This window comes from Schistocerca nitens, chromosome 1 (genome assembly GCF_023898315.1).
Source record: "Schistocerca nitens isolate TAMUIC-IGC-003100 chromosome 1, iqSchNite1.1, whole genome shotgun sequence".
Classification (NCBI taxonomy): domain Eukaryota; kingdom Metazoa; phylum Arthropoda; class Insecta; order Orthoptera; family Acrididae; genus Schistocerca; species Schistocerca nitens.
Window position 1 is genome coordinate 886,058,173 of NC_064614.1, and position 72,089 is coordinate 886,130,261.

Genomic DNA, 72,089 nt, shown 5'->3' on the forward strand with positions numbered 1-72,089 from the left:
CACTGACAGACAGTAGTGGCTTACAGTCTGTCACGTTTTCTTTCGTAATATGATGATATTGCTCTTCTGTAAATATGATGGTAGCTTTTACATATCAGGTCAAAAATAATCGGTTTCTCAAACTCCCCACAGATTCCAGTTGTTCCGAAACTGTATGACCGACTCCTGCTGCAATATTTCAAATCAAATCTTTTAGTGCTCTCAGAAATTCTAACCGCGGGACTGGATCACCTATTTCTTCCACATCAACTTTCTATCTAGTCTAAACTACAGTTTTCAACCACCCAGTAGTTCAATGTAAGTCAAACCAGCATCATCGAGTTTTAGGAGTCTCAGAGATAAGAAACAGCAATCCTATTTGAAATGGTTAGATAAACGCTGTCCTAGTCACGGCATAAGAATGAATTGTGTCAACAGGAAAACTAATAAGTGTCCCAAGTTCATTAATTGACCAAATCATCAAATAAAAAATAAAAAGTGGGACAATGGTGGTGACAATTATTGACCAGACGTCTTTATTTTTTTGACCATCAGTCTAGTGACTGGGTTTATTCGACACGCTTTAGTCTCATCTATTGTGACGATAGTTTCGTCTCAGACTAACACTTCACTCAACGTTTTCAATTATTTGTTGGATGTGTCAAATCTCTGTTTCGCATATAGCTTTTGCCCTCTACATCTCCCTATACTACCATGGGAAGTTATTTCCAAATATATGAACACATGCCCTGTCATCCTGCCTCTTCTTCGGTGTTCTCTACATACGAGTATTTCTTCCTCGCTGAGTCTGCAGAGAGCCTCATTTCTTATCTTATTGGAGCACAGAGAGTAGTGGTTTCTGTAGAGTGTAAGGTGGCGTCATTTTACAAACCGTGTTACATCCAATACGGCACAAGCAAGCCCCTTCAATGATGAAGAGAGGCCTGTGCTCGTTCAATAAAAGCATATATGTGACTGACATTGTTGAGTACACTTAATTTATTATATAATTTCTGCATGTTGGGAGCATATTGCTTAATGTTCTTGGCTATCCGAAAACATGCATACAAAAAGAAACACAAAAAATTCCCTTTTCTTTTTTTTTACTTCCTCCGCACCTCCCTCCCTCTCAATTCCCAACAATACTCCCTAGCTATTTCACTTTCTCGCTTTCTCTCTCTCTCTTTTCTCTCTCATGCTTTTTCTCTGTTTGCATTTGTGTCAATTGCGCAGGCAATATAAACTGCTGCATGAATGTTTAGCTCTGACAAGAGGAAACGATCGCATTCAATTAACTCGAAACTGTGGTTCTATTTTATTTAATGTCCTGTCCACAGTGATTTGATTAAAAAAATGACTATTGAAAAACCTGATGTGTGTGTGTGTGTGTGTGTGTGTGTGAGAGAGAGAGAGAGAGAGAGAGAGAGAGAGAGAGAGACAGACAGACAGAGAGACAGAGAAGGGGGAGGGGGGCAGGAAGGGAACTTTGATTTTGAGAATGCAAGACAGGATGTTTCGATTGCTCGAAGCGCTTACCAGAACCTTGCATGGCTATCGTTAGCCTTTGTCTACTGCCTAGAAACCACCCTTCGTGTGACGCTACTTCGGCTCTACTTCCCTTCGCGTATAGCCATGTGCCCTGCATTTCAGTGCAGCGAATCGCACTTTTACAAATGAAATAATGCGAATACCTTAATGGAACACTAAACTCGTTGGGGGGGGGGGGGGGGTGAAAATCTACTTCTAATGTGGCTACCAGTATTTTGTATTTCAGTCTACGGTGATATCTACTATAGTTCTAGAGAGAGAAATCCACCAGTTATGTGTGTGCTGTGCTCATCCTCCAGAAGTTACCCTAGTCGTGTGCTTCTGCGAGAATTAGTCTCCACAGTTTATGGCTATGAACACATTATTCCACCCGCCTACGGCACACTGCTAACATTATTAAATTTCATGTATCACACCTGAAGACACTCACAGTTCGCCTGCTAATTTTGCATCAGTTGGTCTTCTTGTTTTGAAACAATTTTTTCTCCGGCACAATCCCAACATCTGCAATACGGAATTAGCCATTTCGGCTGTCACAGGCCATCTTCGGGCAATAACACGGATGTCATGATTGAGTCTGTGACACTTGTACAGATTGACCTTGGTACGGAGAGGAAATGTGTTGACATTAGAACGAAGCGCAGGGCACTGTAGATAGTGGACCGGGTGTTCCAGAAGTAGGATACACCGGTCTGTCCGCCACCACCTGCGACGGATACTGTAGAGCCAAACTAGCACATCTGTAGGGTCGTGTATGATCACCGCGAACACACAGAAGTGCCGCAGCACGACGTGGAACGGACCCAACAAATGTATGAAGTAGAGCTGGAGGGAACTGACACCATGAATCATGCAGGGCTGTCATAAATCCGTAATAGTACGATGGCACGGAGATCTCTTCTGAATAGCACGTTGTAAGGCATCCCGGATATGCTCAACAATGTACATGTCTGGGCAGTATGGTGGCCATTGGAAGTGTTCAAACTCAGAGGAGAGTTCCTGGAGCCACTCGGTAGCAATTCTGGATGTGTGGAGCGTCACATTGTTCTTCTGGAATTGCCCAAGTCCGTCGAAATGCACAATGGACATGAATGGAGGCAGGTGACCAAACAGGATGCTTACTAACGTGTCACCTGTCATAGTCGTATCTAAACGTATAAGGGTCCGATATCACTCCAACTGCATACGCCCCACACGATTAAAGAATCTTCACCAGATTGAACTGCCCCTACTGACGTGTAGGGTCCATGGATTCATGAGGTTGTCTCCATATCCGTACCCGTCCATCTGCTCGATACAATCTGAAACGAGATTCTTCCGACCAGCCAACATGTTTCTAGTCATCAAGAGTCCGATGTCGGTGTTGACAGGCCCAGGCGAGGCGTAAAGCTTTGTCTCGTGCGGTTATCAAGGATACACGAATGGGACGTCTGCTTCGAAAGCCCATATCGATGATGTTTCGTTGAATGGTTAGGACGCTGACACTCGTTTATGGTCCAGCATTGAAATCTGCAGAAATTTGCTGAAGGGTTGCACTTCTGTCACGCTGAACGATTCTTTTCAGTCGTCGTCGATCCCGTTCTTGCGAGATCTTTTTCCGGCCGCAGTGATGTCGGAGATTTGATGTTTTACCCGATTCCTGATATTCGGGGTACACTAGTGAAACTCCGCACTTCATCACCACCAGCGCCGTATTCTGTCTGTTTATATTTCTCTGTATTAGAACAAGCATGCCTATATCAGTTTCTTTGGCGCTTCAGTGTATTCTAGAGAAGGCCAAAGCCCGTTTCCTCCACAAAGTTCCCTATCCCCCGCACCGGTATTTAGTGTGCGTGGCTTTCTCCCAGGGTTCAGAACTTCAGTTGGCCCCTGACTGGCAAGTAACGTTCCAAGTTTTAGTGCTGAGTTGACTGAGTTCACCGAGGCCACCAAAGGGGACCCTTTAGTGATTTACAACGGGAGTCATTATATGGCGTAATATACAAACAAACAAGAAGTGATTTAAGGACGTCATGCAAACGTTAGAAACAATAAATACGAAGGAAGACTATCCAAAAAAATAACACAGCATTAGAGGAAGGTTTGTATTCCAGATGAAACAGTAATGAATTGTGAGACTATTTCGTCAGTATACAAAAAGGGGGAAAAAGAAAGAGATGTTAGAGTTTCATCAGTTTACATTAAAGAAGCAGGGCAGGTCTTCAATCGAGACTGTGACTTAGTAACATCATTACCATTACACGAAGTGTGAAACAGTCGATACATCGCATTAAGCGAAACCATATGGGAACTACGCAAGATGCCACCGATTCTACAGGAATAAGTTACTGATGAATGATGGTGGCAATTTTTTACTTGCAGATGATAACAGGGGACCGAATGAGAGAATTCTGGTGTTTTCCGGGGAAAAGTGAAATGCGGGGTTTTGAAACTGCGAATCATTCCTTCTGGACGGAAAGTTAAAGATTTCGATCAAGAAGGGTGGACAGTTGTTTATACAGCTCGCCAACCTTAACAGTCCTTGGGAAGAAACAACAAGATTCCAACTGTTTACGCTTTCCCGCCAATTTTTGGGAAATTTTTGGTAAGGATTATGGGACCAAACCGCTGAGGTCATCGGTCCCTAAGCTTACGCACTACTTAATTTAACTTAAACTAATTTACGCTAATGACACCACACACACCCATGCCCGAGGGAGGACTCGAACCTCCGACAGGCGAAGCCGTGCCAACCGTGACAAGAAGCCTCAGACCTCACGGCTACCCCGCACGGCGCCGCCGCCAAATAAAAAGCGAGAAAAACATGAACACTTTTTAAAGGTATTAAAATTAACGACCCTGGATGGAACCCTGCCTCTCTGATGATGGACTTTGAAACTGCCACCGTCCAAGCAGCTAACACTATGTTTCCTGGAACAGAGATTACTGGTTGCAGCAGTCATTTTAATCAGCATTTGTGCAAACAGATTCAGTGTTGTGTCCTTGTTCCAGCCTATAAGGAAACAAGGAAATACGCAGTCGCATAAGAATGTGTACAGCTCTGGCACATCTTCACTGGAAAGGTGGGAAGATGGTTGGCTGTGTATTCAGGTGCGCACGCTTGAAAACCAAAGTGTCAGGACTTTTACGTCTATCTTTCGTTCGAATGGCTCGATAGCTAATATATGCCAAGAGATATTTGAAATTGCAGTGGAAAGCGCCATCACACTTACATTTCAGAAGGATGGAACTGAAGAGTAAATACATTCATTTCAAAAGTACATCGAATGTTTACTCATTAGTGAAAAACCTTCGAGAAGATGCAGAGCACCACAGCCACCAGTTTGACAGACTAATTTTAAATTTCAATGGAAAACGAAAAAAAAGACAGTCAGCAATCAAGACTGACGAAACGGTTCCAAAGGCTTTAAACAAACTCCGTACTGGTGGAAACTTGAAATCATTTCTGACTTGTGTGGCCTACGCACAGAACTTACAATGACGAAGAAAACGTTAGATTCACTGAAAAATTTATAAATTTTGAAAAGTAGTTTAATGTAATCATTGACAATCTCTTAAATATTGTAAATGAATTTAATGAGGTTGTTGTTGTTGTGGTCTTCAGTCCTGAGACTGGTTTGATGCAGCTCTCCATGCTACTCTATCCTGTGCAAGCTTCTTCATCTCCCAGTACCTACTGCAACCTACATCCTTCTGAATCTGCTTAGTGTATTGATCTCTTGGTCTCCCTCTACGATTTTTACCCTCCACGCTGCCCTCCAGTGCTAAATTTGTGATCCCTTGATGCCTCAAAACATGTCCTACCACCCGATCCCTTCTTCTAGTCAAGTTGTGCCACAAACTTCTCTTCTTCCCAATCCTATTCAATACCTCCTCATTAGTTACGTGATCTACCCATCTTATCTTCAGCATTCTTCTGTAACACCACATTTCAAAAGCTTCTATTCTCTTCTTGTCCAAACTGGTTATCGTCCATGTTTCACTTCCATACATGGCTACACTCCATACAAATACTTTCAGAAACAACTTCCTGACACTTAAATCTATACTCGATGTTAACAAATTTCTCTTCTTCAGAAACGATTTCCTTGCCATTGCCAGTCTACATTTTATATCCTCTCTACTTCGACCATCATCAGTTATTTTGCTCCCTAAGTAGCAAAACTCCTTTACTACATTAAGTGTCTCATTTCCTAATCTAATCCCCTCAGCATCACCCGATTTAATTTGACTACATTCCATTATCCTCGTTTTGCTTTTGTTGATGTTCATCTTATATCCTCCTTTCAAGACACTGTCCATTCCGTTCAACTGCTCTTCCAAGGCCTTTGCTGTCTCTGACAGAATTACAATGTCATCGGCGAACCTCAAAGTTTTTATTTCTTCTCCATGAATTTTAATACCTACTCCGAATTTTTTTTTTGTTTCCTTTACTGCTTGCTCAATATACAGATTGAATAACATCGGGGAGAGGCTACAACCCTGTCTCACTCCTTTCCCAACCACTGCTTCCCTTTCATGTCCCTCGACTCTTGTAACTGCCATCTGGTTTCTGTACAAATTGTAAATAGCCTTTCGCTCCTTGTATTTTACCCCTGCCACCTTCAGAATTTGAAAGAGAGTATTCCAGTTAACGTTGTCAAAAGCTTTCTCTAAGTCTACAAATGCTAGAAACGTAGGTTTGCCTTTTCTTAATCTTTCTTCTAAGATAAGTCGTAAGATTAGTATTGCCTCACGTGTTCCAACATTTAGACGGAATCCAAACTGATCTTCCCCGAGGTCCGCTTCTACCAGTTTTTCCATTCGTCTATTTTGCAGCTGTGACTTATTAAACTGATAGTTCCGCAATTTTCACATCTGTCAACACCTGCTTTCTTTGGGATTGGAATTATTATATTCTTCTTGAAGTCTGTGGGTATTTCGCCTGTCTCATACATCTTGCTCACCAGATGGTAGAGTTTTGTCATGACTGGCTCTCCCAGGGCCATCAGTAGTTCTTATGGAATGTTGTCTACTCCTGGGGCCTTGTTTCAACTCAGGTCTTTCAGTGCTCTGTCAAACTCTTCACGCAGTATCTTATCTCCCATTTCATCTTCATCTACATCCTCTTCGATTTCCATAATATTGTCCTCAAGTACATCGCCCTTGTATAAACCCTCTATATACTCCTTCCACCTTTCTGCCTTCCCTTCTTTGCTTAGAACTGGGTTGCCATCTGAGCTCTTGATATTCATACAAGTGGTTCTCTTCTCTCCGAAGGTCTCTTTAATTTTCCTGTAGGCAGTATCTATCTTACCCCTAGTGAGACAAGCCTCTACATCCTTACATTTGTCCTCTAGCCATCCCTGCTTAGCCATTTTGCACTTCCTGTCGATCTCATTTTTGAGACGTTTGTATTCCTTTTTGCCTGCTTCATTTACTGCATTTTTATATTTTCTCCTTTCATCAGTTAAATTCAATATTTCTTCTGTTACCCAAGGTTTCTATTAGCCCTCGTCTTTTTACCTACTTGATCCTCTGCTGCCTTCACTACTTCATCCCTCAGAGCTACCCATTCTTCTTCTACTGTATTTCTTTCCCCCATTCCTGTCAATTGTTCCCTTTTGCTCTCCCTGAAACTCTCTACAACCTCTGGTTCTTTCAGTTTATCCAGGTCCCATCTCCTTAAATTCCCACCTTTTTGCAGTTTCTTCACTTTCAATCTGCAGTTCATAACCAATAGATTGTGGTCAGAATCCACATCAGCCCCTGGAAATGTCTTACAATTTAAAACCTGGTTCCTAAATCTCTGTCTTACCATTATATAATCTGTCTGAAATCTTTTAGTATCTCCAGGATTCTTCCAGGTATACAACCTTCTTTTATGATTCTTGAACCAAGTGTTAGCTATGATTAAGTTATGCTCTGTGCAAAATTCTACAAGGCGGCTTCGTCTTTCATTTCTCCCCCCCCAATCCATATTCACCTACTATGTTTCCTTCTCTCCCTTTTCCTACTGACGAATTCCAGTCACCCATGACTATTAAATTTTCGTCTCCCTTCACTACCTGAATAATTTCATTTATCTCGTCATACATTTCATCAATTTCTTCATCATCTGCAGAGCTAGTTGGCATATAAACTTGTACTACTGTAGTAGGCATGGGCTTTGTGTCTATCTTGGCCACTATAATGCGTTCACTATGCTGTTTGTAGTAGCTAACCCGCACTCCTATTTTTTTTATTCATTATTAAACCTACTCCTGCATTACCCCTATTTGATTTTGGATTTATAATCCTGTAATCACCTGACCAAAAGTCTTGTTCCTCCTGCCACCGAACTTCACTAATTTCCACTATATCTAACTTTAACCTATCCATTTCCCTTTTTTAATTTTCTAACCTACCTGCCCGATTAAGGGATCTGATATTCCACGCTCCGATCCGTAGAATGCCAGTTGTCTTTCTCCTGATAACGATAACGTTGTCAGGAGAAAGATTTAATGAGGAACTGAAAGAAATTACCTCTTCGTGCTGTTCCCTGGAAACGACAAAAGTCAGCGAAATGTCTCTCGAAATTTGTAAAATATAACCTAATCAACACTAATAAGGCTGTCTAGGGAATATTCGCAGCATAACGACATGCCGTTAAATCCATTCTTTCTCCCTCCGTGAAAATCGTGTCTATTATGTAAAGATGTGGCAATATCCGAGTTTTGAAGTCCATAACTTGATTGGTTTTCGAGTTTTGAATTTTCAATATGACCTTAATGGTATTCTTGAAAACCAAGTTTTGGTACTCACACCACAATTTTCACATGCAACATTTTTTTTACATACATTGACAAGAAATAGTTCAAAGGTTCTGTGTATTCATTTTATGAGAAATATTAATTATTTTCAGTGTTTAATTAAAATTTCAGTATTAAATTTTCTTTAATTATCGCTACATGAATGTCAGAAAATAAGCAAATTACATTTTCGATAATGCAGAGAAGTAAACAAAGATATCAATACTACTCCCTGCAAAAATTACATTCACACTGGTTAATATTTATGATAAAAAATTTGGCACTGAACTTGTAAGTAGGCTGTTTAGGTTTTCTTATTGGTAACGCCACGTAGCGCTCTGTATGAAAATCACTGGCTGTGCTGTGTGCAGTCTGTGGCTAGTTTGCATTGTTGTCTGCCATTGTAGTGTAGTTTGTGAGGTAAGTGATTTGTGAAAGGTATAGGTTAATGTTAGTCAGGGTCATTCTTTTGTAGGGATTATTGAAAGTCAGATTGCGTTGCGCTAAAAATATTGTGTGTCAGTTTAAGCACAGTCATGTATAAATTATTCTAAGGGGAAGTTTCATATGTCGACCCTTAGCCGAGGATACCTCACTGGAATCTTCTGATTTTTTTCTTGTAGTTTGTGTAATTAGTGTAGATTTTGTTTATTGCTAGCGCGTAATTGTAGAGAGAATCTCCTTTGTAGTTGCAGTCTTTCATTGTTGTACAGTAAAACACTTGTGGCATGCATGTAAATTTGCACCAAGTATTTCGCAGCTGCGCTTGCAATTAACTACATATTTTTTCAGTGCTATGTTAATGTGCTCTCTTATTTTTGCTCTTCAAATTGTGCTTTTCTGTGTTATCGTGTGAAATATTGTGACAATAATGGCGTGTGAAAAACGTAATACTAGGCTCCAAAGTAAACTGAGAAATGACAGTGAAGACGAAAGCAGTGTGTTAGCGCCACCATGTAATGAATTAACTAATGTTCAAAGTAGTAATTCGGTAATTGTGCATAGGGAAATGGAGCGAGCTGCAAATAATGGTGTAGGCAGTGAAACAATTAGTGAACAGGGAAGCATTATCGATCGATCGGTCGGCAACAGCTCGCCTCAGGATTCCGAAATGACAGGACACCATATTGTAAATACTGTAGATTCAGGTTTTGCGTCCTCACCGTTTTCTCAAATAAATCAAGACACATTTTCTGCTTTTCAAAATGCGAATATTGCCGGTTCAAATGCACTGCCAAATAGCACTGAGGAACATGTTTCAGACACCAGTGCACTGTTATTACAGTTAATGCAACAAATGGGACAAAGGCTACAAAAGTTAGACATAAGGCTTGAACAAAATTAGAAAAAAATGGGACAAAATCTTCAAAAGTTAGACACAATGGAACAAAATCTTCACACCACGCTTGAACAAACGCGTGAAGATTTAACTACTGAGTTACATAAAATCGAATCGAAATGTCAAAAAGTCTGTAACGACGTAAAAACACAAATTTGTGAGCATTTCCAACCTATTTTTTCGCGTCATGAAAATGCATTACAGAATCACGAAGCAGCCATAAAAGAACTGCAAACTATTGTTCATGAAAATTACGACACCTTGCAAGCTAAAATTGACTTAGTTGCATCTCCCGATTCGGTTACGCAACTTGCAAAAACTCAGGAAAACTTAAAGGACACAGTAGATACGATTTCAACACAAATGGACACTCTGAAACTTGGTTCAGAAAAACACACAGAGGAAATAATTTCACTAACGGATAAAGTAGCCGAACTTTCAGATCAGTTCACTAACTTATCTACAAAGGTAGATGATGATCTGAACGACACAAGACCTGTAGCCTTCACGGACACTGAAGAGTATGAACAAATCAGAAAATTCAAACAAAATCAAAATCAAATCAATACACAGTACAAAAGAGAAATCCGAGAAGTACAAGATCAGTTGGCACAAGTAATACAAGAATTATATATTTCAGAGGACACTCGCGCTCCAGTACGGGAAGAGGGACATAGAAATACGGAACAACCACAAAATAATAACACAGGACATTTCGGAAATTATGAAAGAAATTGGCAAGGTGCACCGAATTTTGAAATGGAACCGCCGAAACGACGTAACAATGACCGATATGCGACTCGCCGACACGATGATTTTGACTATAAGCTGTTCATTACTACATGTAAATTCAAAACATTTAAGAATTCTGACAACGACATTCATCCACAAGCATGGCTTCATCAATTCTCTCATTTTTTCCTCCCAACTGGTCATTGGAGCACAGGTTAGAATTTATGTGTGGCTACTTGGAGAATGAACCAGCTGTATGAATGCGATCGGTCATTCACGATTGTCATAGTGAAGGAGAATTTTATCATGCCTTCCTCTCAGCGTATTGGTCTCAAGCTACACAAGACCGAGTAAAACATATCATCATAATGATGAATCGTTTCGAACAATCTGAATTTTCCAGTCTTGTGAAATATTTTGAAGACATGTTGCATAAGAATCAGTACCTGTCAAACACATACAGCCCCTCAGAACTCATCCACATTTGCTTAATCAAATTACCTGAACATTTACGACATATTATTTCGGCAGGACGTTGCAAAGACGACATTGAAGCTTTTCAGGGACTCTTACAAGAACTGGAAATTGACACTGACAATCGTGGAAATCGCGGAACGCGAAAACAGGAACACAACAATTACAGGTCACATCCGTCACAATTCCGCGACGAAAGAAATAATAACTGGACACGACAAGGCTATTCTCACAACACAAATCGTGACCAAAACAGACACCATCCGTATGACAACCGTTGGCATAATAATAGTTACAGAGAAAGATCGCTTTTCCATAGTAATGAATGTGACAGAGACAACCATAGAAACAGACAATATGGGAACCAAAATAATTATTATCGAGGGAGTCAGAATAACTTCAGACGCAACGGTCCACCACACAGTTATTATTCCGGGAGAAATTCTCCACCACATGACCGACAAACAAGAAACTATGTAAACTACCGACAAAACGACAGACCTGAATTCCATCAGAACTGGCGAGCTTCAAACAGGGCAGGGCCTTCTCGTCAAGGTGAATTTGTAGAAATTAGGTCTCCTAATCCCAATAACGACGCGCGCCAACAAAGGAACAGACAATGACTCGCACCACAGGCAGCCGCGTGCGCCGGCTGGCTCAGAGAAAAATAACATAGACGCTAACCTTGAGAAAAATTTTAGCATTCCTCACCGACGTATACCGCATGATAATTCCGTTGAAACTCTGCGTAATAGGAAGAGCTAAGGTTTACACCACATTTCACATGTAAAACCGTTTATTGAAAGATAATATGCTTTTTAACTTTGTCTTTGCCATAAAACTTTTCACTTCACATATCCAGTATGCTTTGTCAGACTTAAGAAATTGTTAACATGCAACAATGTTTGAAGTTAAATATCCAGTCAAGATCCAAGAGAACATATTTAAACAGAAATTACGAATGCATTGTTATGGTGAACAGACGACGCAGTGTTATTGTGTGTGTACATTCCTGCTTGTTAGTTGCACGATTACGTAACGATTATAAGACTTACATACTTAGAACATATACTGGTACTGCTAATGAGATTTTAATGCAACATTTTGGTTTACTTGAAAATACATTCTGGATTTAAAGTACTTTATGTGAGATACCAGATGACACAGTGATGAGTTTATGTGACAGCTACACGATTTTATCACGACGCTACTAATGAGTGACAATTTACAATGTTGCTTTTGCGGTGTTTCTGTTTTATGTCTGCACAGTTTAATGTATTATTCTGGATAGTAAAACATGTTTTAGTACTAACTTTTGTGGTATAGCTACAATGAGACAGCCTTTTCCGTAGCACAACAATACGTTAAATTACAGTACTTTCTTGATCACGGTTAGATACGTAATAACTATGATATCTATACGCAAAGCATTTCACTTTTGTTTATCATGAGGTAAGTACATTGACCTCTGCAGAACTTAGCTTTCGGAGGACGATAACTACAACACTTCCACAGAGATTATCTTACAACAAGAGCACAGTTTAGTGCTACAGGACACGTATTTGAGTGATTAATGTTGTACTTAAAACATTTATTTTTAAAGATTTTTGAATTACAAAGAAAGTTTTCCGTGATACATTTCATTCCATTGCTGTAATCTGTAACACCTGAGGGTATAATTACATTAATCCTCAGGGGGGTACACACTTACTTTGTGTACCATGTATTTGGCAAGCACAAGGAGCCCTAGCTAATATGGTATTTGCTTATACAACTTTACACTTCGGTACCATGTTTTTCTAACGTAGAATTACACAGCTATCTGATTATTTAACAGAGAAAGAAACTTTTTTTTTAATATGACAGTGACACATGTTTACGCAATTACACAGCTGGATAGTTTCACACTTATGAAATTGTATTTTGTCTGTACTTTGTGAACTGTTCATACTTTGTCGGATCCATTGTGATACTATGAGAGCTTTGAATGTGGTATTTGGTATGGGATCATGATTTTTAAAGTACGTTTGAGGTAGATGACACTATTGAAATGAGCAGAGAATTTTGTTTTAGGTTTTGAGATTATTGGAGGAAGCTACGACAATTTTAAGAATTGACTGAGATGTTATGATATTTTTACGATGAAGATATGTATTATGCTGTTGAGGTACGTTTATGATCAATAAGCTGAAAATCGTACTTTAAAGAGTTATTAAAAGTGTGTACATACGTGAATGTATCACAATGCCGCAAAAAATTTTTTGGACTCTGTTATATTGATAGGATTTTGTTTCTACACATTTGCAACGCAAATTCTCGACCTGTGAAATTTTTTATATGAGACTGTCACTGTAATGCGAACTGCTGTCGTAAATATTTCGGTAAGAAAGTTGAGTGACCTGCAGGTAATGCGTCGTGGCTGCCCAGCTGTGCCACCTGCCTGGAGAAAATGCCATTAGTGTGTGCGTTTCAGCGGCACAGGTAGAAAAAAAAGGAGGCCATTATCCTCGCTATTGCCATTTCTTTGTAGAAAGCATCGCAAATACGACACGCTCAAACTTGAAAACATATGATTATACTGTGGAGCTCTTAATTTATGATATTTACTAAAATGCCTAATGAGATGATGAGAAACATTTCACGTCTATTGTCTTTCTAGTTAATAGTTTGCTCATTTTGTTTAATATCTAGTTTCTAGCTGCACTGCAGCATTGGTTAAAATAAAATTTTATGGATGTACTAATATAGATATTTTATGCCTAAAGATCCAGTAAATAATAACATTTAAAAAAAACGAAGGAGCACAAAAGGACATTTCCCTTCACAGGACTTCCATACATAATTTTCTTTTCAACTACTTGGTAATAATTTTCGTAGAATAAGTTGTGGTGCACCACTTTAATTACATAGACATTAATATGTGTATTGACATTTCCCTTATATGCATTGTTGTCTTTAGGTTACTATTATTTCTGCTTGAGCTTTGTCATGTTTAGATATAACTTATTGCATTTGCTGCTGCTGTGTGCCAGGCATAGTGCTACTAAATTTCACTTTGTATTACTCTGTTAAGCTAGTTTTACTACTGATTTATTTTTCTTGTTCTGCACATTGGCTCATATTAGTTGTAATGTTGCATTTGCTTTGCTAATTTATGCTGCTTGCTTTGCCATTTGTATTTTTTATCATTGCTGTTTGTGTTAATTGTTTTGTGCTGCTGCATTGCCTCGTTCCTTAGTTTAGCATCTGAGCTCAGTAGATTTAAGTTAGCTTAAGATGGGGCAGGCTATATGAGAGAACGAGTTGTGATGAATTGGAAGAAATGCATTGAGAAGCTATAAGAAAATGGTTTGGCAAAAAAGAAAAAGTATTTTTGAAAGAGGATATGAGCAAAAAAGTAGGGTTTAGGGACAACAGGTTTAGGTAGGATTTTCTTGGAAATAAATGATGAGGTAAGATAATGGAAAATAAATAATGAGGTGAGAAATATGTGAACATAAAAATACAGAAAGCAGGTATAGATAGGACTTTATGGGAATAATGATGAATGAAGGGAGATCTCCAAGAAAAAAAAGGTTTTGTTTGCAAAATACTGCAGTACCAAATGTTACACTGAAAACAAACCCTGTCATTTTCTTTTGTGTTATCCCACTATGTGTTGTGTACCCTTGTGTATTTGTTTTCTTCCTTTCTCTGTGTACTGTTTCATAAAATTTTTTCTCTTCTAATACTAAGCCACATTCATTATGATGAGGAATACTATTATCCTGAAATATAATTTGCATTAATAATATGTTATTTACTTTGTAAAGATGTTTAGACATTATTAATTCTGTTCTGTTTCAATGCTCATATGTGAAATTAATGTTTCGAAAACTATTCTCAATATTTTATATATTTACTTATGTCATAATTCCTGTAACACTGATTTATATGTTTATTTCTTATCTTTTGTAAAGCCTGTATTACTACAAATGTTATCTGTATAATTATGTTTTTAATGATGTTTTCTGTATCTCTGTAATTGTATTCTCATGTTATAAAATTGTAATTGACACCAGTTTATCAAATGAAGTAACTTGTAAGCATTCATTTCACTGCACACATTTCTGTTGGTCATAGTATATGCACAATATGTGAATAAAAGAGGACTGTTAGTGTTTGCACGTGTGTTAATAATTCAGCAAGGGACTGAATAACAGCATTGCTGGTTCTAAGGACATTTCAAAAAAAAATTTTGTGAGTGCACAAGTGGTGGTTCATGGACTTGCTATATTCTCCGCAAGACTCTTCAATGGTAATTGTGCACTTGCACAGTCACAGCAGATGGCTGCTAGCCATCTCTACAAGGACTTCAGTGGGTCTGCACCTCTGGTGGCCCACCAATACCATACTCTCTACCAAGACTATAGTTGGTCTTCTCTGTGATGACCTACATACCAATATTCTTCAAAACTTCAACTGACTCTGTGGTGGGTTTGCTCTGTCGTGGCCCATTACCTGTCTGCATGTCAAGAGTCAACACTGTCTTTCTGTTGGAAGGACAGCACTACTTCTTCAAGACTGCATGGAAATCCACTACTTCCGTGTGCATTTTCTTTTACTGCTCAGACTTTGACAACAAAAAAAAACTGCAATTTTACTGTGATGAATGATCAGGACTGTCTTTATGGACTGTGAGAAAATTTTAGCTTTTGACCAACATTGTATCAATAAGTGTGTGCATTTGATTTCTTTGTTATTGTAATTATGAAAAATTTTACCAAATAATTATTGGGCACCGCCCAAAACAATTTGTACATTTTTTTGTGGGGAGCATGGGGGCTATGTACGTAGGCTGTTTAGGTTTTCTTATTGGTAACGCCACGTAGCGCTCTGTATGAAAATCACTGGCTGTGCTGTGTGCAGTCTGTGGCTAGTTTGCATTGTTGTCTGCCATTGTAGTGTTGGGTAGCTGGATGTTAACAGCGCGTAGCGTTGCGCAGTTGGAGGTGAGCCGCCAGCAGTGGTGGATGTGGGGAGAGAGATGGCGGAGTTTTGAAATTTGTAAGACTGGATGTCATGAACTGCTATATATATTATGACTATTAAGGTAAATACATTGTTTGTTCTCTATTAAAATCTTTCATTTGCTAACTATGCCTATCAGTAGTTACTGCCTTCCGTAGTTTGAATCTTTCATTTAGCTGACAGTAGTGACGCTCGCTGTATTGCTGTAGTTCGAGTAACGAAGATTGTTGTGAGGTAAGTGATTTGTGAAAGGTATAGGTTAATGTTAGTCAGGGCCATATTTTTGTAGGGATTATTGAAAGTCAGATTGCGTTGCGCTAAAAATATTGTGTGTCAGTTTAAGCACAGTCATGTATACATTTTTCTAAGGGGAAGTTTCAACTGGTACATCACTGACCCGTAAAACTTCTGTTGTGATTTTCTACAAATCACCTAAGTAGTACGCCTTACTACTTACACATTATGTTGTGCTAATGGACTGCTAAAAGTTTGCACAATCTGAAGTAAATTCGTGATCCGAACTTCATGGACTGCCATTATCAGTTTAAAAGCTTCAGGCAACTGCAAAAAACGCATTCAAAAATACACTGTCTTAGCCGTCATTGCATTGCAGCCGAACAGTTTACTGGCCAAAAGAACTGCGTACGTGTTTGCATGCGGGCTGGCGCGGGCGCGCGTCGTAACAGGGCTGGAGGTGAAGGCATTTTCAATAGAGGGCGATATTAAAACGCGGAGTGTGTGGGGCGGCAGTTTGTGGCGGCGGACAGCGCGGCCCAGGCAAGCGGCGCGGAACACGAGACCCCGCCAGCCGCGGCCGGCGCGTGCGATTCAGCCGCTAATGGACTGCCGCTGCTCTGAAAACCAATATGCGCTGTGCACACAGGCCAGGGCGGGCCGCGCCCGCCGCACTGCCCCACTGCCGCCAGCCGACGCCACCGGCTCTGTATGCGAGGACTGTCTGGCGGGCCAGAACTGACAGGTACAGCTCAAATGGCTCTGAGCACTATGGGACTCAACTACTGAGGTCATTAGTCCCCTAGAACATAGAACTAGTTAAACCTAACTAACCTAAGGACATCACAAACATCCATGCCCGAGGCAGGATTCGAACCTGCGACCGTAGCGGTCTTGCGGTTCCAGACTGCAGCGCCTTTAACCGCACGACCACTTCGGCCGGCTACAGGTACAGCGACGACCCCAAAAGGGTCACGATGCGCAGGAAACGAGGACACCAAGTCTCTTCCTATCATGTTGCGAAGGTGCTAAATTTTTCGCGTTGTAACGACAATGCGGATACGAACACTATCATTAGCCAACTAAGGCCTGTGTTTCGCCTTTTACGTTGGATGGTTGTTCAAGGCAGGTCGAGGCTATGGGCCACAACACCAGCTAGTGGGTCTTCATCTTTTGTATGGCACACACTTGCAGTAAATTAGTAATATGTAATGAATATCACTGCATAAAACAAGTTAAAGCAACTAAATATTAATAGATTTTGTACGTGACTGCACGTTCAGAGACCGTGAATAGTTTTAATTGAAAGAAAACAGCCCTCGGTGACTATTTTTAACGAATTAACCGGGTTTCGACACTGCTAGGAGTGTCTTCCTCAGAATTTAAATTAAAGAATGGTCTATAACATGGTCACAAAAAATGGTTCAAATGGCTCTGAGCATTATTGGACTTATCTTCTGAGGTCATCAGTCCCTTAGAACTTAGAACTACTTAAACCTAACTAACCTAAGGACATCACACACATCCATGCCCGAGGCAGGAGTCGAACCTGTGGTCGTAGCGGTCGTGCGGTTCCAGACTGTAGCGCCTAGAACCGCTCGGCCACCCCGGCCGGCTAACATGGTCACAGAATTATGACTAATAATGTATCATACAGAGTATAAGTACAGAATCATCATCAGTTTTACCCTTGACGAAGATGACGGAGGTAGTCATCGAAAGCTCGGCATTATTTTATAAATGACATATAAGTACTGTCAATCTTTCACGATGATTCTGTACTTATTCTCTGTATCATACGTTTTTAGTCATAGTTCTGTGACCATGTTATAGACCATTCCTTGATTTAAATTCTGAGGAAGACACTTCTAGCAGTGTCGAAACCCGGTTAATTCGTTAAAAATGGTGACCGAGGGCTGTTTTCTTTCAATTCTAAATATTAAAACACTATGTGATAAAAAGTATCCGGACACCCCCAGAAACATACTTTTTCATCTTAGGTACATTGTGCTGCAACCTACTGCCAGGTACTCCATATCACCGACCTCTATAGTCATTAGACATCGTGGGAGAGCGGAATGGGGCGCTCCGTGGAACTCACGGACTTCGAATGTGTTCAGGTGATTGGGTGTCACTTGGGTCTTAACGTCTGTACGCAAGATTTCCACACTCCTAAGCATCTCTAGGTCCACTGTTTCCGATGTGATAGTGAAGTGGAAAAGTGAAGGGATACGTACAGCACAAAAGCGTGCAGGCCGACCTCATCTGTTGACTGACAGAGACAGCCGACAATTGAAGAGGGTCGTAATGTGTAGTAGACAGACATCTATCCAAACCATCACACAGGAATTCCAAACTGCATCAGGATCCACTGCTAGCACTAGGACAGTTAGGCGGGAGGTGAGAAAACTTGGATTTCGTCGTCGATCGGCTGCTCATAAGCTGCACGGCTCGCCGGTAAATGCCAAACCACGCCTCGCTTGGTGTAAGGAGCGTAAACACTGGACGATTGAACAGCAGAAAAACGTTTTGTGGAGGGACGAAAAACGGTACACATTGTGGCGATCCGATGGCAAGGTCTGGGTATGGCGAATGCCCAGTGAACATCATCTGCGAGCGTGTGTAGTGCCAAAAGTAAAATTCGGAGGCGATGGTGTTATGGTGTGGTGGTGTTTTTCATGCAGGGGCCTTGCACCCCTTGTTCTTTTGCGTGGCACTATCACAGCACAGGACTACATTGATGTATTAAGCACCTTCTTGCTTCCCACACTTGAAGAGCAATTTGGGGATGGCAAATGCATCTTTCTACATGTACATCTACGTGATTACTGTGCTGTTCACAATAAAGTGCCTGGCATAGGGTTCAATGAACCACCTTCAAGCTGTGTCTCTACAGTTCCACTCTCGAAAGGCGCGCGGGAAAACGAGTATTTAAATTTTTCTGTGCGAGCCCTAATTTCTCTTATTTTATCGTGATGATCACTTCTCCCTGAGTAGGTGGGTGCCAACAGAATGTTTTCGCGATCGGAGGAGAAAACTGGTGATTGAAATTTCATGAAAAGGCCCCGTCGCAACGGGAAACGCCTTTGTTTTAATGATTGCCACTCCAATTCACGTATCATGTCTGTGGCACTATTTCCCCTATTTCGCGACAATGCAAAACGAGCCGCCCTTCTTTGTACTTTTCCGATGTCATCCGTCAGTCCCACCTGATGCGGATCCCACACCGCACAGCAATACTCCAGAATATGGCGGACAAGCGTGGTGTATGCAGTCTCTTCAGTAGACCTGTTGCAACTTCTAAGTGTTCTGCCAATGAACCGGAGTCTTTGGTTTGCTCTACCCACAACATATCTATGTGATCGTTCCAATTTAGGTTATTTTTTATTATCATCATTATATATTTAGTTGAATTTACAGCCTTAAGATTTGGTAACTTATCGCGTAATCGAAATTTAGCGGATTTCTATTATTACTCATTGGAATAACTTCACACTTTTCTTTAATCAGGGACAATTGCCACTTTTCGCACCATACAGATATCTTACCTAAATCACTCTGCAGTTCGTTTTGGTCATTTTTTACAAAGCTTTAAAGGACGCTAAATGACAGCATCATCTGCAAACAATCTACTAGGGCTACTCAGATTGTCGTTTGTGTTGTTAATATTGATCAGGAACAATGGAGGGCCTATAACACTTCCTTCGGAAACGCCGGATATTACTTCTGATTTAGTCGATGATTTTCCGTCTATTGCTACGAACTGTGACCTTTCTGACAGGAAATCACGAATCCAGTCGCACAACTGAGACGATATTCCATAGGCGGGAGTTTGGTTAGAAGACGCTTGTGAGGAACGGTGTCGAAAGCCTTCTGGAAATCTAAAATATGGAATCAATTTGACATCCCGTGTCGATAGCATCCATTACTTCATGAGTATAAAGAGCTAGTTGTGTTTCACAAGAAGGATGTTTTCTGGATCCATGCTGATGATGTGTCAATAAATCGTTTTCTTCGAGGTAATTCATAATGTTCGAATACAGTATATGTTCCAAAAACCTACTGCAAATCGACGTTAGTGATATGGGCCTGTAATTCAATGGATTACTCCTACTTTCCTTTTTTGGGTATTGGTGTGACTTGAGCAATTTTCCAGTCTTTAGGTACGGATCTTTCTGTGAGCGATCGGTTGCATATAATTGCTAAATATGGAGCTATTGTATCAGCATACTCTGAGAGGAACCTGACTGGTATACAGTCTGGACCAGAAGCCTTGCCTTTATTAAGTGATTTAAGCTGCTTTGCGACACCGAGGATATCTACTTCTATGTTTCTCGTCTTGGCAGTTGTTTTTGACTGAAATTCAGGAATATTTACTTCGTGTTCTTTGGTGAAGGAGTTTCGGAAAGCTGAACTGTGTTTAATAATTCTGCTTTAGTTTCAACGCGATCGAGCACTTGTTCATAATTCACAGCCTGTGGCGAAGTGGTTACACGACAGTGACACCCCTGTAATGGACTGGCCTGCACAGAGTCGTCACCAGAATCCTATAGATCACCTTTCGGATGTTTTGGAAAGCCGAATTCGTGCCAGGCCTCACGGACCGACATCGATACCTCTACTCAGTGAAGCACTCCGTGAAGAATGGGCTTCCATTCCCCAAGAAACCTTCCAGCACTTTTATTTAACTTATGCCCGCGAGAATGTAAGTTGTAATCAAGGCTAAGGGTCGGCCAACACCATAGTGAATTCCAGCATTATCGAAGGAGGGCGCCACGAACTTATAAGTCATATTCAGCCAGGTGGCCGGATACTTTTGATGACATAATGTATCTAGGATTTTGATCAATTCCACCGCTGTGACACTGGTTTCCATAAAATCATCCCGCATGCTCTTATGGCATTGCAGGAGGCACTCCTCTCTTACATGGCTGTTAGACTGTTTCAATGCACCACAGTCGCAGCTCGGAAACTCCACAGTATCCCATATGTAGAGTGAGTTAGAGCACCGACCACATCAAGTGCGGATTCTATTTAATTTTTGACCCATAGTTTCCTGTCTGGTTCGACACCCACAGTATCACTGCTATATTTCTCGAACCATTCCCGTTCTTGGTAATTTCCGAAGTGTTGACAGTTCTTGTTCCAGAAATCGATTGTTTTGGTATTACTCGTAGCTAGCTATTCGGCGTACAGTAATGACGAGAATCTCTAACGAAGCCCATTTCTTCGTAAGACAAGTATGCCGTGATGAATGTGTAGTTCCCCATTATCTTGTATATTTTGGTAATCTCTGAACATAGTTTCATTTCTGTAACCTGTGGTGAGTTGATAGGGGAAGCCAGTATTCAGGACTAAGACTGATGGTACTAGTAATCACGCGCATCAGTTGTTGAGCTGTGCATCGATGAGGCTGGTATGACAACTATTACACCACACTGAAGCACAATACTCCGCTGCCAAAAATACCATTGTAAGAGCTGATGTACGCAAAGTCTCCATTAACGTTCCCTCCCCAGGTTGAACCACACTGCCTCTGAATGACGCAGATTTTTTTATAAGGTAGAGTGTGATGCTACGATACTCGGAGTACTTATTGTGACGGAGAATATTGCCATCAAATTGTACCTTGAGTTCAGAACTAGATTGTTTGTTGTTGAGGTGAAACGCACAGCCCTCCCTCTCAGTGGCACTGGGCTAGAGTCTCCATTTCTTGAAATATCAGTTAAGGGTCGCTAAGTTCTCTGTTAATGTTCCCTCTGACAGACCAAGCTCTTTCGGTTGACTAGCCAGAGCGATGTCATCTGCATAACAGAATTTCCTTGAAGATATTTTTGGAAAATCGTAAATATAAAGGCCGAATAGGAGACGTGCGAGAACGGAACCCTATGACAGGCCTTTATATAGTTTTCTTATTGAGTTTTAGATGATTTTAATTTCCCGTGGAAGCCAACCTCTATGAAAATTGTCAGAGCTAGTACCTAGTCGTCGCACCTTCGGTGAGACCTAAGTCCTCCTTGTTCTACTGGGATACATACAGTAATTCTATTGTAAATAAGTCTCTCCAAGAGCTTGTACGTGCAACTCCGAAGAGAAACTGGCCGAATGTTCTGTGGGAGATCCCGTGATTTGTTAGGTTTTAAGATAGCCACGATTTTTAAATTTTTCAGTTCTTCGTGAAATGTTCTTGTTTTCAAAACATTAATGAAGAAGCTAGTCTGCCAGTGTTTAGCATTTTCCCCAAGATGCGATAAAAATTCTGGATGTATATTATTAGAGGCCGGAGCGTTACGATTTTTAACCTCTGCTAAACCTAACTCTGTTTCTATGGATAAATAACAGCCTAGTGAGTGACTGCCCGGCGGGAGTTAGTAAAGCAGTATTAAAGAACCAAGCTTTTATTTCTCAACACCACATAAACGTTTGCGATGACGTCCCGGAGTGCCTGCAGCAGCAGGGCAGAAGCAACATAGCCCTCCAGGAATGCGCCAACGCCAGCGCGGTTCGAAAAGAACACTTTTTCGCGTTTCCTTTTCAAGCGGGTTCCGTTCGAGTGTAGTGTGATTTCGTCTCCAGAGAAATGCAGATAAATGCAGATAATTTGTCGCAGCATCGAGGTGAAATGTAATTTAAGTAAAATATTTTCCAACTACATAGGTAAAAAAGGAAGTAGCAGTGGAAATGTATTTTATTTCGATTTTTAATGCCGCAACACTGGGGAGAAAGACAGAGAGAGAGGCAGACTCTGTGACACACAAGTCACTACGGCATGAATTAAAACTATAAAAAGTCGACAAAAGTGACATGTATGTGCTACTGATATAAACGTTGAAAAGAGCCAGCGTCTTTTAAGTGTTCAAATGGTTCAAATGGCTCTGAGCACTATGGGACTTAACATCTGAGGTAATCAGTCCCGTAGAACTTAGAACTACTTAAAACCTAACTAACCTAAGGACATGACACACGCCCGAGGCAGGATTCGAACCTGCGACCGTAGCAGTCGCTCGGTTCCGGACTGAAGCGCCTAGAACCGCTTGGCCAGCTCAGCCGGCGCTTTAAGTGTGAAGTGGCGTATCTATAACTTCCAACATGATGACTATTCTTTGATTTTAGCAAAATAACAATGATTTATGACGTCCTCCCTGTGGTCTGGTATTACGAAAATATTGTGTCTTCTTCTGAAATGGCCGGCCGCTGTGGCCGAGTGGTTCTAGGCGCTTCAGTCTAGAACCGTGCGACCGCTAAGGTCGCAGGTTTGAATCCTGCCTCGAGCGTGGATGTGTGCGATGTCCTTAGGTAGGTTTAAGTAGGTTTAAGTTCTAGGGGACTGATAACCTCTGATGTTTAGTCTCATAGTGCTCAGAGCCATTTGAACCATTTTTCTTCTGAAATAATAATGAAAAACGATTTGTTTACTTAGGGATATGAAAAGGATTTTATTTTGAGAAATAAAGGAGGAAATAGCATTGAGCATCGATAAAAGTTTCGAGAGATTGTAAATAATGAATTTACAATAATTGATTGCATGTTAGAATACAGTGTAAGTATGGTAATCAAACATTTCTATTCTTTCGTGCGCCCGCCTGGCGAGTGGTCAGCGCGTCTAACTGCCATGCTGCGCACCCCGCGTCTCACTTTTTCTTTTGTGTTCTCTTATATCTTCATTTAATGTGAGCTCGTGATCAGCTGTGATGTCTGACGTCCTTATTTATTTTTTTATGCTCCATGTGTTGAGATTTTTTTCATTATGTAATTATTTGGAGAGCACGGACAGAAAAATAGACATGGGTAACTTGTCTCACGAGTGTGCTGGACTTGCTTGAGGTGGTGCACAGTCCGATACATGCCTCTTTGCCTATCGGTGTTAGGCAGCTTTTCTACTGAATTGAACTGCCTGAGAATGGACCTGTAATACAGGTAAAAGAAACTTTTATTTCCTTTATTTGAGGTACATATTATTTCCAAGCAGGAAGTAAACTCTGGGGGTGAAAATGTACTTACAGTGTTAGCGAGAACGTCTGCTGCTCGTTTATTTCTTTCTTATTACATTTCCGTCAGGAGTATTTTAATTTAAAGAATGAACATATTGTTATCGACAAAAAAACCGCTTTCGACGAAGTACTTCGATAACAATTATTATTTTTCTACATTTTCCGGTGAATATTTTGTTTTTCCGTCTGACAACCAATTAAAAACTCAGGCTTAAACTCTTATGACGAACTATCAATTCGACCTTCAGCTGACATTTAAGAATAGTACGTCATGACATTCATGTATAAATTTGCATTACGAAGAAATCAGCTTTCTGTTCTTGCTACACATCATGCAAGTTTCAGTTCTAAAAAGAAATTTTCGTCACGGCACGCGAATTCTGAGGAAGTTACACATTTTCATTTCATTTCATTTCTTTCCTGATTACCTTCTTTATTGATGCAAACGTGAGAAGCCTGTGAATTAAATGGTTCAAATGGCTCTGAGCACAATGGGACTTAACTACTGAGGTCATCAGTCCCCTAGAACTTAGAACTAGTTAAACCTAACTAACCTAAGGACATCACACACATCCATGCCCGAGGCAGGATTAGAATCTGCGACCGTAGCGGTCGCACGGCTCCAGACTGTAGCGCCTATAACCGCTCGGCCACTCCAGCCAGCCCCTCAGGCTTGCAGAGAGGCTTGGAGAGAGCAAAACGAGCAGATGGTCGACATAGGTCCCTCCACGTGGCTGATCGGGTACACAGTAAGACATCTCCACTGACAAATAGGCCATCTCTATGTTGGACTGTCCTGAACTTCTTATGCTACCGTACAGTTTTCTTCGTCCCATCTCATAACACGTCTGCGGCCTAGGCAAATCAGGGCATAAGAGCCGGTGCTGCTACACCTTTCTAGAGTCAGCATTGGACAGCTTGGTATGAGATAACCAGCTCGGAATCTGCCTGTAATACTAGCTGTATCAGCAGACTCCGTTTGTTGAAATCCCACCAAGTTGTTATGACCGTAACCCGCTTTCCTCCGCTTCTAGCGTTGGCAGGGAAGGTGCCTAAATATTAAGCTGGCTGCTCCAAGTACGTTCTTTCCACGTCGTGTCCGAAAATGACACGTGTGCGATGCAGTCTACCAGTATGATCATGAGTGGGACTTTGTTCCGTACTTCTAAGCACAGAGATTGAAGATGACATCTAGGTGGCGTGTGTGGTCATCCACTCAGCGGTTACCATAACTGATGTGCGTTATTTTATCACTAGACCAAGCCCCGTTCCTTTAAACTTTCTGTTACTAGGGCATTCTGCTGCAAACAACATAAACTATGGGGAGAAAAAGATCACCGTTCTCATCGTAGCAACGGTTGGCATGCAATCTTGGAAAAGATTAAGTGCCACTTCACCTATGGTTGATTTTCAGTTTTGCATCACAAGTCCACAAGCTGAAATCCAAATCGTAGTTTTACTAGACTAAGCGCCACTTACCGGTCTTTGGCCTTGTGATGGTAAGCAGAACATTTGGCTACGGCGGTTTACAACATAGGCTGTGTGTACGGACCATGCAAAACGCCTTGGCTCCTTGTTTGTGAACTCTGTGTTGTTTAAGGGTCTTATACTAGGTTGAGTGTTGTAGCGTCGTGAATATTACGATTACCGGGTGCGATAACGGATGGTTTCAAAACAAGAACGCAACTTATTATTCAAAATGCAACAAGGATCTTGAATGGGCATGGAGCTGTAAAGGCACAAAACCTAGGTTTCTTTTGGAAGGCAACCTCAAAATTATTCCATAAATACCTAAACAAAATGTCAAAAACCTTACGCATTCCATTCTTTTTCTGTTCTTTAGGGAGAATACACACTCAGGTATTAGCGATATGCACATAAAAAGATGGCAGTAGAATTGCGCACACAAGATATAAAGGGGCAGTGCATTGGCAGAGCTGTCATTTCTACCGAGGTGATTCATGTGAAAAGGTTTCCGATGTGATTACGACCGCACGACGGGAAGTAACAAACTTTGAACATAGAGTGGTAGTTGGAGCTAGACACATTGAACATTCCATTTCGGAAATCGATAGGGAATTCGATATTCCGTCGTCCGTAGTGTCAAGAGTGTGCCGAGAATACCAAATTTCTGCCTTTGGGTCTCACCACAGATAACACAGTGGCCGACGGCCTTCACTTGATCACCGAGAGCAGCGGTGTTTGAGTAGATTTGTCAGTGTTAAAGGACAAGCAACAATGAGTGAAATAATCGCAGAAATCAATTTGGGATGTAAGATGAACGTTTCCTGTAGTACGGTGCAGAGAATTTGACGTTAATGGCTATGGCTGCAGACGACCAAAGCGAGTGCCTTTGCTAATAGCACGACATCGCCTGCAGCACTTCTCCTGCGCTCGTGACCATATCGCATGGACCCTAGACGGCTGGAAAACTGTGCGCTGGGCAGACAATTCGAGCGAATGATCTGGCCACCCAGATCGTCTGACATGAATTCTATCGGACACTTGTGGGAGATAATCGGGAGGTCGGTTCGAGCCCAAAATCCTGCATTGGCAACACTTTCGCACTTATGGACGACTATGGAGACAGTGTGGCCCAATATTACTGCAGGGTTCTTCCAACGATTTGTTGAGTCCATGCCACGTCGTTGCTGCACTACGTCGAGAAAAAGAAGGACCGACACGATGTTAGGAGGTATCCCATGATTTTTGTCACCTCGGTGTACAGCTTCAAGCGTGGATATTACAACTAAAGATTCTTCTCGGAATGAAAATAACCGCAACAATGATTTAGCCTAAAATTTAGTAGTGAGTAATGAAACCGATGATGGGGCTGTAACTCATAATGCGGTTGAGAACTGCAGATCTGTAAATGATGAAAGACGAATAAACTTAAATGGAAAGAACAGCAGAATCTTTGTACTAACCATTTACAAATAATATTCCTGAATCAGATAGAAATCTCTTATTGAAAGGGAGGCCAGAAAATTAAGACAGAGAGACGAGGAAAAAGTCTTGCATCTAGAACGAATGACATTTTACTCAGAGAAATGCCTTCAAAGAAGCTAAAGAAATCCGACATGGCCACTGCCCCTGCAAATGTTTGGTAAATGTAGGAGAGAAAAATACTAGCAGAAATTTTGACAAATTTTATAGTCTTTAATCTCATGGCGCCCAGCGTTCTTTTGATTTGCTCAATGGTTACTGAGTTTGAAACAAACGTAGAAGACTGAAAACATCAAAGTGAACTTTAGTAGGTTATACGAACTTTGTATGTAAAACTTTCTTTTTACAGACGTTAAGGATATCGAGCTGTAAAGTGGAAAACGATTTGCAAAATAAGAAACTCCCTCGGGGACATTCTGATGTCGTGGAGTATATGGTGGGGAAAAAATGAACGATACCTACGTACGCATTTAGAAATGCCTCAAATATAAATCACATTACAAAAGCACAAGTACAGAGACAGAACTTCTTACAGATGATATAACAGCAAAAAAAGTATTAATTGCACTGTGAAGAAGTAACTAAACTGTAAGCTTGTCGTCGTGTAAAATATAGTACTTGTCCAAATTCAGCCTACATAGGGAAAAAACACAAGAAAGATTTACATAATATGTATGCAGATTAGAAGCAGAAATAAAACATTTTGATGGTAATGTAAAGTTGCAAACGTTAAAGGAAAAGTAAGTTTGCCATTTGGAAAAAGCAGAAAAGGCACAAAATATGAGGAAGAAAGACATACTAGTAGCCAAGAATAATACTAACGTCGAAACGCTGTGTTTTTGCTTACAAAAAGTTTTGCCTCTGCCTAAGATTCCTCCCAAGATTGTATATCATAAACTTCAATGGTATATGTATAATATAACCGTGGTAAGGACGGCAAATCCCATTGCTATATCTGGGTAGAGGGCAAAGCTGGCTGTGAAGTCCAGGAGGTTGACAGCTGTCTCAAAAACACCTATACAATAATTTGTTATTGAAAAGGAAATTATTCTTTGGTCAGACTAATGTGGAGGCCAAAATTTTAAAATAAAAAATAGTGCTGCTACTTAAAACGATGTTGGAAAAACACCCCTTGCTAGACAAGATTACTGTACACTGTCGATGATACTGTGTCATGAAATAAGTCGTAAAAGGAAAGCTTTGGTTCTCCACAGAATCGAAAAGAGAGAATTCGTTGGAACACAAATGCTGCAAGAACAAATAACGAACCAGAAAAACACAATATAAATTGGATGAAAACTAGATAAATTGGTGTGAGAGAGGAGGAACCTCTAACCATCTTTATGAAAAGAGACTTTGAGCAGGAGACTGCAGTTGAAATGAGCATTCAGAAAAAGAAATAGAACAAGTACTTTCTTCCCACCCACTGAAATTGTGTGAACACTTGTGGCCATGGAGAAAACTGAGTTCTAAAGAAAAACTTTAAGACCTGAGGTCCCTTCTGCCGCTGATCGCAATAGAGACAAGAAAAACGTAGGGATCTTTGCAAAGCAGCGCTTGGTTTACTAATGCTTTTTTATTAGAATAGGCCTAAAGCACTTCAGTTATGTATAATAATAAGAACCAAAGGGTTTCAGGTCTTTTAGTTTATTGATGCATAACAAAAGTTTACATGCGGAGGCTAAGGTTAATTAGGCTAACGACCATTTTCGTTGTTTTTTCGTATTGCTTAGAACTGAATTACCTTGAGGTTCCACTACTAAGTCAAACTATAACAACCCTTCTTCTGACCATAAAAAAATAGGATACTGAGCAATAAATATCTTTTGAAGGGAATGGAAACTATGGGCTCCATTATCTCACCCGTGATAGTTTGGTGCCTGATCTAGCGATGCGTAGGAAGTGTCCAGCTATGGTGAGCAGCTCTGGAGGCCAGCGGTTTGCGCCGGAATGGCCGTGAACAGCAGGCATGTTGCAAAGATGCCGAGCGCGGAACACAGGACCCTTGGAGACGCTCGGCGTTCCCAGGTGAAGCAAGTCTTCGGTCGGTGGCACTGGCTCAAGAAGCGAAATGATCAGGTCTAGCGGCAGCTTGTAGGCCACGGGCTAGCTGATGACACTGCTAGGCGAAGGTGAACCTGCTAGGCCCCCGTATAGGACCGTCGGCCGCTCTGGAGATGGAGTCGGCTGTAGTCGAAAGTCCCGGAACCAGTCGTAGCACGAATCCGAACGCTGACGGGTTGAGCAGCGAGTGTTTCTAGTCGCTATCCCCACCCTGGTGGCTACAGCGCCCCTACTCCAGGTCACGCAGGTGACCACAGAGTGCAGCGTTGTGCCACGGCATGTAGAAATTCAGCCAACCAACGCGGCGGACTGTGGTCTTGCAGCATGTGCTGTGCCAACAGTATTCTAGTGCCCGACAGCAGGGTTTGGAAGGCAGCTCTCTCGCCCACCTCTCAATGGCCATCGAAGTCTGGACTGTGGTTGTTGCTGCAACGGTGTTTTAAAGATAAAATATTGATCACCGCAACGATAAATTGTGCTAATACTGTCTAACACCCCCGTTAGTCTTGATAATGACCTCATGCTTCCTTCTGGTGCGCCATATACAGCTGAAGCCAATGACGGACAGTTAGATGTTGCGAAGCTTCCAAATTGTGGGGACGTAGGCTGCTATGTTTACTTTTTCTTTGGCCAACCTTCTGACACGTTTGATTACGCCTTTATGTTTTAACACATGTCATATCGTCTTGTCGAGATTTTTAACATGATCCACTGCTCGCCGATTCTATAGGAGACCTCCTCATTCCATACGTTACCAGTCTACATATTTTCCAACATTCGTATGTAGCACCACGTCTCAAACATTTCGATTACCTTCTTTTTCGTTTCTTCGCTTTTTCACTTCCATATAATGCTGTGCTCCAGATGCACAATCCTCTAGGCGCGCAGTCCGGAACCGTGCGACTGCTACGGTCGCAGGTTCGAATCCTGCCTCGGGCATGGCTGTGTGTGATGTCCTTAGGTTAGTTAGGTTTAAGTAGTTCTAAGTTCTAGGGGACTGATGACCACAGCAGTTGATTCCCATAGTGCTCAGAGCCATTTTTTTGCACAATCCCAGAAATCTATTCCTCAAATTAAAGCCTATGTTTAATACTGGCAGATTCTTTTTGACCACTAATATCCTCCTCGTCTGTGCTAATCTCCGATCTATGTCCCCTATCTTCGCTCACCATCTGTAATTTGTAGAACTTGTTCACATCGTGTACATCGTGGTCTCAAGTTTTTATGTTAAGCTAATCTCATTTCTGTTACTCCTCATCACTTTCGTCTTTCTTTTGTTTATTGTCAGGCCATAGCGGGTGTTATTAGACCATTCTATTCACTCTGAATGAGGATGGTAATGTCATTAGCGAATCATCGATACCCTTCTTCCAGCCTTCATTTTAATTCCCTTCTCGAACCTTCCATTTATTTCCGTCATTCCTTATTCGGTGTTAGTTTCAATAGTAGTCCTGTACGCTTTCTAATCCGACTACTGCGTTACCAGTTTTCCATTCTGATTTTTTCCTCTTGGTTTTTGTACATATTGGATATTACCGGTTACTCCCCATCGTTTATACCTACTTTACTGAGAATTGCTCCACTTGAGGAACTTCCTCCTAGGTCAACTAACCCTATGAACATGTCTATTCTTGCGGTTTGCTTCCATTATCACGCACAAAGTCAAAACTGCCTCTCTGGTAACTTTATCATTGCATCTTTACCTTTCCAAAATGGTTATCGAACAGATCCTTCAGTATCCGACTAATTTAAACATTAGTCCTGTCGTTTTCCTTAAACTTCAGTCTACTCTTCATAATGACCTAATTGTGATTGACCCTATACTGCTCCTGGTATGCCTAACAATCCAGTACCTGATTTCGGAATCACTGTCTGATCGTAATGTAATCCAGCTGGTATCTTTCTGTCTCCAGGCCTTTTCCATTTACCCTTCATCCTGTTGCGATTCCCCATCACTGAACGGTTCAAAGGTAGCTAAATATCTGCTCTAATTCCCTTTTCACAACGAATCCTGCTCCCGTTATAGAATTTTCTACCGTTATATTTGCGTGAGCAGTAGTCTTCAACTCCTATCCGTTTTTCACTGAGTTCTACTGTATCAACTCCTTATATTTCCGTTTCCAGATTTTTTACCTTCCCCACCATATTCAGACTTCTAATGTTCTCTGCTCCGGCTTACAGAATGTTTCCCATATTTTATTCAATGTCTTTGTCACTATCTTCTCCCCCTTGGCAGTTTCCTCTGACAGATCCAGAATGTTTTGCAAATGGAGAGATCGGCATGGTACTTTCCACGGATGCACATTATTTGTAGTTGTTGTGTATTCCATTGCGCTGTGCTTCCTCACGCTGTTGATCATTACTGACTCTCAAGCCCACCGATTGTGTGATTTTTGTACTTCAAAATGGCATAAATTAGATTCACGGACATCCTGGGCTGTACTGTGATTTTTTGGACAATTTATTGTATTGTGAGTAACGGAACACTTGTATCACAGATTTACTGTATTGATATAACTATTGTCTAGAAGTCTTGCACGAAAAACACGCTAGATCCTAGCTACTCGTTGCGTCTAATGAATAAAACTGTTATTATCCTAATGAATCTATTTTCATTGCGAAGCAGTTTTCGAATTTCAGTGCTGCGTTCGGATAAGGAGTAACAGCATAATCAAGTTTACATATTTTGGAAGTGTTGCACTATTAAAGGAATGTGTCGACTGCTAGTACTTCAGTACAGTTGACGACCCTAATGTGCACTATAAAAAGAATGCATCGACTCCTTTACAGCTGACAACACTAATGTCTTCACATTGTAGCAGTAGTTCATATGATTTCAGATCTCTGAAAGAATGTTCTCATATTCTGAACTAGAGTGTGTTCTGCATCTTGTTTTGTATTCAGATCCGGTAATATTTACAAGGTTTTCACTCCAGGGAAAAAAGAAAGACAATAAAGAGATAGGATGGTTACAAGGAAGTGATCTGAATGCCGCTCTTCGCCTAGTCATAGTGAAGACCTGCAGTGGCAAGCTGAGATCCGACATTAGAAGGAGGCACGTACAACTGAGAAAGAGGTGGGTAGGATAGCAGTGAAAACTTTTTGCTTCTGTCCACATAGTGACAATATTCTCTCTCCAGATGTTAACAACGATCCTGCTTACGAACCGAGGACAGTTTGAAACGTATCTAGCAATAACAGAGTGCCGCAAGGGAAGGAGCGTAAAAGAAACGTTAAAGGCAACAACGATAACAGAAAACGGGACGTGGAAAAAGAGAAACGATGTGACGAGATTGTGTTCCCCGCAGTTTGGAGCAACCTGGCTTTGAGCCAGGAGCCAGTGTCCCTTGCTTATAAGCGTTGTATAGCTCCAGCGGCTAGCCCATAATACACAAAACACTTGCTGCCGTAGCGTAGGTGCACAGTGCACTTGTCAGGTTTGAGACCACGTTAGCACGTTTTTTATCTGGGTGAGGTTAACATTATACTGCAGTGCCTTACAAATCTGGAACTCGACTAGGCAAGGACTTGAACTGAGAATGTGGAGCTCCTTAGACATAATCATTTATATGCTTCATTACAGGGAAGTCTAGCAGCTGTATTACGCTTGAAAAATAATATTTACATATTGCTACGTGTACCTGACATTCGTAACTTCCTTCCATTAGTCTGTATTAGGATGTGACGCACTTCAGAAGAATATTTTTCCCTCATTTGCTTGCCGAAGGCTAATCGCGAAGACGGAATTTATTAGTATGCGGTATTGACATCTGGGTTAGAGTTGATATGCTCATTAAGCTCCCTCTGATATACATGTAATAAAAAGAGATAATAAAATACATCTATAAAGTGTTTCTGTCTGACTACCGCAACATCTTTTTCATGTGGCCTCAAAGGCTAGTTTTATACAGACCTCAGCTACCGAGAAGGCGTATCCGAAAGTAAAACGTAAAGCTACATGTTGTATACCCTCCGACGTCAAACGGCGCCATATCAGCATAGGATTTCGAGTGGGATTTCTGATCGGGTTCGGGGATATTGTTTTTCATACCTTCAGCTGTTCGCCCTTTGCGCTGCAAAGCGGACAGATTTCAAGTGTGATTGATTGTGATGCCACATATACCAGCGAGCTCTACTCGTACTTGTTGAAGAAAACTGGAACACCATCTTCTACTAGGAAAGTTTGCAGTCCGAGGTTCCACCCTCTATTAGGCAAGCCCCCCAAGATTAGGCAGTCAATCCGTAAGCAATGAAATATTTCCAGCAGGTTGTGCCTCCATACCTTGTAGATACTTACAGAGAATCATACTGTTTAATCACTAGTTGCTGTGAGAAATCTTTATTGTTCCATGCAATTCAGAGTATCACACATCTGCGAACAGAAAACGAATATAACACTTTAAGAGAAAAAAATAGTGTGAATGAAACAACCACAAAACTTCCCAGGAAACTATCTTGATATCAGATCTGCTGTAGTTGTAATTCCATTACACACAGAAAGTAATACTGTGTGGAGTAATTTTGTTGTCCATTTAATTTCAACGTATTTTATTGCTTTGTCTATCACATAACATGAAACTCAAAGGTTTGCTATAACAACCAAACATGCAACAAGAGGCAATAAAGACGAAGGACAAAAAAATCTGTTACTTGAGGTTCAAATGGCTCCGAGCACTATGGGACTCAACTGCTGAGGTCATAAGTCCCCTGTTACTTGAGGTTTCATTCATAAAAAACTGCGGCTAAATATGTTTCTGCTGCACTGATGTTTGAATTCACGCCAATATAACTAATGGTTGGTAATAACGTTTTGATCACGAACGCGTTGATGCCTCAGTGTCAGATACGGATTAAATGTAACAGTTTCTATACCAAACTGTTATTGAGGCTACATTTTTCGTTCTCCTGGTATAACCATATAGTTCCATAGATTAACATACATTGATTTTATTATTATCATTATTTCTATTTCTTAGTGTTATGTATAATATACTGGACGGTTAGTTACATTTTATTAATAAGGTGTATGAATCTATCAAGTGATTGAATCGTTGTCTCCTACCACTTCATCTCAAACACAAAAAGACTCATTCTACGAACTGACATGAAATTCATTTGTGGTGAGTCAATTCTCTATTCATTCACAGTCCAGTCTCGATGTTGGTGACTCTACCACGAACTGGTCTGTCACTGCAATCTTATGAGAGGGGCACGTGCTGCCAAACTCTGGCGCAAATACTCTAACGCAGCTTCTAATACCGGAGAAACTAAATTCCCAGGACACTATAACATCTACAGGTATAGTGTTTGATGTCTGTTAATTTATGTATGTCAATATCAATAATTTCCTTAAAAAATTAATAAGTCCCAGATTAACAAAATGCAGTCTCATTATTCTTCTTTGTGGTTCTACAGAACCTGTACTTACACAAAGCAACGGAACATTTTCTTTCGTTCAATATATCCTCGATTAGCAAGACAGAAACTCCGATTTATGCTTTCATTTTCAGCTGTCATTCATCCATGAAAACTAACTACCCCCATCCTTCAACAATGGTAGACGGCAACGTTGTTAACCTGACCTTATTTTTGTTAGTGAAAACCTGTCCCAACAAAGTATCAGGCCGGTATTACTGCCAGTTCCTTATATACAATACCACCAAACAATGTGTCAGTTAGTATCAGCAGTCCGACCACAAACTGTGAATTTCAAGCGAAGAAACAATTTCAAAAAAGTAAATTTAAATAATGTAACACTATGTTAAATGAGAAGATGAAAACTGTTCAACTTGTTCCGGATTCATATGAAGAACTAGTGAATACTGTCAGGTTGTGCTCCCACGAAGCTATCCCCAAAGTCTGCAGAAGTATATACATACAGGGACTTACTCTGGAAACGGCCTTCCTATTGTACGAATATTCGACCATATCGAAATGAGCCCATTTGTTGCTGAAACCACCGCAAGTGGTCAAATGTCATTTCTTCTCATTATGAGCCAAAAATCACCCATTGAATTAAGTTAATGGAGGAGGAAGACATGTGAAGAAATAACCAAAAGGCCTCAGTAAAGATTCTTCTAAGACCCAAGTCCACTGCTCCATTTCTGCAAACCAAATAGCAAATTAGCTCACTGAAAGCGGCAAACTAAGCACAACTTTAGACAAATCAGAGCAAAAAAAGGAAGCATTTCCACCATAGATGATCTTAAAGAGCACGTAATAAACGCAAAAAGTTGTAGTTTTGAAGCCGATTAGGATGCGAATGATCCGAAGAGCTACAGACCACACCGAGCGAGGTGGCGCAGTGGTTAGCACACTGGACTCGCATTCGGGAGGACGACGGTTCAATCCCGTCTCCAGCCATCCTGATTTAGGTTTTCCGTGATTTCCCTAAATCGTTTCAGGCAAATGCCGGGATGGTTCCTTTGAAAGGGCACGGCCGATTTCCTTCCCAATCCTTCCCTAACCCGAGCTTGCGCTCCGTCTCTAATGACCTCGTTGTCGACGGGACGTTAAACACTAACCACCACCACCAGCTACAGACCAATCTCCTTCTTAAGTCAACTACACAATGTTCTGAGAGAAATATATTAGACAGATTGTCCAAAAAATACGAGGAGCGTTTGTAAAGACATTGCTTTCCACGAAAGTCGATAATATTATTTTCTCTTTTGTGCAATACCTTGTCATAGTACGTATGTATCATTTATTTCAACTATTCTTTACTTGTTAATACGTCACATTGTTTCTTGACTCATTTTGCTACTGTTTCATATTTTATATTGTACGAATATGAATGTTCTGGTTCTATATGCTTCATAAATCTTTGGTTAGGCTAGGAGAAGTACTGTGTCAGAGAGAGAGCGAACGACTGTCGATAAAGAGCGAGCGAGTTGTTGTGGTACGCGGCCGGTTCGCGCGTGGTAAAAAAAAAAAAACTTGGAAAAGTTCGGTGTGAAAGACGGTGATACGCGGAGGAACAATTAATTACAGTGCGTCCGCTGTGTTGATAGGAGATCGTGCATTATTAAGTGAACAGTAAAATCTGAAAAGTATATCGAGTGTTTGCGGTGACGATTTTACAAACTGTGTGAACTTATGACAATTAGCCATGAATCAGACACCATTGTCGTGTGGAAACACTAACTGTTAGAATTGCGTGCAAGTGGAACAAACCAAAATGTTAAGTAAAAGAACAGTGCTGTCATTTGATCAAGAAACATTTACTATATCGTCCAAACTGTCTTAAAAACGACGACTTAAATTGAACTGATGTTTAACGGACTGTTATAGTGATAAACACATCTGACTGTTTTCCTGTGGCAACACGGTGAAAGAACTGTGCGAAGTATTGGCATTAACCGGATATATATCGTAAATACTAAAGACATTGCATAATTCCGACCTACCCACACCGCGTGATTAATAAACTTTTAATAATAAAACGTCGCGCGCGTAACGACAACGCATATACTGGAACTATAATTATCGCGCCAGTGCTGCCAGTGATTCGACTATAACGGAGACGTGGACCACCGCCGTAACTGGAATATTAATGAAATAGGAGGATCCATCATTATCTTCACTCCACGAACAAGGATTCACTTCACAGATCGTCCGCGCGGACCACCGCTGACGTCATCGCACTGCCTGCAGCAACAGTTAAGACATTAAAAGAAAATTATTACGCTCTCTCTCATTTCAAAATTAAAGACAATTGCAGTTAAATTAACTATTTTAAAAATAGTCACAATATCTCAATTTTGTTTAGTCCAAATAAATATTCTTTCCACTATTTCGTCTCGTTGACAGTGTTGAAAACCCACCAAATTACAGTTCAATTAATAATTTTCTTTCAAAATTCTTCTCAGACATTTTGCTGCTCATTATAATTTTATTTTAATGTTTGGTTGAAACTTCTTTTGGAGGCAGTACATATTTTTTGTGTAGTAAAATTAGCTACCATAAAATTACGTACATTAGCAGCTGATGCTGTCTGCCATTACTGGTTGAAAACTGCACCTATTTTCTCATTGGCTGTCAGCTTCAAAACAAAATAACGTATTTCGTGGGCATCTAGCAGATGCGCGATGTCCATGTAGGCCCCTACAATAATTAGTTTTTACTTCTGCAGGTTTACTGGAATTATATTGACTTTAATTGTTCATTTGGCCCCCGTTAAAGTGATTTATCGCATCTATATAATAATTGTACTGAATTACGTAATTTATTAATTTTTTTTCGTTCATAACTAACAGGGGTAATCAAATTCCTTGTATAGGTCATGTTTTATTATTTAAAAGGTTTTTTTGTTTAGAAGTAGAGAACCAGTTTCTTTACACGTTGCAACACATTTTTTTCTCCTGAAAACAGGCAGGTTTTATTCACGATTCTAATAATTATATTATTCCCCACTGTTTTGGCTACAAAGCCCTATTCTTCAACATAATTTCCGTTCAATGCAACGTCCTTACACTACGTTAGCGGAAGGGCCTGTATGCCCGCCAGGTATCACTCTGCTGGTCGACGCCGGAGCCAACGTCTTGCTGCATCAGTAACTTCCCACTAGACACTTACAACTTCCAATGGAGTTCATCCCTCACTGGGAAGTCGAAGAGTGAGGAACCCAGCGGACATAAAACTTTGAGTACCCCAAATGGTGGAAGAGTGAATCAGCCTTAGCAGGGCGTCCACTATTTCATTGACCTCGTTACTAGGTACCACTTTACCCGCAGGATGGTGATTTTCTCGGTACGTCACTGTATCTCAGCAGTCTGGTCTACAATCTGGTACGCCAAGCAGTTACTAGTGTTACTGCCCACATGATTCCGTATGAAGAGCAATGATGATTGCGAGTCTGTCGTCATAATGAGGTATCTGCATCAAAAGTATCAGCATAGTTAAGCCCGTCTAGTGAAGCAGTGAGCTCTGCTTTAACAAACGAGGCTTCCGAAGGGTGATGGAACTGGTCACGTGGCGTGTTTGGGGGTCATGACATGCGCTTCCACTGCCGTCTGAAGTACGTGATCCAACTGTGTAGAGACGGTACGAATGTTCCCACCGACTTAAGAACAGTTGAAGGCTCTCCATGTATGGTGGGTTTGTACGAATGTCGAAATCTGTTGGCGTATTCCTGTAGTCTATCATGAAATTGTGATGCCGCCGAACTCTTGCAGTTTGGTGGGCAAGTATTGAAATGTCGTAAAAGATATGTGTTAACGGTAAAAGTTTTTCGTAACAAATATCTACTAGTGAAGTATTTCTCGACCAACATTCGAATCATCGAAAACAAAGGGGCTTCCCCAAATCACGCACATTTGAGGTAATATTTGGAACCAATGTACTGTCTTCTGAGTTCCAGTCGAGGCTCACTGGTTTCAACAAGAGGTTTGAATGGCCGACCGCAAAGCACCCATGTAGCGTCTGATCGCCTTCTACTGGCATCTGTCAAGTATTTGTACGGCACAGTCAGTGGTCGAAACGCAGCGAAGGTAACCATAGTCAATACACCGCCTCGATTAACGCACGGTAACGAGCGATACACGCATTCCAGTTGGCACGCCACCAACCTCCCGTAACTGAATGTATAATATTAACCGCCTTTTTACTTCTTTGTAGAATGTATTTCATATGCATGGACAAAGTTGGCTTTCTGTCAATACAGAGACCAAGGTATTTGACAACTTGTTTGAGCGGGATACGAAACGGGCCTAGTAACATCTTCTTGGAGCTTGCCACCTGTCAGTTGTAAACGAAAACCGTGGCTAGCGGTGTTTCTAACGAATTCCCATGCAGTCAATCCTGAAACTTTCTCATAGCGGGAGACCTCTAAAGTTGACAGAACATGAACTGACGGTTGTAGTGTAGAAGCAATGATCGTTTGCGTGTTGTATGACCTTAAAATTGGCTTGCACAAGTGAGTAGAGATCCGCAGTATAAAGATGATTAATCTGTCTCTGGCGATATTGTCGAATCTTGCGACAGGAAATTGTTCGTGTCATTCATATAACGATTCAGTTCTAAGAAGAACATGTGAAAAATTTACTGGTTTGTCAGGAAAATTTATACTTGTGCTTATTTTTAAATTGTTATCATCAGTGCCTAAAAAATATAATAAATTTATAATCAATACAATCAAGAAATATCGTCAGAAATGTATGGAGTGTGAAATGTTCTCAGCCGGTTATCTATCTAACTTTTGTACGCTGGTTATCACAAGGATGTGAGATAGGACGTACACGACGTACTTAATGTGTCCTACTGTAACTATTTCACACTTTATTAAGCTCGATTTGAGCGTCGAACCAGAGTTGGCGCACAGGAAAATTGTGCGAATCCATTACATATTATGCAAAAGATGTTAACTGGGATCAAAGTAATTCTCAGTTAATGGCACTGTTTGTATTTGCACCGTTCGGATTTTACGTCCAAATACCTGCAAAAAATATGTTTTTGGGAGATTTTTGAAGCGCGCCAATTCTATACTTTAAATTTATATGAATCGGTTCAAACTTTGCGTTAAGAAAGGTAAATGAATAAATTCAAAACGAATTTTTTTATCCAGTAATCTTCATCCGTTGTCGAGATATGATGTTTTAAGTTCATGATAAATATAGCAAGTTAAAATCATTCTTACGTGAAATAAACGCGCGCAAACGGTCGGAAGTGTTTCGAATAAATTAAGAAATGCAGTCTTACGATAAAGGTGAGAACTCTCTTTTAAAAATCTAGCTTCATTAGGAATTTATATGCAGGAACCACGGTTCTGTGAGTTTCTTAAGCGCGCCACTTATGTGTTTCAAACTTGTGCGAATCGGTATATTTTGTAAGAAAGAAGACAAATACATAAAATTAACGGTCGCCCTGTTGTTTTTTGAAATCTTTATCAGTTTCGATGATATAAGCAACATGGTACGAAAGACAGCCAAGCTATGACGGTCTAAGGTAGAAATTATGGTAGAGTAAAAGATGGGAACCAGAATGAAAAACACTGATATCATAGCAAAAACAAAGGTGAATGTGTCCTGCGCAGGGCTAGGGATGCACAAACAAAGGTGAATGAGTCCTGCGCAGGGATAGGGATGTAAAAGAAGGGAACTAGCTTTTCGTCATAGCTGACAGCTTCGAAGACACTTAAGTCAAAGCATCTTTTTTTTGTTTTTTTTTTTCCCAGCTCAGTGAGCTCTCTTCGGTGCAAGATGGCAAGGTGTTTGCACACCTGCAGTACCTGATCCTGTGTCGCATGTCCAGAAGATTCGCCACCCATAGTAAACGTATGGCTAAAGAGCACACATGTAACAGCTAAAAACCATTTTGCTGATGGGATACAACTTCTGGGTGTGGATTTGCCCCTGGTGTGTGTGTGTGTGTGTGGGGGGGGGGGGGGGGGGCGGGGGTGACATGTATCATGATACTGTACCTGACACGATGCTTTATACCACATGACGTGGGCACTAATACCAACAAGTAAAAGCGCGAATATGTCAGGACGTTTTGATTTAAATGAGTTTGAAGCTACCAGATAAGTCGAAAAGCTAATACTCTTTTTTAACATTCTTAAGCCTGCCCAGGACGTATTCACCTTTTTTGTGCTATGATAGGAGCACTTTTCATTCTGGCGGAATAATTATTAATATATGCAGTTAAACGTAAATTCTAAACGTACATGTATGCTGTCGCGCTGAAGTGTGGTAGGGGCACTTGAAGGGACATAGCAAATACCTTCGCGGAGGAGGCAGCCTCGAATTAAGCAATTAAGGCGTGCCGTCCCAAAATAACTGCGGCCCGGAATCCACGCAAATGGCGCGTAACTCACTTTAACGACGGGCAGCACAGTCTGGTGCGTCTCAGACTAGTCTGCTGTAGCAGCGGAGGGCGTTCGCATGTCCCTATGTTTTAGGATTTCATCTATACACTACACTCTTCCAATCGTAGTTAACAGTTTCTTAAAACCTTTGAGTAATAACGAAAGGAGCCTAATCCACTTCTTTATTCATCTGATTAGGTCCTATCATTCTCTGTAGGTAAATTTAGTAAGGTTTAAGAAAGCATGGAGCGAAGCCTTGTACGGAAGTGAAATGTGGACAACACAAACATGACGTCAGACTACAGTCTCCTACACTCAGTTGATACACATGCAGAAGGAACGGGACAATTGTGGTTGTGGCACCTACATATTACCCACTGGGCCTTCCCGTCAACAGTGCAACCCGAAACTCTCTTGCTTCGAAATTCGTCACTGCACTCAAGTATCCTTTACCTCAATTCAATATGAGCCATCTCGTGGCCCACATTTCATACCGTACATCATCGTCGGCTAGTAGAGGGCAACCTGACATATGTTTGCCTCTACACTTGCCATTGAACGCGAGTCGGGCTTGTGGTACACGCACTCAGTATCAGCGCTTTGTAAGCTCCTCCCTTATTATCCTCTCGCTAGGTATTATTTTGGTCCTTGTCCTAACGTGTTGGCTTTATAGTGCGCGAGCTCACAAACTGTGTTGTAACAAAATGAATCACCTACAGCCGTCCTTATGACCTTATTTATTGAGTAGCTACCAGTTTCGGCACTTCATTGTGCCGCCTTCAGGCCTTAGTTGATGCTGAAGCGGTCATCACTATACACATACGAGGTGCGGCTAGAAAAAAACCGGACTGATGCTGGAAAAAACATTTATTTACAATTATTTACAATTTCATGTTATCTCCTTCAATGTACTCTCCTCCTCGGTCTCTACACCACTCCATACGAATTTTCCACTGTTCATAGCAATGCTGCAGATCATTTTCGGTAAGTCCATACATTACTTCCGTCGCTTTTTCTTTTACTGCTTCAACAGTCTCAAGTCTAGTTCCTTTCAAAGCTGACTTGACTTTAGGGAAAAGAAAAAAGTCACAGGGGGCCAAATCAGGTGAGTAGGGTGGATGATCTAAGATGGGAATGTTGTGTTTTGCCAAAAACGTCTTCACTGACAACGCACTGTGAGCTGGGGCATTGTCTTGGTGAAGGATCCATGACTTTTTTCTCCACAGATCGTTCCGTTTTCTCCGTACTCGCTCACGTAGGGTAGCCAGGACGCTAATGTAGTAATGCTGATTCACTGTTTGTCCCTCTGGTACCCAATCAATGTGCACAATCCCTTTGATGTCAAAAAAACAATCATCATTGCCTTGAATTTCGATTTTGACATTCGTGCTTTTTTTTGTCGTGGAGAACCAGGAGTTTTCCAATGCATCGATTGGCGTTTAGTTTCAGGGTCGTAAGTAAAAAACCACGATTCATCGCAAGTAATAACATTTTGTAAGAAGGTGGGATCACTTTCAATAGTTTTCCAGGATGTCAGAACAAATCATTCTTCGGCGTTCCTTCTGTTCAATTGTGAGACACTTTGGAACCATTTTTGAACACACTTTGTTCATGTTGAAACTTTCATGAAGAATCTGCCTAACACTTTTCTTGTCAACTCCTGTTAACTCAGACACTGCTCTGATTGTTAAACGGCGATCTTGTCGAACAAGTTTACCGATTTTTTCAATGTTTGCATCAGTTTTTGCTGACAATGGTCTGCCAGTGCGAGTGTCATCACTGGTGTCTTCGCGGCCATCTTTAAATCGTTTAAACCACTCAAACACTTGTGTTCGCGATAAACAATCATCGCCGTACACTTGTTGTAACATTACAAACGTTTCACTTGCACCTTTTCCTAGTTTGAAACAAAATTTGATGTTAACACGCTGTTCTTTCTGTACACTCAACATTTTCCGACGCACAGACAAAACGTCAACTACTTAAAACAGACGCCACGGGCAGACTGAGTGCAGGAGGCAGATGAAACTCGAGCAGTAGGCGGAGCGAGAGTCACGTGACAGGCCACGCGACTTTCAGCCTTATTGCATTCGTTTTATTGTTTCACCAGTACTAGTCCGGTTTTTTTCTAGCCACACCTCGTATACGCTGCATCAGTGGCCAACATAACTGGGTTACTCAAACTGTAACTGTGGTGTCTGCGCTCCAACAATCAACTGCCAGATCATAAGGACGGTAGTAGGCGTTTCATTTTCTTGCAGTAGTGAACGGCAGTGGTTCCCAAGACCGCCAGTCAAAGGATGGACATACATAAACTAAACTGTCAGGATCCTGTACACCTAGGTACAGGAAAGGTCTGTGACACTCGGAGTTTACCAATACGTAAGTCATCAAATGCGAAATAAAGGCTATGTTTATTCTATCAGTTCTAGTTTCATCATGACAGTTATTTCCTTAACGACCATGTGCCACTACTATACACGAAGCCTTATACGTGATACAGCTCGTACTGCTCAATAAACGCGTCAGACCAGTGCGGCTTGATAGATATGCGACCACATAGCGACTCACTCGCACGAACGCATACATTTTACTACTCGACAGACGCTGCACGCTGGCTAGAAACAAAGAACATTGCTATTGCACATTCACACGACAGTGTATGAGTCAGAAAACTCTCACATAAATGTCCATCGTTCAATGGTTTAAAACAGAAACTGTAACACCTGAGGTAGACATAGAGTGTGTAACGGGTATAAGTGCTGATATTTTTCGGGGTGGCAATTTAATACGTACACATAGCAGGGTGTTAGCTAATTTTTCTGTGCATCGAATAATCTTCGCACCAACACGTCTCAAACTTTACGAGCTGATGTTTTCTGCACGGTAGTAATTGTACCTCTAAGTATATTGGTTCAAATGGCTCTGAGCACTATGGGACTCAACTGCTGTGGTCATAAGTCCCCTAGAACTTAGAACTACTTAAACCTAACTAACCTAAGGACATCACACACATCCATGCCCGAGGCAGGATTCGAACCTGCGACCGTAGCAGTCGCACGGTTCTAAGTATATTCTTAGTATATAGTTATTATACAGGGTGTTTCCATAAGAGCATGCAAAAATGTAACAGGACATAGAGAATGCTCCACTGAACAATTTGATGTACAGAACCTGGGCTCGGAGAAGCCATCTTAAGGACATATGGAAGTAGACTGGCCTATCGCCTTGTCTAGCATTACTGTTTTCCACCTTATTTATAACTAACATGCGTACAAGTTTACACATACATTCTGTATTTCCTGCAAGGAAACAAGAAGGACGAACTTGATAATCAGGAAGTCATGATGCAGATTTTGTTTACATTATTTGTCCATAAAATGGCTCTGTTTTGTCGTATTTGCATTGTCCTATGACAGAACGTGCTATGAGTCAACGACAGACCCATTCATTTCTCAATGCTGTTCAGAGACTTACAGTACGATACGATGGAGTAGTACCGTTTCAGTTTCGCGGAACTTACTGACAGGTACCTTTTGTGTGGGAAAGTACTTTGGAATCCTCTCGCTGATGAAAGGCCGTGAAGGGAACGATTTCCTAACAGGCATCACGCGTCATGACGAGTGTTTATTTTTCTTCGATCGACGAATGCGGAAGACTGGCTCATTGGAAAGAATAAACGAGGGACCTGGAAATATGAGGATCGCTGGCACACCGGATTTTGAAGAGGAGGTGCTGGAACGTGTTGCAGCGGTCCCCACGACAAGTGGACGTGAAATTGACACTGCACATACTGTAGTAGCGTGTGACTGACTTTGCACCAAGGGTCGCATAGTGTCAGTAGCTGCTCCAACAATATGATTGATCGACCAGATTTCATCCAAACAGTGCTGTTTACTGACACGGCCTCATTCCTCATTTGATCGTGATGGCATTTCCAACAGCAGGAACAGCCATGTGTGGGATGGGGAAAACCTTCACACTGTAGTAGTGTCACACCATCAAATATTTGGGCCGGCATTGTAGGCGATGATCTCATTGGGCCATATCTTCTACCTGGCCGTCTGGATGGCCACCTGTATTTGAGGTTCGTGCAAAGAGTTCTACCTTTCAACACAGGATTACACAGCCAAGTGGTTTCACATAACTGGTAGGTAGCGGTGCGTCAGAATCTTGTTTGCCGATGTCATGCTTGTATTGAGGTTGATGGGCGGCAGTTTCAGCATATTTTGTAAGATTCAGTGCAAATGGTACCTTCTTCGTGTTAGTGATGGTGTTTGTAGTTAACTGTAGCCACTGTATGTAAAAAAGTACACAGTAACGTGATTTTATTCCTGTTATCTGCTTAAGCTGGCTTCTCTGACCCCAGGTTCCCTACCTCAAATGGCTCAGTGGAGCTTCCTCTGTGTCCTGTTATATTTTTGCACGTCTTACGGAAACACTCTGTATATAACTAACTTATCAGTATATACTAACTGGTTTCCATCCATGCATCCACAGTTCAACATCTGGCCCACAACCCAAAGGGAAAAGAAGCATTAAGAGCTTGCTCTTGTCGTACATACTTGTAGTTATTAACCTATAATAACTATGATTATTAGTCTGAAAATGACGTAAATATTGATATAATGTCTGATGGAAAGATATAACCGCAATTTGACTGTATGATGTGCTTTCATAGACGGTATAAATGTCAGCCTTAGGCCATTTTCAAGTATTACAAGTGTCAAAAATAGATGTGAAACTCATGTCAGATGATTTTTGACATTTGTAACACTTTAAAATGGCCAAAGGCTGAAATCTAGATCGTACAATAAAGCATATCTTTCTGTGAGTTTTATAAGACAGTGGCTTCACATGACGGAAAAATGATCAATGATTTAATGTTGTCCAGTACACCATCCTCAGTCACCAATAGAAATTTCTGCCCTTATAGTGATAATAGTGGGTCCGCAAATCAACCGTTCCCGAGGTACCGCTTTAATTCGAGTTGGGAACCAACTGTGAACGGATGATTTGCCCTTGATGGTATTTTTGACTACCATAACTGTCACATTTGGGCCGATTTCAATCCTAGTACAACATACGTATCACGACATTAGCAGCGTTATTCATTGAACATCTGGGCAGGGCCGCTTGGAGACCGCATAACTGGACCACACTACCTACCACAGAGACTAACCGGACAGCAGTACATGCGGTTTCTGTGGACTGTACTTCCAGATGTGTATTATGATGTCCCTCTGAACCAACACCTGAACATGTGGTTCATGCATGAGGGTGCTCCAGCACATTTTTATTTACGAGTGCGCCGGCTTCTAATTCGGACGTGTGGCCAACTCTGGATAGGTAGAGGAGGGCTGTTCCATGGCCTCCAAGGACTCCGCATTTAAATCCCATGGATTTCTGTGTGTGGGTTCATTTCAAAAGCCTGGTGTTCGCTACCGAGGTCGACTCTCTTGAGGAATCACGCTTGCGGAATGAAGCAGCCTTCCAGCATTTAAAGAACTACCCAGGACTGCCTGAAAAGATTCGCAATTCACTTCAAAGACGAGTTAAAAGTTGCCAGTTCTAAGTCTCTGCTTGCACTTCACGCTTTCAAAGCCAAAAATGTCACCCTGGGACTTACTTTGTCTGCACCATTCCTCTCGTACAAATTATCAGTATGAAAGCCTAAAACGCGTTATCAGACTACCGGAAAAACATGTCCGACCCTGTTAGCCGAGTGGTCAGCACGACGGCATGTCATACCTAACGGCCCGGGTTCGATTCCTGGCTGGGTCGGAGATTTTCTCCGCTCATGGACTGGGTGTTGTATTGTCCTTATCATCATCATTTTATCCTCATCGACACGTAAATCGCCGAAGTGGCGTCAACTCGAAAGACTTGCACCAGGCCCTAGCCACACGGCATTTCCATTTACCGGAAAAACAATCCACGCTATCCCAAAATAACGCGAGCGGGTAAGTGAGAGTAATCGCACAGTCAGTTACCGACAAGAACGATGTACAAAAGAATAGAACGAAAAAGCCAGAATCCTAAATGACGAACAGTTTGCATCTAGGAAAGGTAAATGCGCCAGGAGAATCCCTCCCATAGCATAATAGTGCTCCCACTAGCATGCGTCCGTTGCGGACTGCGCGTTTCGAGTCGTCGTTCACCTCGATGACAGCGTTTGTGGAGACGACCATCGACCTTGTGTAGCAAAAATGTGAGTCACCCAAAAAGGTGACCCATTTCCATTGATCGACGGTTTAATCGCGATGGTTCCGTGCCCACTGCAATCGTAATGTCGTTGGGTCAACATGTGAACACGTGGGGTGGTCTGTTGCGGAGTTCTGTGTTCAACAATATACGATTAACGGTGTACTCTGAAACTCTTGTGCGTGAAGTATCATTGTGCTCTTTCGGCGGAGATGCCACTGATCTCTATCTATTCTGTTTCACAGAGCAGACAAGCCTCCGAATTCCACGTTCTGTGAAGAGCCGAGGACGTCCAACCATTTAACGTCTACTGGTAGTTTCATGGTCCTTCTATCTCTTTCTGTAGATGCTCACGACAGTAGCGCGTGAACATTCGTCCAGCTTCGCCGTTGTATCACTCCAGTTTGCTGTCTTATAAGATCACTGCTGATAATGACACAACACCAAAGCAGCTGCAGCTTCAAATTACTGACATCAGCATACCACACTGTGAAAGAAATGTTTAATGCTGTGACATTAGTCGACTTTTACAAAACCTTCATTAGTGAAAAATTTCCGCGTTTGAAGAAATTTGCTTGCGAAAAAGTTCTCCATACGTTTTTCTTGCACGAGTATCGACAAAAGTAAATATAGATGCTATTTGACAATCATTAACTTGCAGGATATGATGAGTGAGCCGCGCCGGCTTTCGTCCTATCAGTTCTCCTCCAGATGTCGTACCCCCAGGGCGCTCGTGATACGGTCGCGAGATAGCGCGCACTCGGAGATGTGATGGACCGAGCGAACGTGCGAAGTGAGGGGCACGGAGTAACAGGGTGTGGCTGTTAGTGGACACGAGAGGCAACCTTGGCGGCGAATACAGTAGCTATGAAAACGTCCACTGGGGGAAGTGCCGGCTGTATTGGGCGCATTTTGGGATAGACTGCGTAGCGAAGAAGTTTGATGGTCGTTAGCCGATTATATTTTGTTGCGAATCCCGATTCGTGACCTACCTTTCCCATGCTGTTGGACACGGACTTCAACTGACGTAATAAGGTGATATCATTGTATTTACGACATCCGTTGGAGACACATTTTCTGCCCTCAGTGTTGCAAGTGTGATGAACCTGAGAAGACTGCTTGTTGATTCTCAGTCATGAAACTCTGCGCACAAGTTGTGGTTTGCCGATGGAAACTCGCTGCGCCATCCTGATTGTAGTAATTCGTGTTGGCGTTTGATTGCGTCGATATTCTGGTGTACCATTTATAAGCCTGGTGGCTTACTGTGAATTAGTTCTTAATCTTTTAGAAAGCACTGTGTATCTTTGAACAATGTATGTTCTTTCCGCCAGATCTTTCTCCACAGTCTTGAATGTTTGGGTTCATCAGGGACGTGTAATTATTGGAAGGCTAATTTATCATTTTATGCCTTTCCCTGAGGTAGTCTTATGTAAGTGGAATTTGAACTACTTGTTTAAAATACCTGGGATTTGAGTGTGATTTGTTTACTGCTTGGAGGCAGTGATAATTTGTTTAACTTGTTTTGGTACTAATTTGATGTTATTTTATCTAATATTGTTCTAAGTGCACTGGGAGAGGGTTTATTAGGATAGGGTTATTTATTTAAGGAGTATATGTTGTAGTGTGTTCTATATCGTATTGAGACTCACAATTTATTAAATCGTAATTTCTTACGATTTGTTGTATCTCTGAGCCTGGGTTGTGCGCTCGACCTACGTCTTCGGGCCCTTGCGTGCCTTTCCTATTTAGTCGATTCTAAGGTTCTGTTTATGCTCCAGGTCCACCCAGCAACAATTTCCTGTTTTGAAGTAAATACTGTTTGACGGAGTATGTGTGAAACAAAGTCAGCAATGGTATTTTCTGTGGATATCGCAAGCCACCTCTATCAAGAGCTTTAATTACTTTGTGCTCGGAACCACAAGCCAGCTGCTTATCTATTGTTAAAAACTGAGCACAGTTACCACACTGTAACTTCTTTATTGCGCTGTATCAACAGTATCCAGCAATGAATGTAAACACTGGTAATTCTGGACCGATAAGTTCCAAATCACATTGACCAACACTTAATTTGCAAATAACTGCTGCTGAGATGACTGGTAACATCAAGACATTCAGACTGATCACAGGTTTGTAGAGATCTAATTACGATTTTCTTAGCTGAGTCTCCTTGTAAAGAAAGCTCAAACAAAGTTCATAATCTCTGCTTTTTCGCTGCTCAAATATATGCCTCATTGAACATGGTACTGGGTTCCAGATAGCTGTCGATACAATCCAAACCTGGCTTCCAAGGCCTCAGTCTGAAATTTTCCAGGCAGCAAGTGTGACAGACAATACGTTATCAGTTCTAATAATGCATATGTTGTATGCTTGAGTGCAGGGTGTGTTTCCTTACTTAGCTTACCACTTGACAAATTCATGGAGCTCCAGTTGTCTAGCCAATTTAGAAAATTTTCTAGAAATTTACAACTAAGCTGTTCAGAAACTTGTAATCTAATCCTGATTTGTTGCTTGATTATATCTCTATAAGAATTATTGTCTCAAGGGCAAACTTGTGCCTGTTTAGATATCTGGTAACCATTCATTTGGCAAAATATTTCATTGTAATTATTATCTGGATTAATTGTTTACATGAATAAAACTTCATGTGCAAAAAAAGGTTTCTCCCGTCCCCAAGGTCCAGTTATTCCACTTAGTCGTGGATGGGCATTTTTGAGGCTCCGATGTATCCCCTTATCAATGAGAATTTCAACAGCACCTTATTTCGGAAAGAAAATAAAAAGGAGATGTACGATAGTGTGATAGAATACATTTGTCTCATTAAACTGGTTCTAAGAATAAACGGTCTTGCAAATGTGGAAACATGAAATTATCAAAATAAATAAACCAAACGAAATTATGAGTATGTTATTTATATTTAATGAATTTTATGGTGAAATTTATGCCTTTTCTGGAATAAAAATTAATCATTTTAAAAGGTGCGGCTCTCCGCTAACCTTCGCTTCCACACAGTGCCTCCTGAGCCAAAACAAATGTCTATCCCTGGTTTAGGGGGTAGAAGTGCTGGCATATCAGCAACAGTAAGGGCCGAAGCCGATGTAAATACTACTCAGTCGCCACCAACAGCTATGTAAAACGGAAAGTCTACGCCAGTTTATGACTTTTGTTTATTATCAGTTTTCTGACTGGTTTGATGCTGCCCGCCACGAATTTCTCTCCTGTGCTAACCTCTTCATCTCAGAGTAGTAGTTACAACCTACGTCCTCAATTATTTGATGGATGTATTCCAATCTCTTTACAGTTTTTGCTCTCTAAATCTCACTCTATTACCACGGAAGTCATTCCCTCATGTATAAACAAATGTCCAATGATGCTTTCCCTTCTCCTTGTGTTTTCCATATATTCATTTCCTCTCCGATTCAGCGCATAACCTCCTCGTTCCCTCCTTTATCAGTCACCTAGTTTTCAACTTTCCACTGTAGCGCCACATCTCAAATGCCTCGATTCTTTTCTGTTCCGGTTTTCTACAGTCCATGTTTCACTACCATACAATGCTGTGCTCCAGACGTACATTCACAGAAATTTCTTCCTCACATTAACGCCTACGTTTAATACGAGTATACACCTCTTGGCCAGGAATGTGCTTTTTGCCAGTGCTGGCCTGCTACTGATGTCCTCCTCGCTCCATCCGTCACTGTTTATTTTGGTGCCTAGGTAGCAGAATTCCTTAACTTCATCAATTTCGTGACCATCAATCATGAGGTTAAGTTTCGCGATGTTCTCTTTTCTGCTACGTCTCATTACTTTCGCCTTTCTTTGATTTACCCTCAATCCATATAGTCGTTTTGTTGGCACTTGTCCAAATGATTTTAGAAATGCTGATGGAATGTTTTCTATCCCTTCTGCCTTATTTGATCTTAAGTCCTCCAAAACACTCTTCAATTCTGATTCCAATAGTTGATCCCCTACCTCTTCTAAATCGACTCCTGTTTCTTCTTCTATCACATTAGACAAATCTTCCCCTTCATAGAGACCTTCAATGTCCTTTTCCCACTCATCCGCTCTGTCCTCTGCATTTAACACTAGAATCCCCATTGCACGCTTAATGTTACCACACTTGCTTTCAGTTTCAACGAAGGTTATTTTGATTTTCCTATATGCTGAGTCAGCGCTTCCAACAATCATTTCTTTTTCGATTTCTTCACATTCTTCATGCAGTCATTTCGTCTTAGCTTCCCTGCGCTTCCTATTTATTTCATTCGTCAACGACTTGTATTTTTGTATTCCTGAATTTCCCTGGATATTTTTACACTTCTTTCTTTCGTCGATCTTCTGTTACAAATGGTTTCTTCGCATTTATCTTCTTTGCACCTATGTTTTTCTTTCCAAGTTCTGTGACTTCCATTTTTAGCGTTGTCCATTTCTCCTCACTGTACTGCATACTGAGTGATTCCTTATTTTTGTATCTATATCCTTAGAGAACTTCAAGCGTATCTTATCATTCCTTAGTACGCTCTTATCCCACTTCTTTGCGTATCTTCTTGTCTCATTTCTTAAACTTCAGTCTACTCTTCATCAGGAATACAATGCGATCTGAGTCTATATCTGTTCCTGGATACGTCTTACAATCCACTACGTGATTTCGAAATCTCTGCCTGTTCATGATGTAACTGAAATCTTCCCGTATGACCCGGTCTTTCCGAGTATAGAGAGTATTTGCTATTACTAGCTGAAATTTATTGAAGAACTCAATTATTCTTTCTTCTTCCTCATTCCATGTGCCAAGCCAATATTCTCCTGTGACGTTTACTTCTACTCTTTTCCCTACAACTGAATTTCAGTCCTCCATGACTATCAGATTTTTATCTCCCTTTACGTACTTTAGTACCCTTTCAGTATCCTCATATACACTACTGGCCATTAAAATTGCTACACGACGAAGATGACGTGCTACAGACGCGAAATCTAACCGACAGCAAGAAGATGCTGTGATATGCAAATGATTAGCTTTTCAGAGCATTCACACAAGGCTGGCGCCGGTGGCGACACCTACAACGTGCTGACATGAGGAAAGTCTCCAACCGATTTCTCATACACAAACAGCAGTTGACCGGCGTAGCCTGGTGAGACGTTGCTGTGACGCCTCGTGTGAGGAAGAGAAATGCGTACCATCACGTTTCCGGCTTTGATAAATGTCGGATTGTAGCCTATCGCGATTGCGGTTTATCGTATCGCGACATTGAGGCTCGCGTTGGTCGTGATCCAATGGCTGTTAGCAGAATATGGAATCGGTGGGTTCAGGAGGGTAATACGGAACCCCGTGCTGGATCCCAACGGCCTGTTATCACTAGCAGTCGAGATGACAGGCATCTTATCCTCATGGCTGTAACGGATCGTGCAGCTACGTCTCGATCCCTGAGTCAACAGATGGGGACGTTTGCAAGGCAACAACCATCTGCACGAACAGTTTTACGACGTTTGCAGCAGCATGGACTATCAGCTCGGAGACCATGGCTGCGGTTAACCCTTGACACTGCATCACAGATAGGAGCACCTGCGATGGTGTAACTCAACGACGAACCTGGGTGCACGAATGGCAAAATGTCATTTTTTCGGATGAATTCAGATTCTGTTTACAGCATCATGATGGCCGTATCCGTGTTTGGCGACATCGCGGTGAACGCACATTGGAAGCGTGTATTCGTCATAGCCATACTGGCGTGTCACCCGCCGTGATGGTATGGGGTGTCATTGGTTACACGTCTCGGTCACCTCTTGTTCGCATTGACGGCACTTTGAACGGTGGACGTTACATTTCAGATGTGTTACGACCCGTGGCTCTACTCTTCATTCGACCCCTGCGAAACCTTACATTTCAGCAGGATAATGGACGAGCGCATGTTGCAGGTCCTGTACGGACCTTTCTGGATACAGAAAATGTTCGACTGCTGCCCTGGCCAGCACATTCTCCAGATCTCTCACCAATTGAAAACGTTTGGTCAATTGTGGCCGAGCAACTGGCTCGTCACAATACGCCAGTCACTACTCTTGATGAACTGTGGTATCGTGTTGAAGCTGCATGGCAGTTGTACCTGTACACGCCATCAAAGCTGTGTTTGACTTAATGCCCAGCCGTATCAAGGCCGTTATTACGGTCAGAGGTGGTTGTTCTGGGTACTGATTTCTCAGGATGTATGCACCCAAATTTCGTGAAAATGTAATCACACGTCAGTTCTAGTAAAGTTTATTTGTCCAATGAATACCCGTTTATCATCTGCATTTCTTCTTGGTGTAGCAATTTTAATGGCCAGTAGTGTACTTTTTCCGTCTCTTCATCTTCAGCTTGCGACGTCGGCGTGTATATCTGAACTATCGTTGTCGGTGTTGGTTTTCTGTTGATTCTGATATAACAAAAGTACCACCAAAGTGTTGATAACGCATTGTCTGCCCCACCTTCCTCCGGTTACACCATTTTTTGCTGCTGTTGATATTATCCTATACTCATCTGACCAGAAATCCTTGTCTTCTTTCCATTTCAATTCACTGACTCCTACTATATCTAAATTGTGCCTCTGTATTTCCCTATTCAGGCTTTCTAGCTTCCCTACCACGTTCAAGCTTCTGACATTCCAGTACCCGACTCGTAGAACGTTATCCTTTCGTTGGTTACTCATGCTTTTTTTCGTGGTTTCTTCCCCCTTGGCAGTCCCGTCCTGGATATCCGAATGAAGGACTATTGCAGAATCGTTTGCCAGTAGAGAGATCACCATGACACTTTTTCAATTACAGGCCACATGTCGTGTGGACACAGATAATATATCTTTAATGAAGTGGTTTCCATTGTCTTCAGCATCCTCATGTCGTTGATCATTGCTGATTCTTCCTCCTTTAGGAATGGTTTCCCATCCAAAGGACACGAGAGCGCCTCCGGCAACAGATACTAATTATGAATCGAAATTCAAACGGTGGCGGTTTTAGAACCCAAGACTAAGAATGTTTTGATTACTACTCAAAGACGTTACCACTAGACCACGAGTGTTCATATGTAAACATATATCCCTTTACAAACTTTCAGCTAAATTAGGTCAAAAATGTGTATAAATAAGCAAAGTGTCTATACAGCTAATGATGGTAACATGTTAGCAAGACTTGAACTCATTTAGCATTCTTATCTACAACATTGTTACTGAAATAGGATACCATATTTTGGCAAACTAGTCAGTGTAATTCAACAGCAATTATTGTTGTATCTAATAGTTCACATTCAGAAGAATCTCACCCTACTCTTCAGTTAATCACGAATATAAATCTTTAACTGAAATTTGTGAGAGACTGCCAGTCACAGTTGCTGCATGTACTACTAATTATATTACTAATTACTGCAGACTTATGAAACAGGGGCTGTTGCGAGTCGTTTTATCACAAGTCGTAAAAGGTGCCGAGTGTTATTTAAACTGCCAAGCGAAATGGCGCAGTGGTAGCCCTCTGGACTCTTATTCGGGAGGACGACAGTTCAAACCCGCGTCCGGTCATTCTGATTTAGGTTCTTCGTGATCTCCCTAAATCGTTTCAGGCTAATGTCGGGATGGTTTCTTTGAAAGGGCACAGCCGACTACCTTCCCCGTTCTCCCCTAATCCTATGGGACCGATGACCTCGCTGTTTGGTCCGCTCACCCGAATCAGCTAACCGTGTTCGAGAGTTATACATTGACTGTTTTCCAGTGATAGGCGAATGTGTGAATCCTCAGTCATGCATTCTGCAAACTGTGACAACAATACTGGACTATATTTCTAAATTACCCTCACTGTACACATCGTTTTTCGTATTGACATGACCCTTACACTTGAAGGACAGTGTACAGTGTAATTAGGGAACGCTTCAATGATTTACTCGCCACAAGTAAACTTTGGATCACTCCAGCGTTAAATTACTACACTCGTACGATCACGTTATAGGACATCAAAAGAGTGTAGTATGACTTACCCTTTATCTGTGTTAAATTACAGAAAACGAGACTCGATATGGCCATGATTATTAGGTTATTTATTATCAAAATACAATTAAACTGTTTTAGACTGTAAATCTGGTGTGGACAACATCATTTGTAACAGCCTACTTTCACCATTTACTTTCCAGCCAGATTCGGCGGAGATGCAACTACCGGTGGCAAATAAGGTAATGCTATAAGCGGAGTAGGGAATTCACACTCAGGAGGGTAAGCTGCTTTAAACTGTGTAACAGGTTTGGTTTAGGTTCTCTAACTAAGTGCAGTTAAAAGGCTTGATGGTTCTACGTGAAGGCCACGGCCATTTTCCATTGCTTATCCTACCCAAACTAAGGTAGCGCATTGCCTCTAATAACGCCGATCTTGACTGGCAATTAAACTCCACCAAATCTTTCTCCACTGCTCATTGAAAATGTCACTAAAGATGCGTTTTTAATGGTTTGGATCCTTTATCGGATGGTATGGAAGATCAAGTAATGGGGAAAATCGTACGTTATCTTCCATAATGTTAAATAGCCAGTAGTGTGTTTATTTCAAGAGTCTGTCTACGTTCGTTCTGAGCACGAGCCCACCGACAGTTAATCCACTTCTTGGAAACTGTTTCTGTTGCAATCGTGGTACTGCATAATGGAAATGGTGTGGGTTCCACAACAAACCCCGCTACAACAAATACGTACCATACATTCTCCTCAACAAAACTGCTTTCTGAGGTTTAATGGAGCTGCCGATCTTTCTGATACGTTTTATAGTGCCACAGTTGCGATGTAGTTACCACGATCGCTGAAGGGCTCCTAATTACGGGTATGTGCTCATAAGGGGAGGGGGGGGAGGGGAGAATATGCTGCTCTAATTTATTTTCCCATGCGGTGATAAATGACATTCTTAGCTCACGACGACGAAGAATTTCACGCAATCGCTGATAAACAACATTTCTCGCCTCAGTTTTGGAGCATGAAACAAAGATATTAACGCATTCTGGAGGACGACGGTTCAATCCCGTCTCCGGCCATCCTGATTTAGGTTTTCCGTGATTTCCCTAAATCGTTTCAGGCAAATGCCGGGATGGTTCCTTTGAAAGGGCACGGCCGATTTCCTTCCCAATCCTTCCCTAACCCGAGCTTGCGCTCCGTCTCTAATGACCTCGTTGTCGACGGGACGTTAAACACTAACCACCACCACCACCACCAAAGATATTAAAATTTATTGTATCATCTAAGCCTGGCTTTTCGCATTTAATACAGTTTATTTATTAACAGCGGCTTCATGAGGGAGATATTGCGATGGAAGTTTTGTGCATATTTCTCCGGAAATATTTTCTTACTTATCTGGAAAGTGTGGAGATTCGTTTTGGAAAAAAACTGAAAGATAAATAAATACAACTATTTCTTTTGGCTATGAGAAAATACATCTCGTAGTCACTCAGTAATAAGAAGGCAAAGTTAAAGGACTTATTCATAGTGCAGCGAGTGGTGTTACAGACCTCAAAATATATTTACCTTTCTACAGGGCGCCGTGTGTGACGTGGGCAGAAAGGATATGTGGCTGGGTCAGGTACAAGTGAAAGTCATAAATGCAATGTGAGCCTCCAGGAAGGATCGTGTTACACCACTTGCCACTCTCATAGGCAACAGGGTAGCGGTGAAAGTTAAATCTTTTACGAAAGCTACAGTGATATTTCATGGAGCTACAGGGCTATTTTCCTTGTAGCAGAGCTGCAATCCAAAAGTGACGGGAGCCGATGCAAGCTATGAGGGAGATACAGGCCAAAAGCAGTCTGCCTTTTTGGAAATGCTAAATATGCTAAACACCAGAGACTGTAATTCAGTAGCTCTATGTCAGACGTCTTTAGCATGCTTCCTAAATGGTTCCTGAAAGAACGCTGGACTATGCTGCGTCTTGTTTCCGGCTCTATGTCTTGGACTTCGGTCCATCGCTTCAGGACTCACATAGTGGCACATACACCGAGGTAGAGAGACTGAAAAAATCGGTAAACTTGTTCGACAAGATCGCCGTTTAACAATCAGAGCAGTGTCTGAGTTAACAGGAGTTGACAAGGAAAGTGTCGAACAAGTTTACCGATTTTTTCAATGTTTGCATCAGTTTTTACTGACAATGGTCTGCCAGTGCGAGTGTCATCACTGGTGTCTTCGCGGCCATCTTTAAATCGTTTAAACCACTCAAACACTTGTGTTCGCGATAAACAATCATCGCCGTACACTTGTTGTAACATTACAAACGTTTCACTTGCACATTTTCCTAGTTTGAAACAAAATTTGATGTTAACACGCTGTTCTTTCTGTACACTCAACATTTTCCGACGCACAGACAAAACGTCAACTACTTAAAACAGACGCCACGGGCAGACTGAGTGCAGGAGGCAGATGAAACTCGAGCAGTAGGCGGAGCGAGAGTCACGTGACAGGCCACGCGACTTTCAGCCTTATTGCATTCGTTTTATTGTTTCACCAGTACTAGTCCGGTTTTTTTCTAGCCACACCTCGTAGTTTCCGAGTATCCATATCACAGTGTCGGATTTAATGCTGACTAAATGGTATTGGTCTCACTCCATTTATATTTGTGTTTCAGACAGGAATTCTTTTACATGAGTAGTAACAACGGCGTTTTTGAGCCTTTTTAGCTTTTTCTTCAGTACTCCATTGATATTTGGCTGAATGCTGTTTCTGTGCCGTCTGCTAGTCATTAATATCTCGGCAGATGGAGGCGTCAGAGGGTCTTGATCAATATCCGAATCCATCTGTTCTGGAGTCGTTTCTCGTGTCTGAGTCGCAGATGTATTTTTCTCTACAGGTAATCTGCTTCCACTTTCGTTTCCGTTTCCTGCTTTTCTGATATTAACAACAAGGGGAGTGCAAACTTCCCTAGATATTTATTGATAGGGTGTGTAGGGAACAACTAGGACTTCAACATAAGCAAACAGGGTTGTGCAACTCTCAATCGTTTTGGAGACGATCGAGTTTGAGTATTTTAGATCTACTTACATTCTTCGTATGGTCTCTCTTATTCAAGGAGTCCACATCCGAGTGAAAAAGCATTTGGTTTCTTGATCCAAAAGTCTCTGGATCGAATTTCGCTTCCGGTATTTTTTTGCCCCTTCCCGTCCTTCTAACAGCAGATACGCATGGTAAGCGACGAAATTTTGTGATAACCGAGAACCGTTTATGAATGTAAACCAAGTTTGTTTTTACAAATGACACACTGAAAAGATCATGCACCTGCAAAAATTCGGCTTTCATTACACGTGTTGCACTTCGAAGATAATTATTGATTTCCTTGTGTATATGATGACTATCATCCTGATTCGTGGCGTGCTCCGTAGGTTATACCTTATACTTATCACAAATAGAGATACAATAATATAAATAAAATGGTTATACTAATTTCATTGAAAGTTCTTGTGTATCACGTTTTTGTGTCCAGTCTCCGAACGAAGGAAAAATTCTTCTCCTTTTTTTTCGGGGAAATGATTGTGAAAATAATAAATAAATAATTAAATATTAAAAATTTACACAACCATAATAAATCTGTTGGAAGAATTATGTCGGAATGGAAAAAAAAGTAAGTACCGGCAGTGTGATTCGATCTATAGATCTCACAGTTATTGAACTAAGTGCTTATTCACTCGGTAGCTGACTCTTTCATTAAAGACGGTCACACAAAGTATAAAAGCACGTCTAAAATTTTCAGACTCAATTTTGTCGAAAACGGTCGAGAGTTGCGTCTTCCTCTTTGAATATGTGGAAGTCCTTGTCCTGCACTGCACACATTGTCAGTATGGATCGAGTCGGTGCGAGGAAATTCGTACGGTCCCCCTGTAAGTCTTTGTCGTGTTTGTTTTGACTTTGGGATGGACACATTTCTGTTTGTGCACAGGCACTGCTTTCCTTGTTTTGCTTATCGATAGTTCGCACTTGCGGTTCTGCTTGGTTTGTTTTGGCTACTTGCTGCGGCGCGCGGGGCGGCAAACTGTCCTCTGCCAGTTGTGGGCCAACAGCTGCCTGCGCGTTGGGCAGTGTCACGTCATGAGCTACTGCCGCGACAGCCTCTACTGTAGTGTTTGAAACTTTCGTTTCAGTACCGGTTTTGGACTCTCTTTCCGTTCAACATTCCCTAAATCGGGTAAGTCTTCGTGCTCTTTCCGTCACATGTTCGACGCATCTTATTTTTCAGTGGCTGCACATCAGGTACAACGGGTTGGCTTTTCTGCTCCCGGTTTTACGGGAAGATGAGGAAAACCTACAGCTGCTAGTTTTGGCTCTTGTTGTAATACCACGTCAAAGTCTGACTCTCCGTATGTATCACGTGGTTCTCCGTCACACTAATGAACTTTTTAAAACGAAAAGTCGACTTGGGCAAATCCTTCATTGCCAGCCACTTCCATTACAGATAAAACATGTTCTTATCTGTTCACTGTAAGTAACATGCACCTTGTATCCACAAACAATTACGTGAAAGAGAGAGAACGAGAGAGAGAGAGAGAGGTAGAATTTCTGCTTGACCGATATGACACCACTAAAACACTGCAATTAACATTGGTTGGAACAACGTTCGTAACGAATTTGTTTCACTTCCCGGTACCTCGATAAAATCTCTTTTACATAACAAATCTCAGCCTCAAGGGACCTGTTAAATTCGCGCACATTCATTTTTATACTCAATTTCAGCCTTTGAAATTATGACTCACCGATGCGTCACGGTGATGAAATTCGGCTTTCCCTCCATGATAGAGCAGAATCCCTTCTAGCGCCACAGGCTATCACAGCATCACGAAAACCAGCTGTGCTGCGAATCATAGTAAGCAGTGGGTACCTGATCTGATTACTATTACTTCCACGATCAATTGGCGTACTTATAATGAACTCGGCTGAACATTTCTTGTTGCCTTGTGGAATTCTCGACATCATCTTCACTGATCAGCAGCCGTAACCACTAACACAGAAGAACAGAAAACTTTGTAACAGGAAAACAGCCGTGAACACTAAACGGTTCCGCGTAACACAGGGTAAACAACTTCTATTCGCGGCTTATGAGCTGCGTGACGTTCCTGACGTATCCCCATTCCATATCCATACAAATTACTATCCTGCTGAGCCACCGCGCCGGCAGTTCTAGCCGAGCACTTCTGACCGTAGCGAATGGTACAGCTTAGACTACAGTGTTACTTCGAAGTTGGGACGCTGCAACATTTGTGGTACTGATTGTGTCGACAGCTCAGTGCGGTCTTCTGCTAACGTGGCTGATGATACACTGATCAGCCAGAACATTTTAAAGACCTACCTAACAGAAGGTTTTCCCACCTTTAGCGCGACGAAGCGTGGCTTGAAAGCAATGAGGGTTTGGTGGATCACTATGGGGAGTTGGCACCACATCTGCCTCACAAGTCACCCAATCTCCCTAAATTCCGGGGAGGGGCCGATGAGCTCCCTGATGTGTTCGATCGGGTTCAGCTCTGGCGAGTTAGGGTACCAGCACATCAATTGGAACACACCACTGTGTTCCCCGAACACAGCACTTCTGGTTTTTTGACATGGGGCAGTGTTGTGTTGATAAAATGCCACTGCCGTCGGGAAACAAGATAGTCAGGAAGGGGTGTACGTGTTCTGCAACCAGTGTTCGATACTCCTTGGCCGTCATGCTACCTTGCACGAGCTCTACTGGATCCATGAATGCCCACGTGACTGTTCCCCAGAGCGTAATGGAGCCACCGCCAGCGTCTCTTCGTCGCGCAATACGGGCGTCAAGGCTCTGTTCCCCTGGAAGAAGACGGGTTCGCACCCTCCCATCGGCATGATGAAGAAGGTGTTTGGATTCATCAAACCATACAGCGCTCTACCACTGCGCCAACGTTTATCGCCGATGGTGACGTGACTATTTCAGCTGTAATTGCCAATGTTGTGGAGTTAACATTGGCACATGTATGGGTGGTCGGCTGCTGAAGTCCACCATTAGGAGTGTTCGGTGCTCTGTGTGTTCAGACACATTTGTACTCTGCCCAGCATTGAAGTCTGATGTTGTTTCATCCACAGTTCGCCTCCTGTTTTATGAGTCTTCCCAGCCTACGACGTCCTTCATCTGCAGTGAAGGGTGACCGCCCAATCCCAGGACGTCTGCATGGGGTTTCACCTTGGTTTCGCCGTGTGTTGTAGACACTCACCACAGCACTCCTAAAACACCCTACAAGTCATTGTAACTGCTGCTCTTAAGATATATTGGAAATGTTCGTTGATGATATTCGTGCTCCGACCAACAAGCAGTAATATTGTCTTATGAGGAACTTACATAAAAAAATCTGTCCTTCCGCACTGTATTCACGCCGAGTGCGTATCACTGATACCGACCAGTTCAAATAATTACATGCTCCCCGCCGTGTACGAGCACAGCTACCCGTAGTTGCACACCAATGGCTATCCTTGTGCTAATTATGGCTACAGTCCATGTACGGCAATAGTTTCTCCTCTGAAGTTTACAGTTTACGTAAGCTTAATAGTTCGAATCCGTACAATAACTCTCTAACGCGGCAAAGAATATTTATGCATACTACTCTCTCTTATTAATCTATGTCGTCGCATAAATAAATATTTCATAAACACACAATATTGAAAGGGTTGAAAGGAATGTCACACAGTAAATCCACTTTACGCTGGTTTATTATATACTATTCACGTCCTATCATTGTATTAAGGAAATAACTTTTCCCTAAGCTGGGTGGAATTAGTTACGTAAGTTTCCGTCAAAGAGTTTGAAACAAGATCCAGATTTCATTTGCTACTTTAACGAAACTTCAGTACTTTCTCACAATTCAACACCAATGTTCACTTCCTATGTCGGTAAATTGCCAACAGTTTATTACTTTGGGGCAAAGTTCAGTCTTCACTGTATGATAATCAATTTAAGACAAATTCGGATCTTTTCCTCCCTTGGTTTTACGTAATAATATACTCAAGGCTGGTGATCTACCTATTTCAGGTTTAATGATTCCTAGCAGATCGCAAAATTTGCAAAAATGCACAAAAACAATCTCGTCGCATCTACGTACAAGAGCAAACGTTGAGATAGGACCTGATCCAGCAAGCGCTACCAGCACATTAACAATGTATGTCTTTTTTTCTTCTTTATTACGCAGTATCCTCAAAGAGTAGTCACAATGAGTATTCTTTGAGTTCACTCGTTCAATTCCGTGATCTATAAGTACGCTACATTGCGATCTACTATTATTTTAATCTGAAACAAATGGATTCTATTTCTTTTCTTTCCATTTTCAAAACATTTAGTCACCTTATACTGCGTTTCCTTTCTATATGCTTGCTAACCTTCAAGTGATGCTATTCCAAGGGGACTTGAAATTTGGATCTTGGATTTTGGGACTTTTATTGGGTTTTGGGTACTATTATATTTTAAGTTTTGCGTCCAAAGGAAGCGGCGTTACATCGTGCAGTTCCCGAAATGCTCGTGCCGAGCCTCCGAGCCACCACAATCTGGCCTCAGTCAAACTCAGATAGATCGCGCGCCTTCCCAATTCTACACATGGACAGCACGCTCGCTGGTACTATGTCTACCATGTGTGTATATGACTAGCAGTCTCTCCTTCACAGGTTACACTGCTATCGCCTGGGCGGCTTTATATCGACAGTAGATCTGTATGTCATAATGTTCTGGCTGAACAGTAAATGTTTGCCATGAAGTCAACTTCCCTTCTCCAGAACTCGCGCAGGACTTATGGACTTTTTGTTATACCGCAACCGACATTTAAAAGCCTTAACTGTGGACCGAGTGACGGAATATTTTCGGACAAGTGCTGATTCAGTCTGTTCTAAAGCGTTTTGTGACTGCCCTGACACTACAGGGAACAGTTGGCATGTGTGTTAACTGGAGGAGTCACGAGATCCCAACTGACACCTACTGAGTACAGTGCGAGTAGCAACAGATCCTTTTTTCACTACAGAGCCAGACGAGCTGCCCTTCCTTCAGGCAACTCCACGTGTTGAAACTGCTTGATTGGTGTTCATGTTTGCAGAACGCCATCAACCTAACCTGCCATACGCATGTTAATTTTTTCCTCGCAAACGTACCGCTTAGAGCCTAATCCTTCAGGATCATACTGGTTTCAGACAACAAAATTTAGAGGATCTGACTGGAATACTTCACCGCTTAACACAGTAAGGCCTCCTTAATATCAGATATCAACTACAGCTGCTTAATCTTAGTCATTTATCTCCTGTCATATACCTACTTTATTCATTTGACAACTAAGTACTGTTCTCACGAATTTTAATAAGTGAACTACAAGCCGAAGTTTTAATAACGTTTGGTAACATGTTAATTCACGAACGTCCATATGAAAGAAGAAAGGGAGGAAGATTAAGGTTAACGTCCCGTCAACATGGAGGCCATTAGAGGCCGAGCACAAGGTCGGAATGTGTCAAGGATGGGCAAGGAAATCGGCCATGCCCTTTCCCAAAGTAATCATTTCGGAAATCTCCTGGAGCTATTTAGGGAAATCCCGGGAAATCTTACTGAAGATGGCCGAACGCGAATTTGTACCATCATCCTCCCGAGTGCCAGGGTGCTATCATCTGGGTCACTTCGCTCCATGTGAAGGAAGAGATGGTTGCCTGTATAAGGTGCTTTCATGATGATGTTACTAGCTTTCAGGGGTGATGGAGAAGGGTAAATGCACCAGTGTGAGGTAATGGACCCTAGTCCGCAAAGGATCGAATCGAAAGGTATAAAAAACAATCTGCTCATGTTCCACGCCAGCCTTGCGCAGCGCTCATATAAGGGCTTCAACTTCCGAAACCTGATTATGGTACAGAAGTCTCGCTGAATACCCCCCAATACCTCAGGTAATTTCTACTGTTGATGGACTAGTACTGGTGCACGTAACTTGGTGGCAGAATGGCCGATAATCCCATGTCTATTTTACAGCAATAATGAATTCCGTTTACCTGCACAAGCTTCACAAGCTGCTACATTTACAGTAGTCGTTCAAAATGGCATCCCCATTGTCAGTGCAGATGTGGCATAGTCGTACAAAGTTCTGTCATTGCCACTCTAATACCACAGGTGTCGTTAGAATAATGTCACAGGCAGCGAGAACTCTTGTCATGAGATCCTCTTCAGTCTCGACAGGCGTCGCTTACACAAGATTTTTCACGTGGCCCCACAAGAAGTAATCTGGTGGGGTGAGATGAGGTGAACGTGCTGGCCACGAACTAAGGTCTCCTCTGCCTATCCACTTTTCAGGGAATGTCTGATCCAGGTATTCACGAATCCTCGTGTTCACGAATCCTTAGTCCAAATTGAGCTGGGGCTCCATGAGCTGAATAACAAGTGAGATATGTTTCAAACAGCTTAAATAGTATGTGTGTGACGAGCACTGTGTACATTGGAGCATTTAAGCTGGCAGGTTTCAGGACGATTTTCGCTTATAGCTTTCGGCTCGGTCGTTTCCGGACCAGTGTCCCTTACTTCAGGTGGATACATCAACCTGAAATTTTGCAACATAATCACTAAATCACCTTCTATACGAATTACATACAAATCGAATAATTAACTATTTAGTAGAAAATTCAGTGACCAGGTTATCTATTGCGTGACAGGAAACTGGACTAGTAAGTTAGCAGAATATATTTTTTCATCAAAATTTCCAGAAGCAGTTTACCTGTTGGCGTTAACTAGATTTGCAACCTGTAAAGCCCTTTAGCTGGTCTTACGTCACACCTGCGCCGCTGCGGACCGTAATGATTCGTTTTTGCTGCACTTCGCCCTAAGCTTCCAGACTTGGAACCGTCTCCAATTTCAGGCGATCTGCGGCCCTTCTCAGCTTGCGGACAGCTACGCCATTTTTCACACTTTCCGGCTATCCTGCCGACTGCGCTGCGCTCACATCCTCAACCGCTCGATCTCTTGCCTGGCAGACAAATCAGAGCTGGGCTCAGGGTTTCCAAGTTCCTCAGATTAAACGATCTATGTGGGGGATATAGATATAAATAGTTCTCCACCCGTAGCTCAGATGTTGTTGCTTTTTCTAGCTCTCTTAAGTGTTTACTTGTTAATTTCACTTTTTCGCTGACATTCAAGGTCTTATAACAGGAGAGACTTAGATGATATAACTACCTTCGTAATGTAAGAGAAGGAGGTAATCCATTTCTTACTACCTCCTTGAATTTGTGGAAATATTAAGTCACATCTAAACGTCTGCATAGAGTCTGGTATTGTAGTTCTTTACATATTTAGAGCTAATTGAAAAACTTAATTCACTACTGAAACATCGAACATTTATTGTGATGTTCACAGCGTCACTTATAATAATGAATGATTTCTTTAAACATACTGTAGTTAACACCATGAATTCCAGAAGGCACACGCACTCTTGGATAATCATTCATTTAGATCTGCATCTTCATCAACATCTTGTAATGTAATAGATCAAGACGAACTACTGAAGAATCCGATACATACCTCTAGTGATCTCGCTTATACACCTATTACACGTACGCAAACGTTTGCCATTACAACTCTTATTATTCACCAACGTTAGTTACTATTCACTACATTATTTTCAAGTGTAATGTACCTCATTATTATTAAACTATGTAAGAGGTATTTTTAATGCCATATACACACTGATAAAGTCTCTGCATTTTCGTAATTCTAAATACTCTATACAGCATTAAGTTCTGACACAAACATTAGTAACATGTTTAATAAAATAATGACACATTTAATTAAAATATGACATATTTTTACTGTTAGAAACACTTATATCGTAAAACTGAAACTGAAATGATGCATATTACTTAATCCTGAATAGAAAATCTGTGTTCGCATTTTGTTAATTACGCCATGGTGCATTTCAGTAACTCTGTAATCAATTTTTGTAATTATAATCAACCTAAAAATATTGTTAATAATACTCGCACTTCTTTTAATTGTTTATATGCCGCGAAATCAAGAAATTGTGCGAGATAAACTAAAGTTAGTAGGCTTGCTTCTACATCTGAAAGACAGGGTCTATTCAGATTTTCGCACCAGTCGCATAAGAGTGGCAATAGTAGCGCCACTATGAAGATTCAAATCGGGTTTGCTTTAAATATACTCTGTAACAGTCGTGAGCGTTAGTTACCATTGAGACTAGATGTGACGAGTTGATGTTAGTCAAGAATGCCTTTAAGAGGATGAAGACGCCATTATCAACAGCTCATCTACTTTGAACGAGGTCGTGTTGAAACGTCCCCTTCGAAAAATTAATGAATTACTGTGCTGGTAAACCCTTTACGTTATTTGATTTTCAAACAGCTGAGCAAAACTTAAGGTACTCAGACATTTCTCTCTTTGCTTATTATGATCATCACTAAACTGACACACAATGTTGTTTAGCGCAACGCAATCTGACTTTCAATAATCCCTACAAAGGAATGGCCCTGACTGACAATAACCTATACCTTTCATGAATCACTTGCCTCACAAAAATCTTCGTTACTCAAACTACTGCAATACAGCGAGCGCCACTACTGCCAGCTGAATAAAAGATTCTAACTGCTGAAGGCACTAACTACTGATAGGCATAGTTAGCAAATGAAAGATGTTGATATAGAACAAGCAATGTATTTACCTTAATAGTCTTCAAAAGTCATAATATATATACATCAGTTCACGACATCCAGTCTTACAAATTTACTGTCTCTGATGGACACACGTCCAGATCATCCGCTCTCAAAACTCCGCCATCTCTCTCCCCACATCCACCACTGCTGGCGGCTCACCTCCAACTGCGCAACGCTACGCGCTGTTAAGAGCCAACTGCCCAACACTACAATAGCAAATTCCAACAATACAAACCAGCAACAGACTGCGCACAGCACAGTCAGTGATTTTCATATAGAGCGCTACATGGCGTTACCAACATAAAAACCTAAACAGACTACTTACAGTGTAATAGTGCTATGAGAAGCTGGATATTCCTTCTGCGATACTGCAGAAATACTTGGCAGAAATGCAGCCAATGTTCATGATTGCTGGCAGTCGTGGTCAGGGCTTGGCACGGTCACAAGAAGACCGGACTCCGGGTGGTCACGTCGCAGTATCCACAGGGAAGACAGTCGTGTTCGGTTTGTGGTTGTGGTGCATCGCAATGCGTCTGCAGCAGATCACAACGCGCCTGCAGCAGCAATTCGAGCAGCAGTTCACAGCACAGTTACCCGTCTGCGTGTCAAACGCGCTGGAACAACACCTGGAGATATGGTCTGGGGTGTGATTTCGTATGAGAGCAGGAGCGCTCCTGTGGTCATCCCACGCACCGTGACTGCTCCAGCGTCATTTTCAACCAGCATTAACCGTCCCTGTATTGACCGAACAAGTGCAACAGGCATGGGACTCCGTCACACAAACTGACATCCGCCACCTGTACGACACAATGCATACTCCTCAGCGTCCTTGCACTCATTATTCCGGCAGTTACTCCGGTTATTTCACATTTGCAATGGATTTTCTCGCGCTTACATTAACCTATGATTTTGAATCGTTAATCTCTTAAGTGTGTTAGCTAGACAGCTGTATTCCCAAAAATAAATTATTAATTATTTCTTGGTGTTATGTGTTTCTTTTTTTTTTCCTTGTGAGTGGAATATGCATACACTGCGCGGCTCTACTCGCTAATTCCAGTTCAAGTTGAGTTCCTGTCGGTGTAAGTTTACTTCATGGGAGTGCGAGTGTAGTGTCAGTTCAGATCATGATAGCCAGTTCTTGTTGCACGTTTTCATGGAAAAGTTGATTTTTTTGGGGGAAAATTCAGCCCAAAAAGTATAAAAGTTATTACATGGTGTTCTCATAGAAAGTTTGAAGTGGGGCACACTTGAAAATAGACGACGCGATAAACAGAAGGGGCTGCTCACTAAATTCCGAGGATGTAAAGCATATATTATTACCACCAACTTTCAAATCGCGTAATGATCACCATTCAAAGATAAGGGAAATTAGAGCTCGTACTGAGGCGTCCAGCCAGTAGTTTTTGCCCTCGCGCTATCCGCGGGTGGAACAGAAGGGGGAAAATATGACTTTTGCCCTCCGCCACACACCTCTTCATGGCTAGCGGAGTATATATGTAGATGCAGATGTCAACTTATTCAATGCATATCTTTTTCCGTTTGGAATACCAGTCACTGCAAATAACACAACTTAGGACTACATAGATTAGATGGGTAGATCACATAACTAATGAGGGGGTATTGAATAGAATTGGAGAGAAGAGGAGCTTGTGGCACAACTTGACTAGAAGAAGGGATCGGTTGTTAGGACATGTTCTGAGACATCGAGGGATCGCCAATTTAGTACTGGAGGGCAGCGTGGAGGGTAAAAATCGTAGAGGGAGACCAAAAGATGAATACACTAGGCAGATTCAGGAGGATGTAGGCTGCAATAGGTACTGGGAGATGAAGATGCTTACACAGGATAGAGTAGCATGGAGAGCTGCATCAAACCAGTCTCAGGACTGAAGACCACAACAACAACAACAACAACAGGACTACATTATTCACATTAGGTTGATTTATCTTCAACTAATGGAGATAGGAAATAAGTCACTCAAGAAGTTCTAAATTGTCCTGCCACAACATTCTGTAATTGCGTCACGCTTCACAATATTAAAGAAACATGTGCAATTCAAATGCACTTATTTATCTGAAATAAATGTTGCGGCGCGAGTGGAGGGAGGGGGGGGGGGGCGGGTGTAGATGGAGAGGCCGTTACAATCCACAGAGAGACAGAAACTCTTAGCTCTTAAATTTCACAAACAATAGAAATCTTGCATTGAGAATTTAGAGATAAGGAACTAACGGTCAGAAATGAATGTCTACACCTACCATGTACAGGACTATTTTGCAATTCACACTTAAGTATTTGGCAGAAAGTTCCTAGAACCACTTTCAGAACTTTACTCGATCGTTCTACTGTCGAATAGAACGTGGGGAAAATGAACACGTAAATTTTTCCACGTAAACTCTTTCTCTTACTTTATTACGATAGGCAGTTCTCCTGATGTGGGTGATAGACAGCAAAATATTTTCTGTTTGGACGAGGAAGTTCGTAACTGAAGTTTCGTGAAAAGGTTTCTCCACAACGAAAAACTTCTTTGTTCTAAAGACTGTCACTCCAATTCGCGTATCATAACCATGAAACTACCTCCCCTTGTTCACAATAATTGAAAACGAACTGCCTTTGAATTTTTTCGGTGCCTTCCATCTGTCCTCTGTGGTAGGGATCCCATACCACACAGCAGTACTTTTGAAGGAGTAGGACAAGCGTGGTGTAGGGAGTTTCTCTAGAACGTTTTTTACTCTAAGTGTTCTGGAAAAAAAGAAGTTTCGTTCGCTATCCCAACAAGATTTACTATGAGGTAGTTCCATTTTCAAGTAATACATTGTTTAGAATAGCAGTACGTACGGAACACGTTTCTTAACATCGTACGTTAAAGGCAACTGCCCGCTGCATCGACGTTTCTGATGCCACGAGAAGAATAGCATACGACCGTCTGTGATGGGTCCACGATAGATCTTATAATGACTTCTGCTCGTAGATTCAGAGTTATCATTGCAAGAACTTGCAGACAGGCTTGTAATGTATGACATGGAAGACTGTAGGGACAGGAGAGCTAAAACCGGTGTCATCCTGAATGGAAAAATAACTGCCACCATTAACAGAAACTTACTAGTGACTGGGTCTTTCAGACCATAGTGTCCAAGGCTGTCAACAAAGAACAGTGGAATTTGAGGAGATAATGCTGGATCGTGTCGTAGAAGATTCATCAGTAAACACCCGTCAACTTGTGCGTGACATGCATACGTGAAAGAACATAGTGTGGAGTGTATTGGTAATCAGCAATTACATCCTATTGCTTGCAAAATACGTCGTCACTATGAAAAGTTGGTATGAACTTCAGTAAGGTGTAAGTTGTTTAACTGAAATAACGGTTTTCAGTCTAAGTATTTCCATCTATTCAATTTGACCCTTAAGATTTGGAAAACGATAAATTCCCCAGATGCTCACTCTAATGGTTGGTATTCACATATTTTGCGTGGTAAGAACAGTTGCTAATATTACTCTGTATGAGCTGCTACTGCTCTAATTTTGTCTTCATGATCTCGGCGGGATTACCATGTAGGCAGCTTAAGAATATTCGATCTTTCCACTATAACTGCCTAACTTTTAATTGCTTCAAAATATTTCTTATAGTTAACTGTCGGCCATTCGAAGAAAGAAACAATATAGCATTTTGCATCATTTCTGCAACACTGTGTTGCCCATCAAACAACGCTGTGACCTGGCGCCACTAATATGAAGGTAACTTACGCTAATCTTTCCCGTCAGTCCAACCCAAAATGGAAGCCTGACTCTAGAGCAGTGTTTCGGTACGAGCCGGTCAATTATTTTCAAGGTGAATTGCAGGTGAACTGCAGTTTCCCAGTAATCTACAAACAGAAACTTTAGTTACCGTTACATATGAATCTACGTCGTTACTCCACTTTACGTCCCACACATCGGTGCTTCAACCTACCTGTACTTTATTACTGGCTCCACATGTGAACAATTTTAGGTACACTAAACTTTTAAATTTATTTTCTCTAACATAAAAATCTGTCGTCATCTGTACAAATATTTCCCTTCAAAGAATGAATAAAAAATATAAAAGTCTGTACAACAGTTGAGTAGCAGAAAAGTATAAAGAGCTTGTTAAAAACAAATGTACATTAGTTGAGCATCGTAAAAATCGGATACCATCGTCAAAGAATAATAAACAGTGACTTATTGTAAAAAGTGTATAACATACAAGATGAATAGCAACTAATAAACTGATAAATGGAAAGCGAATTGATCACGCTTACATACAAAATACGGGCCCTGGGATCCGTAGAACGTTAAGAGGCTGCGCTAACATTTGTAGAACTTTATGAAACCATAGAAAGTGTTTAATTTAAGGATATAAAAAGACCATTGCACACTGGATCAATTGCCCAATGGCCACTCAAATACAAAACCAAATTTATGTATAGGATGTTTCTAAAATGAATGTAGAAAATTAGGTATCTGTTAGAGTGGGCTATGACGAACAACTTTCATGTGGTAACCTATGTCCCTATCCGTTAGTATTCGGCAGTGTGCGTCATTAACATCATCTCACACCGCCAGGAAAGTAGGCATACAACTAGCCATCCTAGTCAAATTGGTAGCAAGCCTCCAAGTGAGACAACGCCATGGAGCTCCTTCCGGCATTTCCTGGGACGCGAATACGTTGTTTGGTGCGATGCGGCACAGAGGGTGGCGCCTGTGCACAAAGCAGAGTCTGGTTCGATCTGCGTCAGTGTGTCGAAAAACGAGGACACTCTGGCGTTTGGTATTGTGTGGAGCATGTGGGAAATGGAGTGCTTCTTGGGAAAAATGCTCAAACATGCACTGTGCTTACGGGACGGCGGATGAAACTGCTCTTGCTGATCAACGGTTGTACGTGCAGAGGTTACCGAATCGTTGAATGCCAGATCCATGCATTTTCAGCACCATCGACAGGACCCTGCGAGAGACAGTTGCATTCGAGGTGAATTGTTCACTGTCAAGGTATTGAAATGGGGTATGTGCATTTAAGGCCTACAATGAAACCCGATGCATTCATTTTGTTATACAGGGGCAAAGGCCAGATGGAGGCAATCGTCAACGCACAGTGCGTACACCAGAGTTTGTGAAGAAGGCGTTAGCGCTGCTACAAAACACACCCTCAACAAGCTCGTGGAGGGTTACTCGAGAAATGGGTGTAAGCCTTTTGCGGTTTGGCGTATGAGGAATGAAGATGATCTGCACCCTTACCGCATTCATAATGTTCAAGCCCTTAACCTATAAAAATTTGTTTCATCACTTTGATTTCTGACAGCGTTTATTGTGGCATGGCCTGAATCCCCACACTTTGTAGTTTTAATGCAGGAGGCA